General features: G+C 51.4%; 1 protein-coding gene across 1 annotated transcript; it reads right to left on the bottom strand.

Moving 5' to 3' along the window:
• Positions 1-543: 543 nt before the first annotated feature.
• On the bottom strand, positions 544-20,247 carry CLBA1 (clathrin binding box of aftiphilin containing 1). Its single transcript, XM_007662476.3, has 6 exons — positions 20,132-20,247; positions 14,056-14,690; positions 12,759-12,907; positions 8,979-9,108; positions 3,721-3,837; positions 544-1,911 (listed from the first exon to the last, which is right to left on the bottom strand). The coding sequence occupies exons 2-6, from the start codon at positions 14,521-14,523 to the stop codon at positions 1,744-1,746; spliced, it is 1,032 nt and encodes a 343-aa protein (XP_007660666.1). The 5' UTR covers positions 14,524-14,690; positions 20,132-20,247; the 3' UTR covers positions 544-1,743.
• Positions 20,248-52,253: the final 32,006 nt, after the last annotated feature.

Raw genomic sequence — 52,253 nt, 5'->3', positions numbered from 1 at the left:
TGAGCTCCTGCTCTTTCTACATTTGAGAAGCAGCTTTGCCGAACTGTACTTTCCAAGTGCTTAGTACAGTGCTCTGCATACAGTAAGTGCTCAATAAATACAATTGAATGAATGAAGGATAGAGCCCGGGTTTGGGAGTCAGAGGTCGTGGGTTTTAATCCCGGCTCCGCCACTTGTCAGCTGTGTGACTTTGGGCAAGTCACTTCACTTCTTTGTGCCTCAGTGACCTCAAATGTAAAATGGGGATTAAGACTGTGAGTCCCACATGGGACAATCTCATTACCTTGTATCTACCCCAGCTCTTAGAACAATGCTTGGAACATAGTAAGTGCTTAACAAATATCATCATCATCATTATTATTATTATTATTGTCTGCAGGTACATAGGGACATCACCCAATGACGTGCTGTTCCCTGGCCCTCAAGAGTCCAGCCTCAGGCGCCCGGAATATTCCTCTCTTCTCTCCATCCCAGTCCAATTCTACAGAACAAGCCTGTTTCCAGCAGTTCCCTAAGAGGTTGTGAAAATAAAGACAAAGCGAGTCTGTGTTGAGAAAATTTTTATTAAGTTAAAGGTTACCAAAAAGTCAGTGCAGATCTTTAGGCTCTTGGCCTTTTAAAATGTGAATTTCTGTGGCTGAAACAAAGAGGAAGCTGTAACTCATAGATCCCTCGGACGAATGATCTACCACGGCTCAAACTCTGGCAACTATCTGGGTAATCAGAACCACTCTAAAAGAAAAGCTACTTACAGATTAATAATATGGTGGACATTATTCCTAGGTCAGCAATGCACAACTCACAGAAGTGATTTTAATATTAAATAAAATAGATTGCTCCAAAAATCTACTTAGAAATATCAGCCGGGGGGAGGGCGGAAGGGAGAGAATAAAAGTTAAATTGCGATTAAAACGCTGGAGTATATTAACTTGAAAACATCCCATTCACTGCCCTCCATTTAGCTGTATCCCCGGAGTTTTTGAAATATATTCTAAACGGGTACAGAAAGTTTTCTTTTAGTGCTTTAAAAAGTCAGTGCCACGATGCTTTTACTGGACCCTAACTCCAGAGTCTTCTACGGGATGGGGAAGGGGAAGGAAGGAGAGACCCTCACCCTACAGCAGAAAACAGATGCTCGGAACATTTGTCTTATCCAGGGACTCTTTCGGTGCCAGGGGCCTAAACCCTGTCACTGAGCCTTCGTCTCACTAGCAATCAAGGGGAGATTGGAGAAGTGCGGATGAACGGATGATAACACCTGGTTTTCAACCACGTCTCAGAGTTCGGGGGCGGGTCTGGATCAAGTCTGGGGTCCCTCGGTGGGCAGGTGGGGGTTCGATACCCTCTTTAACGCGCAACAGATGGCCAGAGAGCCCCGCAACCGGCCCGCCGGGCCTAACAGACGGCCTGGCGTTGTGCGACCAGGGAGGGGCAACCAGCAGGGAGAAGGCGTGGCCATCTACATTCCTCATATAGTTGCAGCTGCTAGCCTTTGGGCTGAAAATAGCAGATTAAAACCCGGCACTCTGACTTCCAGACAAAGACACAGAAAGCCAGGGCTTTGAGCTGTCCCTGCCCAGCCTTGGCTCCCACGAGAGGAGTCATTGGCTTTTAAATCGGAAACTTTTTATACCTTCACCTTAAGGTTCACATCTGTGTTCTCCCAAAATATCTTCACTAGTTTTCGGCACCAAACCAGTAGCAAAGTATTAAGGTTCGATAATAAAAAAAAGGACTCTTGCTTTAGCAAACATCACTCTTAAAAATCTTCATTTTTAAACTGCGGGTAGTGAACAGTCTCCTCTTCCTTGGAGTTGTTATGTATTGCAGAGTTCCATGAGAAGGAGTCTTCTTCAAAAAGAGGTTGTAAATGAAGAGGTTGCCATGCCTGGGACTTGGGGATACAGAAAGCTGAACGGAACAGAAAAGAAAGTTTGGATTCAGCGCGAGGTAACCAAGGTCGATATTACCCTGCCACTAGGAAAATTGTTTCCTTGCTGTTTGACTGAGATAAGGAAAAATGAGTTTTTTCCTCTGCAGGACCTTGCTTTTCGTATAGTATCTGCAAAGCAATCACTATGTGCCAAACACTGTTCATTCATTCATTCAATAGTATTTATTGAGCGCTTACTATGTGCAGAGCACTGTACTAAGCACTTGGAATGAACAAGTCGGCAACAGATAGAGACAGTCCCTGCCGTTTGACGGGCTTACGGTCTAATCGGGACTGTTACAGTCTGTTCTACGCACTGGATAGATAAGTTAATTAGGTTGGACACAGTCCCTGAACCGCACCGGGCTCACTGTTTGAGATGGATAGAGCACAGGCCTGAGAGTCAGAAGGACCTGGGTTCTAATTCCAGATCCACCACTTGACTGCAGTGTGACCCTGGGCAAGTCACTTCACTTCCCTTAAGAGAAGCAACGTGGTTCAGTGGAAAGAGCCGGGACTTGGGAGACAGAGGTCATGGGTTCGAATCCCAGCTCTGCCACGTGTCAGCTGTGTGACTGTGGGCAAGTCACTTCACTTCTCTGTGCCTCAGTTCCCTCATTTGTAAAATGGGGATGAATACTGTGAGCCCCACGTGGGACAACCCTGTATTCAACCCTGTAATCAACCCTGGTATTTACCCCAGCCCTTAGAACAATGCTCTGCACATAGTATGCGCTTAACAAATACCAACATTATTATTATTATTCTCTGAGACTCAGTTACCTCATCTGTAAAATGGGAATTAAGACTGTGAGCCTTATATGGGACAGGATTTATCTTAGAACAGTGCTCTGTACTTAGAATAACTCTTTAGTTTGGAACAGTGCTCTGCACACGGTAAGCGCTTAATAAATACGATTGAATGAATGAATGAACAGCGCTTAACACACAATAAGCGCTCAACAAATGCCATCATTATTATCACTAAGTAGGAGTGATCACAGACAGTTAAGAATGGCCTTGTTAAGCGCTTACTATGTTCCAAGCACTGTGCTAAGTTCTGGGGCAGATACAAGTCAGTCAGGTTGGACACAATCCACGTACCACAAAGCGATCACAGTCTTAATCCCCATTGGAGAAGCAGCGTGGCTCAGTGGAAAGAGCACGGGCTTTGGAATCAGAGTTCATGGGTTCGACTCCCGGCTCTGCCACTTGTCAGCTGTGTGACTGTGGGCAACTGTCTCTATCTGTTGCCGACTTGTTCATTCCAAGCGCTTAGGACAGTGCTCTGCACATAGTAAGCGCTCAATAAATACTATTGAATGAATGAAAGTCACTTCACTTCTCTGTGCCTCAGTTACCTCATCTGTAAAATGGGGATTAAGACTGGGAGCCCCACGTGGGACAACCTGTGTCCACCCCAGCGCTTAGAACAGTGCTCTGCACATAGTAAGCGCTTAACAAATACCAACATTATTATTTTACAGTTGAGGAAACTGAGGTATCAAAAAGTTAAGTGACAACCAAAGTCACAGAGCAGGCAAGTGGCAGGGCCAGGATTAGAACACAGGTCCCCTGACTCTCAGGCCGGCGCTCTTTCCAGAAGCCCACGCTGCTTCGTGCAGTTAGGATTCGGGGAAGTCTTGCTTTTGCGTGCCGACTGAGGATTAACTGAGCAGGATTGTTTAGAGCCAACTCACAACACAGCAGGACCCGAGGGGCTGGCGACGGGATGGAAGGGGGAAGGGCATAAACACCTGCGAGGAATTTTTCTGAACCACCCTTACCTTGGTTTGAATGAGAGCCTTACAGTTGTGAATATTGAAGCCGTTAACGTCCATCAGTTCTTCGATTTCTTTCAGGTTCGCACCTTCCGAAGTGAGAGGATTGCTTCCTGAAGGGTCCTAGCAAAAGAAATCACCGTCAATCAATCGATGAAAAGTATTTATGGAGTGCACCGTGTGCTTAGCAATCAATCGACGGTATTTTCTAAGCGCCTACTATATGCAAAGCACCGTACAAAGTAATAATAATACTAATGTTGGTATTTGTTAAGCGCTTACTATGTGCAGAGCACTGTTCTAAGCGCTGGGGGAGATACAGGGTCATTAGGTGGCCCCACGTGAGATTCACAGTTAATCCCCATTTTACAGATGAGGTAACTAAGACACAGAGAAGTTAAGTGACTTGCCCACAGTCACACAGCTGACAAGTGTGGGCAGGGATCGTCTCTATTTGTCGCTGAATTGTCCTTTCCAAGGCGCTTAGTACAGTACTCTGCCCACCGTAAGCACCCAATAAATACAACTGAATGAATACAGTCCTTTAGACCGTGAGCTCATTGTGGGCAGGGAATATGTCTGCTTGTTGTTATATCGCGCTCTCCCAAGACGCTCGGTAAATTTGATTGAATTCAGTACAGCAGAATTAGCAGACATGTTTCCTGCCCATAATAATCATAATGTTGTTATTCGTTAAGCGCTTACTATGTGCAGAGCACTGTTCTAAGTGCTGGGGTAGATATGGGGTAACCAGGTTGTCCCGCATGAGGCTCGCAGTTAATCCCCATTTTGAAGATGAGGTAACTGAGGCCCAGAGAAGTTAAGTGACTTGCCCACAGTCACACAGCTGACAGTAATGAGTTTACAGTCTAGCACTGCACTGACTGCTTGGGAGAGGGGAGTGCAAGAATCGGTAGACACGCTTCCTGCCCTCAAATAGGGCAATACCCGCTACCCGTGTAGTGGGAGGACCTAATGGCCTAGTGGGAGAAGCTTATGGCCCAGAGAGAGGAGCTTATGGCCTAGTGGGACCGTCAAATAGCTACCGGACGCCGGCGGCCACGGGGCTACTTGCTTCTCACTCCCTATTTTGTCCATGGCCCGAACCCGTGGTCGGAGCTTAGCTTGGAGAGGACCAAGGGGACGTTGGACGTCTTTTCGAGTCCTTTCCTGTGGGCAGTTCCGTTCGGGGTCTACGTTTTCCCACGCCACGGCAATGGGAAGCAGCGTGGCTCAGTGGAAAGAGCACGGGCTTTGGAGTCAGGCCTCATGAGTTCGAATCCCAGCTCTGCCACTTGTCAGCTGGGTGACTGTGGGCAAGTCACTTAGCTTCTCTGTGTCTCAGTTCCCTCATCTGTAAAATGGGGATGAAGACTGTGAGCCCCACGTGGGACAACGTGATTTCCCTGTGTCTACCCCAGCGCTTAGAACAGTGCTCTGCACATAGTAAGCGCTTAACAAATACCAACATTATTATTATTATCATTACTTCACGATAATAATTAATAATAATTGTGGGATTTGTTAAGTGCTTACTAGGTGCCAGGTACTGTACTAAGCTCCGGGGTGGATACAAGCAAATCGGGCTGGACCCACTCGCCATCCCACCTGGGGTTCACGGTCTCAATCTCCATTTTACAGATGAGGTAACTGAGGCCCCAGAGGCGAAGTGACTTGCCCAAGGTCACCCAACAGACAAGTGGCGGAGCCGGGATTAGAACCCGGGAGCTTCTGACTCCCAGGCTCTATCCACTACACCGTATGATGAGAGGAGATCATTTAGGGAAGGCGGGAACACTATTTTGGGGCCAAATCCCATCCATCCCACTTCTGAGCCTACCCAGGATGCCTCTGTCAGCAGCGTGGCTCAGTGGAAAGAGCCCGAGCTTAGGACTCAGAGGTCGTGGGTTCTAATTCCAGCTCTGTCACCTGTCAGCTGTGTGACTTTGGGCAAGTCACTTCGCTTCTTGGTGCCTCAGTTACCTCATCTGTAAAATGGGATTAAGACTGTGAACCTCACGTGGGACAAACTGATTACCCTGTACCTACCCCAGTGCTTAGAACAGTGCTCGGCACATAGTAAGTGCTTAAAAAATACCAACATTATTATTATATCTACCTGCCAACAGGCCCAAAGTGGCCCCATGGCCCTGAGGGGGCCTCCGTCCAGTGGCCAAAACTCAGGCTGGCTGGTGAAGGGGTTTGGGACAGCCACCAACGAGACCCTGGCAGGAATGTAGGCGGGCACGGAGGGGGCAAGCAGCGGGCCTAGTGGACGGAGCCTGGGCCTTGGGCAATAATAATAATAATAGTAATAATTACGGTACCTGTTAAGTGCTTACTACGTGCCAAGCACTGTCCTAAGAACTTTGGTATTCATTCATTCATTCATTCATTCATTCAATAGTATTTATTGAGCGCTTACTATGTGCAGAGCACTGTACTAAGCGCTTGGAATGAACAAGTCGGCAACAGATAGAGACGGTCCCTGCCCTTTGACGGGCTTACGGTCTAATCGGGGGAGACGGACAGACAAGAACAGCTTTTGGTAGATACAAGTTAATCTGGTTGGGCATCACCCCTGCCTCACAAGGGGCTCATCCTCTTAATCCCCATTTTACGGGTGACATTGGGAAGCGGCGCGGCTCAGTGGCAAGAGCCCGGGCTTGGGAGTCAGAGGTCATGGGTTCTAATCGCGGCTCCGCCACTTGTCAGCTGGGTGACTTGGGGCAGTGACTTCACTTCTCTGGGTCTCAGTTACGTGTAAAATGGAGATGAAGACTGTGAGCCCCAAGTGGGACAACCTGATCGCCCTGTATCTCCCCCAGCGCTTAGAACAGTGCTTTGCACATAGTAAGCGCTTAACAAATGCCATCATTATTATTATAATTGAGGTCCAGAGAAATAAAGTGACTTGCTCAAGGTCACCCAGCAGATGTGTGGCAGAGCCAGGATTATATAACCCAGGGCCTTCTGACTCCCAAACCACTAAGCACCCTGCTTCTCAGCACGGGAGTCAGAAGAACCTGGCTTCCAATCCCGCCTCCGCCACAGGTCTGTGGTGTGACTCTGGGCAAGTCACTTCACTTCTCTGGGCCTCAGTTACCTTATCGGTTAAATGGGCCCCCCATGCGGGACATAGACCGTGTCCAACCTGATTAACGTGTATCTGCCCTAGCGCTTAGTACAGTGCCCGGCACATAGTAAGCGCTTAACAAAAGCCATTACCCAGCGCTTAGTAAAGTGCCCGGCACATAGTACTGTAACAAAAGTAACATAGTAACAAAAGCCATTAAAAAAAAAAACGTTCACCCTCGCCCCGTTCATTCGCTCAATTGCATTTCTTGCACGCTTACTGTGTGCAGAGCACTGTACTAAGCACTTGGGAGAGTACAGTACGACAGCCTACGGGCCACTCCTAGCACCAGGTCACCGACTGCTGGCCGGCCAAGCCAAGGAGCCGGCTCTCAGGGCCCCCGAGACCCTGCGGGAGAATCCCAGCCCTGTTTCCCACCTTGCCTCCACGGTCTGACCCCAGGCAGCCCCCATCTTCTTCCTTCTGCCACCAGCCGTCGTCTCCTCCTCCTCCTCACTAGCAACTGCATTTCCTGAGCGCCTGTCCCCACCCTTCTCTTTGGCCACGTGGAGACAGACAATGCGCTGGGAGAACAAAAGCCCTTTGGGCCAAACTTTGGTAAGCAAACTTGGGTGGCCGTGGGGCAACCCCAGGGCTCAGCTCTTCCAGTCGGAGCTGCTGATCCGAAAGAGCAGGGGAGGGTGGCACCAGAAGGCTGGTTCTCGGCCCCGTCGCCCTCCTTTTCTCTGGAAATTTGCCAAGAACCAGAAACAAGAAGTAGCTTGGCCTACTGGATAGAGCACGGGCCTGCTCTCTTGAGAGTTGGCTCGGAGCAATCCTGCTTAGTTAATCCTCATGGCATGCAAAAGCAAGACTTCCCTGAATCTCAATTGCAAAAAGGAGCATGGCCTAGTGGATAGAGTACGGGCCTAGGTGTCACAAGGATCTGGGTTCTAATCCCGGCTCCGCCACTCGTCTGCTGTGTGTGAACCTGGGTAGGTCACTTCACTTCTCTGGGCCTCAGTTACCTCATATGGCAAATGGGGATGAAGACTGCGAGCCCCATGTGGGACAGGGGCTGTGTCCAACCCGATTAACTGTGTCCAGCCTCAGTACAGTGCCTGGCACACAATAAGCGGTTTAACAAATACCACAGTTATTATTATTATGACGAATCCGAGGGGCGCGTTTTCCAACCGCAGACGGTAAGGGGGCTTGACTGCTGACCCAGCACGAGCCCCGTGGAGGGGAGAGTTTCCAGGCTTCCAATCTATTCATTGACTGACACCCCCTGAGGCTGGTGTCAAGATGACCCATCTCAATAAGACAGAAAGGCACATGATGCCATGGGCCCTGTACACCCTTCTGGAGATGAAGGAGATTCTGGAATGAATCCTGGAGCAGAGACTGAAATCTCCTATACTGAAGCAGGACGGTCTAGTGGATAGAGCAAAGGCCTAAGAGTCAGAAGACCTGGGTTCTAATCCCGGCTCCACCAGCTGCCTGACGTTTGACCTGGAGAAAGGCACTTCACTTCTCAGTTACCTCACCTGTAAAGTGGGGATCCAATACCTGTTCCCTCTCCTGTGTTTGAGCACCATGTGGGACAAGTCAATGGGCAGAGACGGTCTCATTTTGTATATTCCAAGCGCTTAGTACAGTGCTCTGCACATAGTAAGCGCTCAATAAATACTATTGAATGAAAGTACTGTGCCTGACCATATTATCTTCTATCTAACCCAGCACTTAATAGCCTGGCATAGAGTAAGCACGTACCAAATTCCACAGTTATTATTGCTATTTTATTTCCTCGGTCCTTCGTTTTAAATCCCAGCAGGTTCTATTAAGATGAGTTGGGAATGGCACTCGGTCTACCCTGTATCAATATTCTCTTTTTTCAACCGCCAAAGTTTTTTTAGTAGATTTTAATAATGGTGCCAGCCAATTCTAGAATGACCACAAGGAGCTCAGCAGAGAAGTAAATCTGCCTGGGTAGGAAGGTTCACTGCATTAAGTTTCTTCGGGAATAATTTCTAGATTCAAATTGTATAAGATTGGTCTGTGTTAGCCCTGGAAAACGAATTCCAGCCTCCTTCGGCCTTGCTCCCAATTACAGAGTCCATTATTGGTTATGGGAAACATAAGCAAGTAGTCACTAAAAGGGATAAAAGTATATTAAGCAATTTACTTTTTGTGTCGAGTCAATTCCAAGAACAAGTAAGAAATTGTCCAGGCAATGGGATTTAGTCCAGAGACATCTTGAAGTAGGTGCGCTGTTGGCGTCTCGAAGAGTTCTCCAAAGTTTTCGGGAGTTTGAGCTGAAAAAAATAAAATCTGACTATTAGAATTGAACTTATAAAAAAAAAAAAGACATTCCTACCAAATTCCTGAAACCATTCCATACTAGGCCCTGCCGGCTCTGGCAAGGGAGCAGGGCCAAAGTGTCGCTCTGCCTGGGGAGGTGTAGGAACTCAACTCTGCAAAAGGAACTGAGGTAAGGGGACTGGGGGGGGGTAACCCCCAGTAATAATAATAATGTTGGTATTTAAGCACTTACTATGTGCAGAGCACCCTTCTAAGTGCTGGGGTAGATACAGGGTAATCAGGTTGTCCCACGTGAGGCTCATGGTCTTAATCCCCATTTTACAGACGAGGGAACTGAGGCACAGAGAAGTGAAGTGACTTGCCCACAGTCACACAGCTGACAAGTGGCAGAGCTGGGATTCAAACCCATGACCTCTCATAGTTAATCTGGGCTTCTGGTCCCTAGGGTCACAGGACTCTAAAACAGGATCAAATTTAGAAGTTGTGAAGTTGTCACCTGGAGTGACAGAGGTCTTAGGAGACATGCCCCCGCCCTCCCACCACCACCCACAAACAATTTTGTCTGTCTGGGCCTGTCCATGTCTGGGTGACACCAATCAGGTCAAGATCCAGGCGAGGAGATCCCGCAAGAGGTTCCGGCTGGCGCGATTTAAGAAGCAGCATGGCCTAGTGGACAAAGCACGGGTCTGGAAGTCAGAAGTACTCGGGTTCTAATGCCGGCTCCACCACTTGCCTGCTGTGTGACCTTGGGCGAGACACTTTACACTTCCTCTGTGCCTCGTTCCCCTCATCTGCAAAATGGGGATTAACAATAATAATAATAATAATATTGGTATTTGTTAAGCGCTTACTATGTGCAGAGCACTGTTCTAAGCGCTGGGGGATACAAGGCGATCAGGTTGTCCCACGTGGGGCTCACAGTTAATCCCCATTTTACAGATGAGGGAACTGAGGCCCAGAGAAGTGAAGTGACTTGCCCACCGTCACACAGCTGACAAGTGGCAGAGCCGGGATTCGAACCCACGACCTCTGACTCCCAAGCCTGGGCTCTTTCCACTGAGCCACGCTGCTTCTCAATTAATACTCTGAGCCCCATGTGGAACATGGACTGTGTCCAACTTGAATCTGACACAGTGCTTAGAATAGGGCCTGGCACAGAGTGAATGCTTAACAAATGCCATAAAAAAAGAGCCGAATTGCTTGTATTGTTGGCAAATGGTCCTGCCCCTTAAACCGTCTTCCCCAGTGAGAAGCAGCCTGACAGGTGAGCTATGCCCATTCCCCACCTGCCTGCTGGAGATACCCCGTTTCGAGCAGCTGCTGGCCTTCCCCTAGATGACAGGATAATAATAATCATGGTATTATTAATACCATAATAATAATAATGGTATTTGTTACGCACTTACTACGTGCCAGGCCCTGTACGGAGCGATGGGGTGGATACAAGCAAATCGGGTCGGACCCGCTCCCTGTCCCGCATAGGGCTCATAGTCTTCATCCCTATTTTACAGATGAGGTAACCGAGGCCCAGAGAAGTGAAGTGACCCGCCTAAGGCCACAGAGCTGACAAGTGGCAGAACCGGGATTAGAATCCAGGACCCTCTGATGCCCAGGCCCGTGCTCAGTCCACTACTCCAGGATGGGAGGGGAGGTCTTTGGGGTGGTCGCCGGTGGCTGCCCTTCTCATCACAGCCCCCTCAGGCCATCTCCCGGCCCTCATCGGCAAAACCCCCTAGAACCGCAAACTGGGCAGAGGCCAGTTGCTTTAGCTAGGACCGGCACATACTGGGAAGCAGCGTGGGCTAGTGGATAGAGCCCGGGCCTAGCAGTCAGAAGGCCACTTCACTTCTCCGGGCCTCCGTCACCTCGTCTATAAAATGGGGATTGGGACTGTGAGCCCCACGTGGGACAGGGACTGTGTCCAACCTGATTTGCTTGGATCCACTCCAGTGCTTAGTACAGTGCTTGGCGCACAGAAAGCGCTTAACAGATAACGTCATTTTTTATTTTTATGCTCTACCGAAGGGTGATGACAGTGCCTGAGCCTTCACACCCACCAGGAAAATGGTCTCAAGATTCTTTCCTCAAAGAAAAGAGAATATGTCCCCTGCTTCCCTCCCTTTCCCTCTCATCTGGCCCTGGGGGTTCAGGCCACCACCTGCAGATCTTGGGAAAGTAGCGGCCACTTCACCTCACTTCCAGATGACAGTGGCTGCCAGATCCCTTCAGAGTACAACTTTTTTTACGGTATTTTTTAAGTGCAGGCACTACACTACGCACTGGGGTGGATACAAGCGGATCAGGTTGGACACAGTCCCTGCCCCACATGGGGCTCACAGTCTTCATCTTGAAGACTTGAAGTCTCACAGTCTAGTGCTCACAGTCTTGAAGCAGCGTGGCTCAGTGGAACCAACACGGGCCTGGGAGTCAGAGGTCAGAGGACCTCAGAGGTCCTCTGAGGGAGTCAGAGGTCACGGGTTGTCAGCTGTGTGACTGTGAGCTAGTCACTTCACTTCTCTGTGCCTCAGTTACCTCATCTGTAAAATGGGGATTAAGACTGTGAGCCTCACGTGGGACAACCTGATGACCCTGTATCTACCCCAGCACTTAGAATGGTGCTCTGCACATAGTAAGCGCTTAACAAAATACCAACATTATTATTCATCCCCATTTTACAACCGCCCGTGGGGCCGTATGCTCTATCACTGGCAGTTTTGTGGCCGCCCCTTCCCTTCGGGAAGAAATGCTATTAGATGCAGAAAAGGAATAAATTTAACTCCAGACCTAGCACACAAATCGCTCCTATTCGCTCGAGGGAAGTACCAGCTCTGTCTCTCCATCGGACTCCCCTGAGGCCTGTTAAGGTCGGTGGTTGCTAGGCCCCTTGTTTCTCTGACCACCCCTATTGTTGACCTCTCCCACTCCTTGGAGGGAGATGAAAGAATCTCATTTACCTCCTCATTAAAAGATTTTGCTGAGGGCAAGCTGACCCCACTGGCTAAGTGGGGATATCCATTTCTGTTCCACTCACATGGAAATCACTACCTAACGCTATCCCCACCCCTCCTCACCACGGGACCAGCCCCTGAAGTCAAACACCTGTATCTACCCCAGAGTTTAAAACAGTCTTGACACAGATTAAGCACTTAATCCATAACGGTGATGATGACGATAATAATTATTATAATATAATATTAGGCCCAGCAGCGTGGCTCAGTGGAAAGAGCCCGGGCTTCGGAGTCAGAGGTCATGGGTTCGACTCCCGGCTCTGCCACTTGTCAGCTGGGTGACTGTGGCCGAGTCACTTCACTTCTCTGGGCCTCAGTGACCTCATCTGTAAAATGGGGATTAACTGTGAGCCTCACGTGAGACAACCTGATTATCCTGTATCTACCCCAGCGCTTAGAACAGTGCTCAGCACATAGTAAGCGCTTAAAAACTACCAACATTATTATAAAAACACAATCTTTAGACAACTCTTCCCTCTCGGTTCAAAACTAGAGCTACTTCGATGCGCTAAGGTGATCTGTTCAGTTTCCAACACGCGGCACCCATTTCCCTTTTAGCCTTCTTCAGAAAGATCCAAGCACCGGATAACAATGTCATTTTCCCGTCCGACGCTAACTGAATTTAAATGTGTTACCAGAATGGTCTCTTCCCAGGTTCGGAAGCTGCGTTTTCTTCACTCCTTGCTTCTAGAAATTGATCTAAGGTGAGGATGTCCTCAGTTAATTGTCGTGCCAATACGTCCCGAAAGGCAAACTTAAAAATATTCTCATAGTTGAGTTGGGTCTGAAAAACAAAAGGGGAGGCGGGAGGGGAGACCCTCAAAGATACACCAAGTCTCTGGCTGACCCACGCAAGCTTGATGAGAAAAAAGAGCCAGGGAAAAGCTAAACGTGCATCCCAATGTAATGTTTCCCCAGAGAGATGCTCCGCACAAATGTGCTTCCATCCATTTTAAGTCCTGATACGAGCACAGTATCGGGAAAGTTTAAAACTAGTTGTCAACAGCGCACATGTTGGCTTCAGAAGCACAACTGAAAAGTTGAGCGCTTCCTGCCCAGAGATTTTCTTCTCCTTTCTTTCTTGTTCCCCTGTCCCCCTCCCCATTAGCATTCCTCTTCTCGTGCTGTGTTTTGGAGTGGAGGAAAAAAAGGGAGAAGGGAAATGGGGAGAGAGAAAGCATCAAGTCAAAGATGGAAGGTGGTCGGGGGGAGGGAAACCACAGCAACGGGGATTGGAGAGGGACGGGGAGAGAGACGGGAAACCAAGAGCCGGGAGGGAAGAGAGAAGGGAGAACAGGAAAGCTGACAGGTGGGGGAACAGGGCTGGTTCTGCCAAAGGAGAACAAGAGAGAATAATAATAATAATAGTTGTGATATTTGTTAAGCGCTTACTACATGCCAGGCACTATATTAAGCGTTGGGGTAGATACAGGGAAATTGGATTGAACCCAATCCCTGTCCCACTTAGGGCACACGATTGGCCTAGTAGAAAGCAGCGTGGCCTAGTGGAACAAACAAGACCCTGGGAGTCAGAAGGACCTGGAATCTAATCCCGGCTCTGCCACTTGTCTGCTGTGTGACCTCTGGTAAATCACTTCATTTCTCTGTGCCTCAGCTACCTCATCTGTAAAATGAGGATTAAGACAGTGAGCCCCCCGTGGGACAGTGTCCAACCTGACAGCTTGTATCTACCCCAGCACTTAGTGCAGTGCCTGACACCCAGTGAGCACTTAATACCATGGAAAAAAACAAAACACCAAAAGGAGATGGGGCCTCCTGAGCACCTCGCAGCAGCCCCTACTCTCTAGACACCTAGACCCAAGACACGGTCTCGTGACCGAAGGGGCTCCGCCCCCACCCCGGAGCTTCATCCAGCTGGGTGACGTCCTTGGGCGACCAGCAAGATGTTGGCTAAAGTTCCATCCAACCAACCTCCCGAGAGGAAATGGAGGCAGCTTCCATCATGCCCTGGATATTCCTGCTAGAGAGGCGGGAGCCCAAAGCCACCCCAAAATGTTCTTCCTTCGAGGGGGGACCCTCTTCCGGAGGCCAACGATCGGACCGCGCCCCGGCCTCTAAGGCGAAACTTTCCGCCTCATCCGAGGCCTCGCTGAACCCTTCGAAGTCCCCCCAGGAGTTGGGCTCCGGGGTACCAGGGCAGTTTCTGCCCGGAAGGCCCGCGGGGACCGCAGACGCCGTGGCTTTGCCATCCCCCTCCAGGGGTCCGGGCTCAACGTCTTCTGCCGACACGTTTTCTCTGGTTTTTCCAGCGTTCGGGTCGCCGTGACCCTTGTCGGTTTCACAGAGGGTAACCTTCCCTAGTTGATCGGTGAGGTCGTTTAGGGGCAGCCAGTCGGAAACGCTCAGTCGGCCGAAGTTTTCCACCCACTGTTCCTGCATTTTGGGGTCTCCCGGAAGAGCATGGAACCGCTTTGGGGGTGCTGAAAGGGTGGCTGAGTGGGGCTGGGAAAAAGAAAGATTCGGATGTCCGCCGGGCCTTGGGGAGTCACAGCCACTGCCTCGCTGTCGTCGACGTTCCTTCCCGGGTAAGTTTTCGGTCAGCTCGGCTGAGGGGAGAAAGATAAGGCAAAGGAAAAACCCACAGTCGGTGATTACGGCAGGACGTTAGGGTTCCGATTCCATTTTTCATTTCCATTTATACTGTATTTGTTGAACGCTTACTCTGTGTCAAGCACTGCAGTAGACACAAGTTAATCGACTCCCACAAAAGGCTCACTCGAGGAGGTGGGAGAACAGGTACCGAATCCCCGCTTTACAGTTGAGGGAACTGAGGCCCAGGGAAGTGAAGTGATCTGCCCAAGGTCACACAGCCGGCAAATCGGAGAGCCGGAATTGGAACCCAGGTCCTCCGACTCCCAGGCCTGTGATCTTTTCCCTGAGCAGCGTGGCTCAGGGGAAAGAGCACGGGCTTGGGAGTCAGAGGTCATGGGTTAGAATCCCAGCTCTGCCACTTGTCAGCTGTGTGACCGTGGGCAAGTCACTTCACTTCTCTGTGCCTCAGTTACCTCATCTGTAAAATGGGGATTAAGACTGTGAGCCTCACGTGGGACAACCTGATTACCCTCTATCTGCCCCAGCGCTTAGAACAGTGCTCTGCACATAGTAGGCGCTTAACAAATACTAACATCATTACTATTATTATTATTATTTTCACTAGGCCACGAAACCCTAGGCTGAATGGCCTTGTAGGGCGCATTCATTCATTCAGTCGTATTTATTGAATGCTTACCGTGTGCAGAGCGCTCCACTAAGCACTTGGAAAGTACAATTCAGTAACAAATAGAAACAATCGCTGCCCACAGCGGGCTCCCAGTTTAGAAAGGGGAAGGCAGGCATCAAAACAAGTAAATAGGCATCAGTAGCATCAATATCAATAAAAAAGAATTATAGATATATATACATCAATACAAATAGAATTATAAACGTGTACATATTTACACGCAAGTGCTGTGGGGGCGCGTTGGGGCGATGGGGAGGGGAGGGGAGCTGAGGAAAAGGGGGGCTTAGTCTGGGAAGGCCTCCTGGAGGAGGTGAGCCTTAAATAAGGCTTAGGGGGGAGGGAAGGGTCCTGCTGTGAATCGGCCCTTAAAACAGCCAGGACTTTCTGCCGGTGGGTTTCAGAATGGTTAGAAACTCATCCAGGGAAGGATCAAACTTTGTGCCAGGTTGGGGGATGGGATAATGCCTAGAATTCCTTAACTCCCATTCTCTCCTAGACCCCCTCCAATCTGGCTTCCGTCCCCTCCACTCTACCGAGACTGCTCTCTCTAAGGTCACCCGTGACCTCCTTCTTGCCAAATCCAATGGCTCCTACTCCATTCTGACCCTCCTTGACCTCTCTGCTGCCTTTGACACTGTCGACCATCCCCTCCTCCTCCATACCTTATCTCACCTCGGCTTCACGGACTCTGTCCTCTCCCGGTTCTCCTCTTACCTCTCTGGCCGATCATTCTCGGTCTCCTACGCTGGAGCCTCCTCCCCCTCCCATCCTTTAACTGTTGGAGTTCCTCAAGGGTCAGTTCTCGGCCCTCTTCCGTTCTCCATTTACACTCACTCCCTCCGTGAACTCATCCGCTCTCACGGCTTTGACGACCATCTCTACGCAGATGACACGCAGATCTACATCTCCGCCCCTGTCCTCTCCCCCTCCCTTCAGGCTCGCATCTCCTCCTGCCTCCGGGACGTCTCCACCTGGATGTCGGCCCGCCACCTAAAACTCAACATGAGCGAGACTGAGCTCCTCATCTTCCCTCCCAAGCCCGGTCCGCTCCCAGACTTCTCCATCACCGTGGATGGCACGACCATCCTTCCCGTCCCGCAGGCCCGCAATCTCGGTGTCATCCTTGACTCGTCCCTCTCGTTCACCCCACACATCCTATCCGTTACCGAGACCTGCCGGTTTCACCTCTACAATATCGCCAAGATCCGCCCTTTCCTCTCCACCCAGACGGCTACCTTACTATTACGGGCTCTCGTCATATCCCGGCTAGACTACTGTGTCGGCCTTCTCTCTGACCTCCCTTCTTCCTCTCTCGCCCCGCTCCGGTCTATTCTTCACTCCGCTGCCCGGCTCATCTTCCCGCAGAAACGATCTGGGCATGTCATTCCCCTTCTTAAACAACTCCAGTGGTTGCCTATCGACCTCCGCTCCAAACAAAAACTCCTCACTCTAGGCTTCAAGGCTCTCCGTCACCTTGCCCCTTCCTACCTCTCCTCCCTTCTCTCTTTCTACCGCCCACCCCGCAAGCTCCGCTCCTCCGCCGCCCACCTCCTCGCCGTCCCTCGGTCTCGCCCGTCCCGCCGTCGACCCCCGGGTCACGTCCTCCCGCGGTCCCGGAACGCCCTCCCTCCTCACCTCCGCCAAACTGATTCTCTTTCCCTCTTCAAAACCTTACTTAAAAATCACCTCCTCCAAGAGGCCTTCCCAGACTGAGCTCCTCTTCCCCCTCTACTCCCTCTGCCATCCCCCCTTTACCTCTCCGCAGCTAAAGCCTCATTTTCCCCTTTTCCCTCTGCTCCTCCACCTCTCCCTTCCCATCCCCACAGCACCGTACTCGTCCGCTCAACTGTATATATTTTCGTTACCCTATTTATTTTGTTAATGAATTGTACATCGCCTCGATTCTATTTAGTTGCCATCGGTTTTTACGAGATGTTCTTCCCCTCGACGCTGTTTAGTGCCATCGTTCTCGTCCGTCCGTCTCCCCCGATTAGACCGTAAGCCCGTCAGACGGCAGGGACTGTCTCTATCTGTTGCCGACTTGTTCATCCCAAGCGCTTAGTACAGTGCTCTGCACATAGTAAGCGCTCAATAAATACTATTGAATGAATGAATGAATAATGATAATTAATAATAATAATTATTACTATGTGCCAAGCACTGTTCTATGCACTGGGGTAGATACGAGAAAATCAGGTTGTCCTACATGGGGCTCACAGTCTTCATGCCCATTTTCCAGATGAGGTAGCTGAGGCCCAGAGAAGTGAAACGACTTGCCCACGGTGACACAGCAGACCAGGAGCGGAGCCGGGATTAGAACCCACGTCCCTCTGACTCCCAAGCCCGGGGTCCTGCTACTAGGCCAGGCTGCTTCTCAGGCCATGGGATGGGATGAGGAAGAAGAAGGGAGGAGGATGAGGAGGAATAGGGAGGAAGGAGGGGTGAGGACCAGCAGGAGTAACGGGGTCTGTCTGGGAATGGAATTGGAAGCAAGAGTGGGGTGGGATGGGCAGGGAAGGACAGGAGAGGGAGCAGGGAGCGTCGTCTCTCTTTATTGCTGTATTGTCCTCTCCCAAGCGCTCAGTACAGTGCTCTGCACAGTCAGCACTCAATAAATATGGTTGAATGAATAATGAGTAGGGGGCGGGGAGCAGAAAGGACAGGACCAGGGAGTGTTGTCTCTTTTTATAATAATAATAATAATAATGATGTTGGTATTTGTCGATTAGACCGTAAGCCCGTCAAACGGCAGGGACCGTCTCTATCTGTTGCCGACTTGTTCATCCCAAGCGCTTAGTACAGTGCTCTGCACATAATAAGCGCTCAATAAATACTATTGAATGAATGAATGAATATTTGTTAAGCGCTTACTATGTGCAGAGCACTGTTCTGTAGACACAGGGGAATCAGGTTGTCCCACGTGGGGCTCACAGTCTTAATCCCCATTTTACAGATGAGGGAACTGAGGCCCAGAGAAGTGAGGTGACTTGCCCACAGTCACACAGCTGACAAGTGGCAGAGCCTGGATTCGAACCCATGACCTCTGACTCAGCCCGGGCTCTTTCCACGGAGCCAAGCTGTTATTGCTCTATTGACCTCTTCCAAGCGCTCAGTACAGTGCTCTGCACGTGGTAAGGCCTCAATAAATCCCCTTGCATGAATGAATGAGCAGGGGCGGGGGAACAGGGAGCCTTGTCTCGCTTTATTGTTATATTATTCCCTCCCAAGCGCTTAGTAATAACAACAATGATGATAATACTATTTAAGTGCTTACTATGTGCCAAGCACTGTTCTAACCGCTGGACACAGTGCTCTGCACACAGTCAGCGCTCAATAAACGCTTCAAAGTCCTCCTGGGCCCGTTGCGGGGCAGGGATCGTCTCTCTCTGTGGCCGAACTGGACATTCCCAGCGCTTAGTCCAGTGCCCTGCACCCAATCGGCGCTCAATCAATACGACTGAATGAATGACAGTGGGAAGAGCCCGGGCTGGGGAGTCAGAGGTCATGGGTTCGAATCCCGACTCCGCCACCTGTCAGCTGCGTGACCTTGGGCAGGTCACTTCGCTTCCGTGGCTCGGTGGAAAGAGCCCGGGCTGGCGAGTCAGAGGTGACGGGTTCGACTCCCGGCTCTGCCACTCGTCAGCTGTGTGACCGTGGCCAAGTCACTTCACTTCTCTGTGCCTCAGTTACCCCATCTGTCAAATGGGGATGAAGACTGTGAGCCCCACAACCTGATGACCCTGTATCTCCCCCAGCGCTCAGAGCAGTGCTCGGCACCTAGTAAGCGCTTAACAAATACCAACATTATTATTATTACTGAGAGCTCCCCTCCTCCAGGAGGCCTTCCCAGACTGAACCCTCCCTTTCCCTCCTGCCCTCCCCAACTCCCTCCCTCCGCTCTTCCCCTCCCGGCAGCACTTGTGCACATGTGTATATGTTATTTATTATTCTACTTATTTTATTACTGACGTGCATATATCTATCACTCTATCGATCCAATTTGAAGGTATCGATGCCTGTCTACTTCTTTTATTTTGGGGTCTCCCCCTCCCTGACGGCGAGCCCGTGCCGGGACAGGGATGGTCTCCCTCTGTGGCCCGGCCGTCCGTGCCAAGCGCTCAGCACAGGGCTCCGCACCCCGTCGGCGCTCCATAGGAGGGGCTGGATGAATGGATGCGCCCGACGGCATTCGAGGGGACGGACTGAGCGCCCACGGGGTGCGAAGCCCTGTGCCGAGCGCTTGGGGAAGGACGGATTCGGCCGCAAAGGAGAGGGAGTGAGGGCTCACCTCCTCCAAGAGGCCTTCCCAGACTGAGCTCCTCTTCTCCCTCCACTCCCTCTGCCACCCCCCCCCCCTTTACCTCTCCGCAGCTAAACCCTCTTTTTCCCCTTTTCCCTCTGCTCCTCCCCCTCTCCCTCCCCATCCCCACAGCACCGTACTCGTCCGCTCCACTGTATGTATTTCCGTTACCCTATTTATTTTGTTAATGAATTGTACATCGCCTCGATTCTATTCAGTTGCCATCGTTTTTACGAGATGTTCTTCTCCTCGACTCTATTTATCGCCATCGTTCTCGTCCGTCCGTCTCCCCCGATTAGACCGTAAGCCCGTCCAACGGCGGGGACCGTCTCTCTCTGTTGCCGACTTGTTCGTCCCAAGCGCTTAGTACAGTGCTCTGCACCTAGTAGGCGCTCAATAAATACTATTGAATGAATGAATGAATGGCTCGATCCGTGCGATTGAATGAAGAGGGAGAGGATACAGACCGTGGCCGAGGGGGGCGGCGGGGCCGGTGCCAGGGGAGCCGCTGTGCTGCACGCTCTGCCCGCTGCTGCTGATGCTGATGCTGCCGGCAGCCGTTGCCCCGGTAACGGCCTCTCTCCCAACGCCTCTGCCCGGCCGGGCCCCGCCCCCACCGTGACGTCAGGACCCAGCCTTCTGGAGGCCACGCCCACTGACGTCACTACCAGGCAGCCCCGCCCCCTAGAAGCCCCGCCCACCTCAAGCCCCGCCCCTCGGAACCACGCCCCCCCGCAGCAGCATCATATTATAATAATGTTGGTATTTGTTAAGCGCTTACTAGGTGCCGAGCACTGTTCTAAGCGCTGGGGGAGACACAGGGGAATCAGGTTGTCCCCCCGTGGGGCTCCCAGTCTTCATCCCCATTTGACAGAGGAGGCCACTGAGGCACCGAGAAGTCGAGGGACTTAATGGAGGTATTTCTTATGCGTTTACTATGTGCCAAGCACTGTTCTAAGCGCTGGGGTAGACACAGGGGAATCGGGTTGTCCCACGTGGGGCTCACAGTCTTCATCCCCATTTGACAGAGGAGGGAACTGAGGCACCGAGAAGTGAAGTGACTCGCCCACAGTCACACAGCTGACAAGTGGCCGAGCTGGGATTTGAACCCATCACCTCTGACTCCGAAGCCCGTGCTCTTTCCACTGAGCCACGTGTTAAGCGCTCACTATGTGCCAAGCCCTATTCTAAGCGCTGGGGGAGATACGGGGTCATCAGGTTGTCCCACGTGAGGCTCCCGGTCTTCATCCCCATTTTCCAGATGAGGGAACTGAGGCACCGAGAAGTGAAGTGACTTGCCCACAGTCACGCAGCTGACAAGTGGATGTTGGTATTTGTTAAGCTCTTACTATGCGCCGAGCACTGTTCTAAGCGCTGGGGAGGATACAAGGTGATTAGGAGGTCCCACTTGGGGCTCACGATCTTCATCCCCGTTTTCCAGATGAGGGGACTGAGGCCCACAGAAGTGAAGTGACACAGTCACATGGCTGACAAGTGGATGTTGGTATTTGTTAAGCTCTTAATATGCGCCGAGCACTGTTCTAAGCACTGGGGAGGATGCAAGGTGATCAGGTGGTTCCAGGTGGGGCTCACAGTCTTCATCCCCCTTTTCCAGATGAGGGGACTGAGGCCCACAGAAGTGAAGTGACTCCCCCCAGGTCACACAGCTGACAAGCGGCGGAGGCAGGATTAGAACTCACGACCTCTGACTCCCAAGCCGGTGCTCTTAATGATAATAGTGATGTTATTTGTTCAGCACTCACTAGGTGCCAAGCATTGCTCTAAGCGCCGAGGTGGATACAACATAATCTGGCTGTCCCCCACAGGGCTCACAGTCTTCATCCCCGTTTTCCAGATGAGGGAACTGAGGCACAGAGAAGTGAAGTGACTCCCCCAAGGTCACACAGCTGACAAGTGGCGGAGGCAGGATTAGAACCCACGACCTCTGACTACCAAGTCGGTGCTCTTATTGAGAATGATAATGTTATTTGTTAAGCGCTAACTATGATGCCAAACATTGTTCTAAGAGCTAGGGTAGATACAATGTGATCTGGTTGTCCCACACGGGGCTCACAGTCTTCATCCCCATTTTCCAGATGAGGGAATTGAGGCCCAGAGAAGTGAAGTGACTCCCACCAGGTCATACAGCTGACAAACAGCAGAGGCTGGATTAGAACCCACGACCTCTGACTCCCAAGCCGGTGCTCTTAATGATAATAGTGATGTTATTTGTTAAGCGCTCACTATGTGCCAAGCACTGTTCTAAGCGCTGGGGTAGATTCATTCATTCAGTAGTGTTTATTGAGCGCTTACTATGTGCAGAGCACTGTACTAAGCGCTGGGAATGTATAATTCAGCAACAGATAGAGACAATCCCTGCCCAATGACGGGCTCACATCGTGATCTGATTGTTCCACACCGGGCTCACAGTTCTTAATCCCCATTTCACAGATGAGGGAACTGAGGCACAGAGAAGTGAAGTGGCTTGCCCAAGGTCACACAGCAGACCAGTGGCAGAGGTGGGATTAGAACCCATGACCTCTGACTCCAAAGCCCGGGCTCTTGCCACTAAGCCATGCTTAGTGAATATAGCCGGGGCCTGAGAGTCAGAAGGTCATGGGTTCTAATCCAGACATTGCTACATGACTCCTGTGTGTCCTTGGGCAAATCATTTCACTTAATAATAATGTTGGTACTTGGTATTTGTTAAGCCCTTACTATGTGCAGAGCACCGTTCTAAGCGCTGGGGTAGGCACAGGGGAATCAGGTTGTCCCACGTGGGGCTCCCAGTCTTCATCCCCATTTGACAGAGGAGGGAACTGAGGCCCAGAGAAGTGAAGTGACTGGCCCACAGTCACGCAGCTGACAAGGGGCGGAGTTGGGATTCGAACCCATGACCTCTGGCTCCCAAGCCCGGGCTCTTTCCACTGAGCCACGCCGCTTCTACTAGCCACGCTGCTTCCCTGTACCTCAGTTACCTCACCTTTAAAAAATGGAGATTTTAGCCCGGTGTTAGCCCAATGTGGGACAGGGACTGTGTCCGTCCTGATTACCTTTGTATCTACCCCAGTGCTTAGAACAGTGTTTGGCAGATAGTAAGCACTTAACGAGTCCTATAATTATTATTGTTATAATTATTATACGTGAGGAATGACAGGGGGAGGAGGAAGAGGAAGGAGAAATAATAATAATCATAATAATCATTGCGGTATTGGTAAGAGAAGCGGCGTGGCTCAGTGGAAAGAGCCCGGGCTTGGGAGTCAGAGGTCAGGGGTTCGAATCCACTTGTCAGCTGTGTGACTGTGGGCAAGTCACTTCACTTCTCTGTGCCTCAGTTACCTCATCTGGAAAATGGGGATTAACTATGAGCCTCACGTGGGACAACCTGATTATCCTGTGTCTACCCCAGCGCTTGGAACAGTGCTCTGCACATAGTAAGCGCTTAACAAATACCAACATTATTATCATTATTATTATTAAGCGCTTACTATGTATCAAGCACCGTTCTAAGCCCTGGGGTGGATACAAGCAAATAAGGTTGGACACTTCCTGTCCCACGAGGGGCTCACAGCCTTGATCCCCATTCTACAGATGAGGGAACTGAGGCACAAAGAAGCGAAGTGACTTGCCCAAGTGGCAAAACCGGGATTAGAACTCAGGCCCTTCTGACTCCCAGGCGCGTGCTGGCGGGATGGGGGAAATCAATCGATCTACGTAGCGAGCGCTGACTGTGGGCAGAACACGGAACTGAGCGCTTTAGGAGAGAACAATGCAGTAGCGTATGCCTACAACAAGCTCATAGTCTAGAGAAGCAGCGTGGCTCCGTGGAAAGATCAGGGGTTTAGGAGTCAGAGGTCCTGGGTTCTAATCCCACTCTGCCACCTGTCAGCTGCGTGACTATGGGCAAGTCACTTCACTTCTCGGTGCCTCAGTTCCCTCATCTGTGGGGATTAAGACTGTGAGCCTCACGTGGGACAACCTGATGACCCTGGATCTACCCCAGCGCTTAGAACGGCGCTCTGCACATGGTAAGCGCTTAAATACCAACATTATTATTATTATCACTTGGGGTTACCCCCTGCCCAGCTCCCTTACCTCGGGTCCTTTTGCAGAGTTGAGTTCCCACACGTCCCCAAGCAGAGCAACACTTTGGACATTTTGGACCGGCAGGGCCCCAGCGCTTAGAACGGTGCTCGGCACATAGTAAGCGCTTAACAAATACCAACATTATTATTATTATTAATATTAGAGGGCGGGAAATGGGCAGGGTGAGGGTGGTGCCCAATGTTCACTGACCACAAGGGCCTGCCCCTCTTTTTGCGTGGGAAGGTCTGGGAAAAGCCCGTGGGAAACCCACGCCGAATCCCGCCACTTTGCCGTGAGACCTGGCCCCTAGGGCACTGCTATGCTTCGAAGGAAAAGCTCTGACCCCCCCCCCCCAGGCGGGGAGTCATCCCGTCGCCAAATTGTCCATTCCAAGCGCTTAATACAGTGATCTGCACTTGTCAGCTGAGTGATCTTGGGCAAATCACTTAACTTCTCTGTGCCTCAGTTCCCTCATCTGTAAATTGGGATGAAGACTGTGAGCCCCGTGTGGGACAATCTGATTACCTTGTATCTCCGTCAGCACTTAGAACAGTGCTTCGCACGTAGTAAGCTATAAACTAACAGTATTATAACGTTGGAATTTGTTAAGCGGTAATAAGTGGTCATAACCACCACATGGGAGCCAGAAGGCTGGCCTTTCCCTCACTTCAGAATTCCGGTTGAGCTCTTACCTCTCCCTCCACTCTTTGAGTTCAAGCTCAAAAGAAACAGCGAGAACATGCACCCACACACAACATACAAACACACACAAACACACATGTGCGCATGACCCCCGCCTTCCACATCCCTGTTATCATCTCTTCCCGCTCCTTATTAAAGACGCACAAGTAAGGGCCTCCGCCTCCTCCCTCAGAAGCCTAATTGCCATCCGATGTCCAGGAAATTCTTCCTTGTGTCCGACCACAATCCTTCCTGCTTTAAGCCAGACTCATTTCCCCCTTTCGGGTCCCCAGTCAACAGAGAGACCGTTCATTCAATCGTATTTATTGAGCGCTTACTATGTGCAGAGCACTGTACTAAGCGCTCGGAATGTACAATTCGGCAACAGTTAGAGACAATCCCTGCCCAATGACGGGCTGACGGTCTAAGCGGCCGGGACTTCTCTGAAGGAGCTTTCAAAGATCTGGAAACTGTGATTCAGTGCCCTCTGACTGTAAGCTCATTATAGGCAGGAAATGGGTCTGCTAATTCTGTTGTAGTGTACTTTCCCAAGCACAGTGCTCTGCACAGAGTAAGCGTTCAATAGGTACCATTTATTGATAAATTGGTAGATCGTTCAGGCTTCTCTCCTCAGGGAGCCTTTCCCCAAAGGGTGGATTTCCCAACCCTTTCCTTATTTCTGACACTCTTCCTGTATCTCTCCAGGCTGATTAATAATAATGTTGGTATTTGTTAAGCGCTATGTACCAAGCGCTGTTCTAAATGCTGGGGTGATAATAATGTTGGTATTTGTTAAACGCTTACTCAGTGCAGAGCACTGTTCTAAGCGCTGGGGTAGACACGAGGGAATCAGGTTGTCCCACGTGGGGCTCACAGTCTTCATCCCCATTTTTTTACAGATGAGGTAACTGAGGCACAGAGAAGTTGAGTGACTTGCCCACAGTCACACAGCTAACAAGTGGCGGAGCAGGGATTCGAACCCGTGACCTCTGACACCAAAGACCGTGCTCTTTCCACTGAGCCACGCTGCTTCTCAAGGTCATCAGGTTGTCCCACATGGGGCTCACAGTCTTAATCCCCATTTTCCAGATGAGGTGACTGAGGCGCAGAGAAGTGAAGCGACTTGCCCAAGGTCACCCCAGCCGACGAGTGGCGGAGCCGGGATTAGAACCCATGACCTCTGACTTCCAAGCCCGTGCTCCTGCCACTAAGCCACGCCGCTTCTCTCAAGCCAAGCTGATTACGGGGCCGTGACCGGAGAAGGCCGTGATCACGCTCCGATAAGGCCATGCCGCTGCTTCCTTATGATATCTTTCTTACGGGGTTGGCCAGGACTGAAGGGGAGAGGGTGATCCCGCAGGACGGGTGTTCTTTCTGGACCCAGCGGACGACGGAGCCCGCGTCGTGGGTCAACCGGTGAGACGGAGCGGGCGTCCGGAGCCGTCGGCATTACTGAGAGGGGCCCTGGGCCCGGCCCTGACTCTCCGCAGGGCTGGCAAGCGGCTAAGAGGCAGAACCCGATGACCCAGCGCCAGGGGAGGGGCATCCTGGACCCCCTGCTGTCTCCCCAAATTAGTCTCCGATCCCGAGGCACAGCCCTCCCCCCGGCCCACCCCATCCAGCCCACATGAAGGCCCCTTAGGGACAGGGAACATGCCTCCCAACTCTGCTATACTGTACTCTCCCGAGTGCTTATAATAACAATAACGTTGGTATGTGTTAAGCGCTTACTACGTGCCGAGCACCGTTCTGAGCGCTGGGGGAGATACAGGGTCATCGGGTCGTCCCACGTGAGGCTCACGGTTAATCCCCATTTTACAGATGAGGGAACTGAGGCACAGAGAAGTGAAATGACTCGCCCACGGTCACACGGCTGACAAGTGGCGGAGCCGGGAGTCGAACTCATGACCTCTGACTCCGAAGCCCAGGCCCTTTCCGGGGAGCCACGCTGCTTCCCGAGTGCTTAGTACAGGGATCTGCACCCAGTAAGCGCTCTTTTAGCGCCCCCGTGGAGGCCTTCACAGACTGAGCCTCCCTTTTCCTCTGCTCCACCTCCCCTCCCCATTGCCCCATTACCCTATTTATTTTGTCATTACCCTATTTATTTTGTTAATGAAATGAGCAGCGCCTTGATTCCCTTAATTTGCTATCGTTCTAATGAGATGTTCATCCCCTTGATTCTATCTACTGCCATTGTTCTTGTCTGCCCGTCTCCCCCGATTAAGCCGTGCGCCCGTCAAAGGGCAGGGACTGTCTTTATCTGTAACCGATTTGTACATTCCAAGCGCTTAGTACAGTGTTCTGCACATAGTAAGCGCTCAATAAATACTACTGAATGAATTGTCCCGACTCCCTCCCTCTGCTCTACCCTCTTCCCCGCTTCACAGCACTTGTGTATATTTATACGTATTTCCTATTCTATTTTATTAATGATGTGTATATATCTATAATTCTATTTATTTATTTTGATGGTATCGATGCCTGTCTACTTGTTTTGTTGTGCTGTCTCCCCCTTCTAGACTGTGAGCCCGTTGTTGGGCAGGGATTGTCTCCATCTGTTGCCGAATTGTACTTTCGAGCTTAGTACAGTGCTCTGCACAGGGTAAGCGCTCAATAAATACGATTGAATAAATGAATAACTATTAGATTGTACTCTCCCAAGTGCTTAGTACAGTGCTCTGCACCCAGTAAACGCTCAATAAATGCCACGGATTGACGGGATCCTTGGGGTGGCCGTGACCCACCTGCTGAGAAGTGGATCAGGCAGCTGAGGTCAGAGCAGGGTGAGTCTGAGAGGCAGAGTAAGGGGGACCCTGGAGATACAGTAGATCCCTGGCAGCCCCGGGTGGGGAGGGGGTAAAGATAATAATAATAATAATAATGGTACTTATTAAGCACTTATGTGTCAAGAACCGTACTACAGCGTGGCTCGGTGAAAAGAGCTCGGGCTTTGGAGTCCGAGGTCATGGGTTCGAAACCCGGCTCTGCCACTTGTCAGCTGTGTGACTTTGGGCAAGTCACTTAACATCTCTGGACCTCAGTGACCTCCTCTGTAAAATGGGGATTAAGGCTGTGAGCCCCACATGGGACAACTTGATTCTCCCGTGTCTACCCCAGCGCTTAGAACAGTGCTCTGCACATAGTAAGCGCTTAACAAATACCAACATTATTATTATTATTGTTGTTACTAAGTGCTGGGTTTGATTCATTCATTCGATCGTATTTATTGAGCACTTACGGTGTGCAGAGCACTGTTCTAAGTGCTTGAAAAGTACAATTTGGCAACTGAGACGATCCCTACCCAACAGTGGGCTCACAGTCTAGAAGGGGAAGACAGACAACAAAACATAACAAGTAGACAGGCATCGTTAGCATCAAAATAGATGAATAGAATTATAGACATATATATACATATACATATGAACCTCAGTTTAGCGGAGGTGAGGAGGGAGGGCGTTCCGGGACCGCGGGAGGACGTGGCCCGGGGGTCGACGGTGGGACAGGGGAGAAGGAGGCACCGTGAGGAGGATAGCGGCGGCAGAGGAGCGGAGTGTGCGGGCTGGGCTGGAGGAGGAGAGAAGGGAGGTGAGATAGGCGAGGGCAAGGGGATGGACAGCTTTGTAGCCAAGAATGAGGAGTTTTTGTTTCATGTGAAGGTTGATAGGCAATCCCAAGAGATTTTTTTCGGGGGGGTGTTGGGGGTGACCTGCCCAGAGTGTTTCTGTAGAAAGATGATCTGGGCAGCAGAGTGAAGTATAGACTGAAGCGAGGAGAGACAGGAGGTTGGGAGGTCAGAAAGGGTAGATACGAGGTAGTCAGATTGGACACAGTCCCCGTCCCACGTAGGGCTCCCAGTCTCAATCCCCATTTTACAGATGAGGTAACTCAGGTAAAGATGGGGATGGACGGGCTCAGCCTCCGCTGGAGCTGAAGGAACCTTTCTCCAGTGTAAGAGTCGGAAACAACCTCTCTCGAGTAAGAGCCCCGATACCAAGGACCATCACCCTGCTCTGGGAGACAGTCCTGGGTGAGTTTGTGTGTCCCCAGCACACTGATCTCTGCTCTGGGGTCATCTCCAGTTTGCAAATAGCTGTATTCCCAAAGACACAGAGCGGAGGAGAGTTCTAGACCACTTCCTCCAGGAAGCCTCCTTAGATTAACCCCCATAATAAACCTCACCCTTCATAACATATGGACATGCAGAAATCCCTCCCAGCTCCTCTCATTTAAAAACTCCTTTTCCTCCCGGGAATCACCCTCACCTTTTCCCCTCCCAAGGCAGCAGGGAATCTTCCCCCCGGTCAGTCACATTTACTGAGTGATTACTGTCGTAGACCACGGTACTAAGCTCTTGGGAGAGTGCAATTTAATAATATAACAGTCACATTCCCCGCCCTCAGCGAGCTTACAGTCTAGAGGGGGAGACAGACATGAATATAAATAAATTACAGATACGTACAGAAGTGCTGTGGGCCTGGGAGGGGGGATGAATAAAGGGAGCAAGTCAGGGTGACACAGAAGAGAGTGGGAGAAGAGGAAAGGAGGGCTTAATCAGGGAAGGCTTCTTGGAGGAGATGTGCCTACAATAAGGTTTTGAAAGCCAGGAAAGGGATAGTCTGTCAGATATAAGGAGGGACAGCAGGACTCCCCCTTCCATTCTCAGACCCTGAGGAGAATCGAGTCTAGAATCTTCCGGAGACTCTGATCCTCCCAAGTAATCAATCGATCAGTGGTATTTATTAAATGCATACTGTGTGTGGTAAATAATAATAATAATGACGTTGGTATTTGTTAAGCGCTTAGAGCACTGTTCTAAGCACTGGGGTAGTTACAGGGTAATCAGGTTGTCCCACGTGAGGCTCCCAGTGAATCCCCATTTTACAGATGAGGTAACTGAGGCACAGAGAAGTGACTTGACTACAATCACACAGCTGACAAGTGGCAGAGCTGGTACTAAGTGCTTGGTTGAGTTCAGTACAGTGAGTAGGTATAGACCCTCCGCGTTACGTTCAGCTTTGGCTTCCACCCCTTCACTCTGCAGACACAATGGGGCCACTGGCAACCCCTCATTCGGCTCACCCCCACTCTATCACTCTTGGGACTCTGCTCCACTGGCAAACACAGATCCCGTCTCCTTTGGGCTCAGACCACTGGTTCTTGGCAAGTTCCAGCTTCAGGAGTGGCAGTCGGTTGCTGGAACCAGCCTTGCCCCACGTTAAATTAGAGGAGCAGCGTGGCCCAGTGGAAAGAGCCCAGGCTCGGGAGTCAGAGGTCAGGGGTTCTAATCCCGGCTCCGCCGCTTGCCAGCTGTGTGACTGTGGGCCTCGGTTCCCTCATCTGTAAAATGGGGATTAAAAACTGTGAGCCCCACATGGGTCAACCTGATCACCTTTTATCCCCCCAGCGCTTAGAACAGTCCTTTGCACACAGTAAGCGCTTCACGAATACCACCATTATTATTAAATCAGAACTATAACAGAATCTCCAACTTCTGATGGTAATGACTCAGGGGCCAGGGGTAAAGAGGTCTAAGAGTCAGGGAGGAACAGGGTGGATGTGGGATGTAGTCACAGGGAGTCAACTGAGCAGTAGGACCTGGAAGGGTTTGGATAGATCCGTGAATGATTCGTCTATGCTGGGTAACGAGTCGTCCATGCTGGGTCACCGGACGGAGAGTCAGGGATGGAGAGGGGAGCGTGCGGGATGTTGGATAGTCCGTGATGGGTCACTGGAGGGACAGTCGGGGATGGGCAGGGAAGAGTGAGGGTGTTAGACAGTCCAGGTGTTGGACAATCCATGCTAATCACTGAAGGGGCGGTCAAAGATGGAGAAGGGAGAGTGAGGGGTGTTGGGAGGTCAACACCGAGTCAGGGGAGGGAGAGTCAGGGATGGAGAGGGAAGAGTAGGGGTGTTGGATGATCCAGGCCGGGTCACTGGAGGGAGCGTCAGGGATGGGGAGGGAAGAGTTAGGGGTGTTGGAGGGTCCAGGCCGGGTCACGGGAGGGAGAATCAGGGATGGAGAGGGAAGAGTTAGGGGTGTTGGAGGGTCCAGGTCGGGTCACGGGAGGGAGAATCAAGGACGGAGAGGGAAGAGTTAGGGGTGTTGGACGGGAGGGAGAATCAGGGATGGAGGGGGAAGCGTTAGGGGTGTTGGAGGGTCCAGGTCGGGTCACGGGAGGGAGAATCAGGGATGGAGAGGGAAGAGTTAAGGGTGTTGGAGGGTCTAGCTCTAATTATGAGTGTTGGTGTCCAGGAAGGCAACAACACGGACTTCTTCTGGTGCCCTGTTGCCCGTCAGAGGCAGCGTCCTGTAACGGCCAGGCTCTTGGGCTGACCAGATTTGGGCGGGAGGGGGAGTGGAAAGAGTATCATCCAGGGGATGGGGTCCCGTGGGGCAGGATGTTGCACATTTGTGCTGCTCTGAATTCCCATCCCAAACACGATGAGTCTCTAGAGCAGGTTCGGCGAGAGCTGGCTCTGCCCCGTTCCGGAGCCGCCCATGCCGTGGGAGAGCCAGGCTGAGGCGGCCAGATTCCTTCGAGCCGCCCGCCTCCCCCGCACCTCCACCCTGCCACGGGGGCTGCCTGACTCTCTCTGCAGCTCCCCCGCTCTGCCTACAGGAACCTCAGGCCTCCGTTAATAGGAATAACCATAACTGTGGTATTTGCTAAGCGCTTACTATGTGCCGAGCACTGTTCTAAGCGCTGGGGTAGATGCAAGGTGATGAGGTCGCCCCACGTGGGGCTCACAGTCTTCATCCCCATTTTACAGATGACGTAACTGAGGCGCAGAGAAGTTAAAGGACTTGGCCAAGGTTACACAACAGACGAGTGGCGGGATTAGAACCCACGTCCTCTGACTCCCAAGCGCACGGTCTTTCCACTAAACCAAGCATGTTGCACCTTTCTTCCAGAGAGCCGCCTCTGCCGTGGCCTCTTCTCATTCCTGGGATGCCAAGGGACGGCGATTAACCCGCCCCCCCACCCCCCAGCAGAAGGGGGAAACAGGTCCCGAGAAGGCCCGTGACTTGGCCAAGGTCCCTCAGAGGGGCGGAGAAGGACTTGGAGTCTCAACGCTGCTCAATCAGCATGGTTCAGTGGACACACCACGGGCCTGGGAGTCAGCAAGCCCTGGGTTCTAATCCCGGTTCCACCACCTGTCTGCTGTGGACCTTGAGCAAGTCGCTTCACTTCTCTGGGCCTCAGTTTCCTCATCTGTAAAATGGGGATTAAGAACGTGATTCCCATGTCTGATTAACTCGTATCTATCCCAGGGCTTAGAACAGCGCTTGGTACACAGTAAGGATTGAACGTGTATCGTTATTATCTTATCTAATTAAGATATCTATCATTCATTCATTCGATAGTATTTATTGAACGCTTACTATGTGCAGACCACTGTACTAAGCTCTTGGAATGGACAAATCGGTAGCAGTTGGAGACGGTCCCTGCCCTTTGACGGGCTTACGGTCTAAGCGGGGGAGACGGACAAAACAATAGCAATAAATAGAATCAAGGGGATGAACATCTCATTAAAACAGTAACAAATAAATAGAATCAAGGTGATGTACATCTCATTAGCAAAATAAATAGGGTAATGAAAATATATACAGTTGAGCGGACGGACCTGGTAGGTGTCCAGCATAAGGCTCTACACGCATTAGGTATCCAGTACCTTGGACTGCATGCAGCAGGTGTCCAATACAGTGTTCTGCACCCAGTAGGTTCCCAGTACAGTGCTTCTCATGCACCAGTTGTCCAGTACAAGTCTCCTCTGAATAGGGTCCCAACAGTAATCTACACAGACTAGGTATCCAGTCCAGTGGTCTGCACACAGTAGACTCCCAGTACAGTGTTCTGCACACACTAGGTATCCAGTGTAGTGGTCAAACAGTAGGTGTCCAGTTCAGTACTCTGCACACGTAAGATAACCAGTCTGCAATCAGTAGGTATCCAGTAGAGTGCTCTGCACACAGTAGTTGTCCCGTACAGTGGTCTGTACCCATGAGGTGTCCCGAACAGTGGTCTGCTCATAGTAGGCACCTAGTATATAGCCTGCACACAGTAAATACTCAATATATACTCTTTTATGGTATTTGTGAAGCATTTTCTATGGGCCAGGCGCCGTACTAAGCATTGGGGTAGAAACAAGCTAATTCATTCAGCCGTATTTATTGAGCGCTTAATGTGTGCAGAATGCTGTACTAAGCGCTTGGGAAGTACAATTCAGCAATAAAAAGAGACGATCCCTGACCACACCGGGCTCAGGTTGGATACAGTCCATGTCCCACACGGAGTTCATAACATTAATACTCATTTTACAGATGAGGCAACTGAGGCACAGAGAAGCTGTGTCCTTTTTTATGATTTTTATTAAGCACAGACTATGTGCCAGGCACTGTTCTCAGCACTGGGGTGGATACAAGACACAAGCTAATCAGGTTGGATACAGTCCCTGTCCCACCTGGGGCTCACAGTCTTCATCCCCATTTTACAGATGAGGTAACTGAGGCACAGAGAAGTGAAGTGACTTGCCTAAGGCCACACAGCAGACGAGTGGCGGAGCCGGGATTCTGACTCCCAGGCCTGTGCTCTACCCACTACCCTACATATCTCTAAATATACGGTCGCGGGTTCTAACCCCGGCTCCGCCACTCGTCAGCTGTGTGACTTTGGGCAAGTCACTTCACTTCTCGGTGCCTCGGTTCCCTCATCTGTAAAATGGGGATGAAGACTGTGAGCCCCACGTGGGACAACCCGATTCCCTTGTGTCAACCCCAGCGCTTAGGACAGCGCTCGGCACATGGTAAGCGCTTAACAAATACCAGCATCATTATTAAATTACATCTTATAAATGATGTATTTATTCATATTAATGTCTGTCTCCCCCTCAAGAATGTAAATCCTTTATGGGCAGGGAGCCTGTCTGCAAATTCTGTTGTACTGGACTCTCCCAAGTGCTTAGTACAGAGCTCTACACAGAGTAAGTGCTCAGTAAATACCATTAATTGATTGATCGACTGATTGCCCCCCTCCCCTGATGGGCATGGCTAGGTCAGACCGGTTCCAAGGCTTCCACTGTGAACCCAGCTGGCCCGCCCCATTTCAAAAGTAAAATCTTTATAACCTCCTAAACCCCCGCGACCTCATTCCCTGTGGTGGAGAAGAGGGTAGATCACGGGGGACAAACCATGGATTGTCTCCGTGTGAGACTGGAAGCTCGGGAACTTAGCCATCCGACCTGGCCGGTGCGGCGTTACTCAGCTAATAGTAACTGTGGTATTTATTAAGCGCTTACTCCGTGACAGGCACCGTACTAAGCGCGGGGATAGATACAAGTAGCTCCCCGTCTAATCCCGGCTCCGCCGCTGGTCAGCTGTGTGACTTTGGGCAAGTCACCTCACTTCTCTGGGCCTCAGTTCCCTCATCTGTAAAATGGGGATGAAAACTGTGAGCCTCCCGTGGGACAACCTGATGACCTTGTATCTACCCCAGCGCTTAGAACAGTGCTTGGCCCATAGTAAGTGCTTAACAAATACCATAATTATTATTAACAAGTAACAATAACAATTATTGTTATCTGTCAAATGGGGAACGAGATGGTGAGTCCCAGGTGGAACTGTGAGCCCCCCTTCTAGTCTGTGAGCCCTTTGTGGGCAGGAATTGTCTCTATTTGTTGCTGAAATGTACTCTCCAAGCGCTTAGTACAGTGCTCTGCACACCGAAAGCGCTCGATAAATACGACTGAATGAACTGAATGAACTGTGTCTATTTTTCTACTGTCCTCTCCCAAGGGCTTACTACAGGTCTGCACACGGTAAGTGCTCAATAAATATGACCGACTGACTGGCCGCTTGTGAGAGAGAGAGAGAGATCACTGGGTGTGGTCATGGTTTCTAATCCCTGCTCCACCACTTATCTGCTGTGTGACCTTGAGCAAGTCATTTCACTTCTCTAGGCCTCAGTTACCTCATCTATCAAATGGAGATAAAGAGTGTGAGTCCCGCGTGGGACAGGGATTGGGTCCAACCTGATTAACTTGTATCTACCCCAGTGCTTAGAAGAATGCTTGGCATTCTTATTCTTCTTATTATATTATTATTTCTCTAAATGTACAATCTAGGTCCCGGGCAGGTCTGGGCAGGCATCTTGAAGGAGTTGCACAGACACTCGGTGTTTGGCAACAGAAATAGGTCCGCCCCAGATCTGATATAGGGTCCACTTGCGAGTTCTGGTCCGGGCTGCTTCTGGAGGCACCCGGTTTCCCAACCCCATCCAGGTGAGGGGTGGGAGAGAGGGAAGACATCTGCGTAATCTCCTTGACAACAGAGAGGGACGCTCACCTGACGATGTCTCATCACTCAGACAATTCGAAGGGGGAAATTGAGGCAGGAGGAGGGAAGAGTAGAGGGGAGGAAAGCGCTGTCGGCCAATCGTATTTATCAATAATGATGGTATTTGTTAAGGCTCTGTCCTAAGCACTGGGGTGGATACAAGCAAATTGGGTTGGACACAGTCCCTGTCCCGCAGAGGGCTCACGGTCTTAATCTCCATTTTACAGATGAGGTAACTGAGGCACAGAGAAGTGGAGTGACTTGCCCGAGGCCACACAGCCAAGTGGTCGAGTGGGGATTAGAAGCCGTGACCTTCTGACTCCCAGGCCCGTGTTCTATCCACTACACCATGCTGAGCCTTTTCTGAGTGCAGAGCACTGTACTAAACACTTGGAAGAGTACAATAATAATGTTGGTATTCATTAAGTGCTTACTATGTGCAGAACACTGTTCTAAGCGCTGGGGTAGACACAGGGGAATCAGGTTGTCCCACGTGGGGCTCACAGTCTTAATCCCCATTTTACAGATGAGGTCACTGAGGCACCGAGAAGTGAAGGGACTCGCCCACAGTCACACAGCTGGCAAGTGGCAGAGCCGGGATTCAAACCCATGACCTCTGACTCCAAAGCCCGGGCTCTTTCCACTGAGCCACGCTGCTTACAGACACATTCCCCGCCCACAGGGAGCTTACAGTCTAGATGGGGAGACAGACGTTGGTATAAAGAAATAAATTATAAATATGTGCAGAAGTGATGTGGGGCTGGGATGGGGGGAATGAATAAAGGGAACAGGTCAAGGCGACGCGGAAGGGAGTAGGAAAAGAGAGGAAAGGGGGGCTTACCTGAGGAAAGGAGGCTCGGGTTCCGAACACCTCCAGATCAAGTCGGATATGAAGTTGGGGCAGGTGAGTGAAAAGCGTGGGATATGTGGAGTCCGGCTCCTCCCCATGAGAGCCCTGGAATTTGGGAAACAGCTGCGAGACTTAGAGAACTTCCTTGAACAGCTGAGATGGTCCAGAAAGCCAGTTAAGCAAAGGAAACAAAACAACATCAGGGAAAGCCTGCGTCTCTGCTATATCGTACTCTCCCAAGCACTTAGTACAGTGCTTTGCACACAGTAAGCACTCAGTAAATACCACTGATTGATTGATTGTTTTCAGGCTTGATTCACATTCCATTGGGTCAGTTCCTGATGGAATTTCCTAACCGCTACCTAGTGCTGATCGGGAATTCTAGGTTGATACTTTTTTGCATCTCTTTTGCCCACAGAGAGGGAGACTGTTATGAATGAATGAATGAATGAATGAATGAATGAATGAATGAATGAGAATCGGCAAAGCCAATGAGGCCGTCCGGGGAGGGCGGGGTGGGAGAAGGGGGTGGTTAGGTCAGAATATGGAGGTTCTGCCTGGATCCACCCTACTTGGAGATGTGCAGGAGAGTCCAGCTGTCAAAGCTGCAGATGAAAAAGCCCGCCTGGAATCACATCCAGTGATCTCTCTCTTACAATAGTAATAATAATGTTGGTATCTGTTAAGCGCTTACTATGTGCAGAGCGCCGTTCTAAGCGCTGGGGTAGACACAGGGGAATCAGGTGGTCCCACGTGAGGCTCACAGTCTTCATCCCCATTTGACAGATGAGGGAACTGAAGCCCAGAGAAGTGAAGTGACTTGCCCACGGTCACACAGCTGACAAGTGGCAGAGCCGGGATTCGAACCCATGACCTCTGACTCCCAAGCCCGGGCTCTTTCCACTGAGCCACGCTGCTTGCGCTTACAGTGTGCAGAGCTGAACTAAGCGCTTGGGAGAGTCCGATCTAACAATAAACAGACACATTCCCTGCCCACGGTGAGCTTACGGTCTAGAGGAGGAGACAGACATTAATATAAACAAATTATGGATATGTACATAAGTGCAGTGGGACTGGGAGAGGAGATAATAATAATTTTGGTATTTTTTAAGTGCTTACTATGTGCCAAACACTGTACTAAGCGCTGGGGTGGATACAAGCAAATCGGGTTGAACATAGTCCCTGTCCCACAGGGGGCTCAGTCTCAATCCCCATTTTACAGATGAGGGAACTGATGTACAGAGAAGTGAAGTGGCTTGCCCAAGGTCACACAGCAGACGGATGGCCAAGCCGGAATTAAAACCCGCGTCCTCTGACTCCCAAGTTCGTGCTCTTTCCACTAAGCCAGGCTGCTTCTCTGCTACACGCTTGCTACGTATCCACATGCACATATATCTACAGTGTTTGGCACACAGTAGGTGTTTTAACAAATATTATTATTCAGCACTGGGCTCATTTGTATATATTTTATTACCCTATTTAGTTAACGAGGTGTCCATCCCCTTGATTCTATTTATCGTGATTAAGTTGTCCTGTTTTTGTCCGTCCGTCTCCCCCGATTAGACCGTGAGCCCGTCAGTGGGCAGGGACTGTCTCTATCTGTTGCCAGATGGCACATTCCAAGTGCTTAGTACAGGGCTCTGTACATAGTAAGCGCTCAATAAATACTATTGAATGAATACATACAACTCTTCTGCCCGCCCTGCATGCTGTGCATGTGCACATCCTCCCCACACGCGTATCCTTATCCCCACAAGAGACCCTGCACATACATAGAGCAGCAGCGTGGCTTAGTGGCAAGAGCCCGGGCTTGGGAGTCAGAGGTCGTGGGTTCTAATCTCGGCTCTGCCCCTTGTCAGCTGTGTGACTTTGGGCAAGCCACTTCACTTCTCTGTCCCTCAGTTCCCTCATCTGCAAATTGGGGATGAAGACTGGGGGCCCCACGCGGGACAACCTGATGACCTTGTATCTACCCCAGCGATTAGAACAGTGCTTGGCACATAGTAAGTGCTTAACAAATACTGTCATTATTTATTTATTATTATAGACGTGACTGCACCCCCCACACCTGCACACGCTCACAGACACACACACACGTTTGCACCCTTTCCCCCCGCCCTCACCCCACCCCACGCTCACACGGAGCTGCGCTGGGTCCGCAGCTCTGCCCCCAGCCCTGCTTGGCGGCGGCCCAGCAGCCGGGCGCTATAAATAATTGACGGCTTCCAGGAAGCCCTGCAGTGTCTGGGAGTGTTTTGGTGTCTGCATTATGCTGAAGTCAGTCTGCCCAAGAGCCCTGACTGGGGGAGGAAGGTGGTCCTCGCCGTCCGTCACCATGGCCTTCTGCGGGCGGGCGGGCGGCAGGGCCTGCGGAGACTAGACGGTCCGGCGGACGTTTCCCCGGGGAGGGGAGGTCGAGGGAAATGGGCGTTTTGGGTTGACCCACCACCTGACTCATCCTGTGCCTCACCCTGAATCCTCAGCTCCTACAGATGCTCCGGGGAGGAAGAATGAAGCAGGGACAATGGCGGGGGGAGGCGGGAGGACGGGCCGCTTGGCCTGGATACGAGGATTAGTTGCCTCTCTGCAGGGAGGGAAAAATAAGGAAGGGTCAGTTTGTGGTTTTTTTTTTTATGTACATATCTGTAATTTATTTATATTATTGTCCGTCTCCTTTCTAGACTGTAACCTCATTGTGGGCCAGGAACGTGTCTGTTTGTTGTTATACTGCAATCTCCCAAACACCTAATGCGGTGTTCTGCGCACAGTTAACGTTCAGTAAATACGACTGACTCACTGACTGATTATTTGTTATGCTCTTACTTGGTGCCAGCTACTGTACTGAGCTCTGGGGTGGAGATGAGCTGATCAGGTTGGACACAGTCTCCCTGTCCCACAGTGGGTTCACAGTCTTAATGCCCATTTTCCAGATGGGGTAACTGAGGCATAGAGAAATTGAGGGACCTGCTCACGGTCACGCAGCAGACAATTTGCAGAACCTGGATTAGAATACAGATCTTTCAGACTCCCGGGCCAATGTTCCATTCAGTTGGCCATGCTGCTTCTCAAAACTGTGGACTGTAAGTGTCACTGTGGGCAGGGAACGTTGTCTACCAACTCTGTTATACTGTACTCTCCCAAGTGCTTAGCTCAGTGCTCTGCAGACAGTAAGCGCTCAGTAAATGACTGATTGATTGACTGATTGACTCAAACAGGAACTCTTCCCTCAGAGGTCTGGTCCCTTGCCCCAGTGCCAGCTGAGGTGAGGCGGGATCATACCAGCCAACTGTGGTATTCTCTCCCAAGTGCTTAGTACAGTGCTCTGCACACAGTAAGTGCACACGATTGGCACCCAGGAAAATTTTCCACACAGTGAGCACCTAGTACAGTACTTCATTCACTCAATCGTATTTATTGAGCACTAACTATGTGCAGAGCACTGTATTAAGTGGTTGGAAAGTGCTTTCTAGACATAGATAGCCAGTACGATTCATTCAATCGTATTTATTGAGCACTTACTATGTGCAGAGCACTGTATTAAGTGGTTGGAAAGTACTTTCTAGACATAGATAACTCTTCACATAGTAGGCATCCAGTTCAGTGCTCCTTATTCAGAAGACACCCCTAACAGTACTCTTCAGCCCGTTCAGCACTCTGCACATAGTACAACCCCCAGTGCAGTGTCCCGCATACGGTAAGCACCCAGTTCACTAGACTGCACATAGTTGGTAACCAGTACAGTGCTCTGCACTCAATAGGCAGTCCGGTGGCTCTCCCTGGAGCAGCAAACAGTGGCCCCACCTGTATGACCAGCCCATGGAGAGGTTCTAGAGGACTAATCAGTCTCTGTAATTTATTTATTAATATTAGCATTAGACTGTAAGCTAGTTGTGGGCAGGGAATGCGTCGTATCGTTACACTGTATTCTCCTGATCGCTTAGTAAAGTGCTCTGGACAGAGTAAGCCCTCAATAAATAAGATTGACTGACTTGGCATCTCTACCCAGTTCCGTAGTCTGCACATAGTAGGTAATCAGTACAGTGCTCCACGCTGAAAGGCAGATCGGTGGCTCTCCTTGGAGCAGGAGACAGTGGCCCCATCTGTATGACCAGTCCATGGAGAAGTTCTGGAGGACTAACTATTCTCTGTAATTTATTTATTTGCATCAATCTCCCTCTCTAGACTGTAAACTCGTTGTGGGCAGGGAATGTGTCTGCTGTATTGTTATAGTGTACTCTCCCAGTCGCTTAATACACTGCTCTGCACACAGTAAGCACTCAATAAATACGACTGACTAACTGTCCCTGCCTCTGACTTTGCGTCCGCACTCAGCTCGGGAGTCTGCACACAGTAGGTAACCAGTACAGTGCTCTGCACTCAATAGGGGGTCCGCTGGCTCTCCTGAAGCCACAGACGGGATCCCCAGCTGTATGTCCACCCCTTGCAGGGGGTATAATAATAATAATGTTGGTATTTGTTAAGCGCTATGTGCAGCGCACTGTTCTAAGCGCTGGGGGGAGACACAGGGGAATCAGATTGGCCCACGGGGGGCTCACAGTCTTAATCCCCATTTTACAGATGAGGTAACTGAGGCACAGAGAAGTGAAGTGACTCGCCCACAGTCACACAGCTGACAAGTGGCAGAGCCGGGATTCGAACCCATGACCTCTGACCCCAAAGCCCCTGCTCTTTCCACTGTGCCACGCTGCTTCTCAATAATGTTGGTATTTGTTAAGCGCTTACTACGTGCGGAGCACCGTTCTAAGCGCTGGGGGAAATGCAGGGTAGCCAGATTGTCCCACGTGGGGCTCACATTTTTTAATTCCCATTTTTACAGATGAGGTAACTGAGGCACAGAGAATTTAAGTGACTTGCCCAAGGTCACACAGCAGACAAGTGGCGGAGTCTGGATTAGAACCCTCGACCTCTGGCTCCCAAGCCCGGGCTCTTTCCACTAAGCCACGCTGGGTATGGAGGGCTAATTACTCTCTGTCTCTATCTCTCTGTCTGTACCTATTTCCGTAGCCTGCACATAGTAGGTAACCAGTACAGTGCTCTGCACCCAATAAGCGGTTTGGTGGCTCTGCTTGGAGAAATAGAAAGAGGCCTCGGCTCTACGTCCAGTTTACGGAGAGGGTCCCCCTCCACCTCAGGTTGTTGCATTTGCTCGTTCGGCTGTCGAGCTCCACCCGCCCTCTCCCAGTACAGCTCCCCAGTTCCAGTGAGGCCCAGCTACTGAGGCCACGTCACTGGCCCCACTGAGGGGCGGGTTTGGGGGGGGGGTGGGCATCCAGACAGGCGGATGGGCCGATCTCTGCGGGGTGGCGGGCTGGACCGGGCGGCGCGGCGTTGAGTGGCTGCGGCAGTCGGCAGAGGAGCAGCTGGTGATGGATGACGAGCCGTTGCAGGGGGTGAGCGCAGAATGTCAATAACCATTCCAGGAATTGGCAGCCCTGGGGCTCCCAGGACGCAAGGAGAATCCACTCATCGCCGGGGGATGAGAGCTCAGCCCACCCCCCTCTGTGGGGCTGGGGCTTGAGCCGCCGCCTCCGGGGTCCCCGGAAATCCTTACCCCAGGCAAGCCCCGAAACCCGTGCAGTGAATGAATGCTCTCCACATCCCGCACACGCTCCCACCTCCGGTCCGTCCGTGACACAGTTTGGTTTCCCAGAGCCAGAAGAGTGGCCCGGCATGGGCCCAAAGCCTCCTCCCGGGTCCTGCCCCTGCCAGCAGGATGACAGGGAAGTCCGAGAGATCTCAGGCGCCGGTGCGGGGCAGAAGGGAGGGCAACCTCAGCAATCCTGTCTGGTTCCGACCCATTCTGCCAGTCCCCTAGGGAACAATTTCCAGGTCAGGGTCTAGGCCTGCCAGATCCTCTTTCCCAGGTCCTTGTCCTCAGCACTGCCATCCTGCCGCTGGATGATAATAATAATCATGGTATTCGTTAAGCACTTACTATGTGCCCCGCACCGTACTAAGCGCTACGGGTGGGGGATACAAGAGGGGCACAGTTCTTGTCTCGCGCAGGGCTCAGCGTCTCAATCCCCATTTTACAGATGAGGTAACTGAGAAGGGAAGTGACTTGCTCCAGGTTGCACAGCAGACATGTGGCAGAGATGGGATTAGAACCCAGGTCCTTCTGACTCCCTAATCCATGCTCTATCCACTATGCTATTCTGCTTTTTCTAAGGATCTTCCAAGAGTCAGCCAAGGGTCTTCCTCTTGGAGCTGAATTTTTCTTTCCTTCCCCATGCAGAGCAGTGAGCAGGACCAGGAGGCGGAACAGTGTGGCCATGGAGAAGAGTGGGGGTGGGCAAGGTTACTGTGTGGTCTGGGTCTCCCGGGTGTGGTCACCAAGGCCCCACACTGGGCCAACCCATCCCAGAGTCAGCGCATTCTGCCAAGACACACGTCCACTGGCCCCTTAGCCCAGATCGGACCAGCCTGGCCGGGAGACTCCGAGGAAAAGATTCTGAAACTTCTGGAAGTTCCACGTTTGATCCCTGGAGTCGGCAGTCTAGGGGGAAAACAACACTTCAGCAGGGCACTGTCCCACATGGGGCTCCAAGTCTTAATCCCCATTTTATAGATGAGGTAACTGAGGTATAGAGAAGTTAAATGACTTGTCTAAAGCCACCTAGTAGACAAGTGGCAGAACCGGAATTGGAAAACCATGATCTTCTGACTCCCAGGCCCGTGCTCTATCCGCTATACTTGCGATAGCAGGAGGTAAGCAAAAAACGAGTGAGTGGAGTAAATAAAGGAAACACGAGGAGTTCTAAGACTGGTGTCATGGCCAGGGAGATGGGGATCACTCTGAGAAAGCCTCCTGGAGGAAGTGAGATTTCAGGAAGATGAGAAGCAGGGCAGAGCTGTGGTTTGGCAGCTTTGACGGGAGAGAGTGCCAGACAGCTGGGAGGGTGTGACCAAGGGGTGAAAGAGTGAAGCAGAGAGGGGCTGGAGGTTGCTGGAGCCCCCCTCTCCCACTGGGCTGGGGGGCTGGGGAGACAGGAATTTAGTATTGGCCCAGCCCACGCCAACCCACCCCAATGCTGGCACTGTGAACTCTCTCCCCCCGCCCCCCAACTCACCCAACCCTTCCTGGCTCCAGCTGTGTGGCCACGGGCCCCACCGTGGCATAGTGAATAGAGCGCCCGACTGGGAAATCGGAAGATCATGAGTTCTAATCCAGATTCACAGAGAAGAAGCCAGCATAGCCTCAAAGCTGGAAGACTGACTTGGTTCTAGAGCTCCGTTGTTTGTATTCTACATGGTGCAGTGGATAGAGCCCGGGCCTGGGAGTCAGAAGCTCATGGGTTCTAATCCTGGTTCTGCCATTGGTCTGTTGCGTGACCTTGGGCAAGCTGCTTCACTTCTCTGTGCCTCAGTTACCTCATCTGTAAAATGGGGATTGAGTGTGAGCCCCATGTGGGACAACCTGATTACCTTGTATCTATCCCAGTGCTTAGAACAGTGCTTGGCACATAGTGCTTAACAAATATTCATTCAGTAGTATTTATTGAGCGCTTACTATGTGCAGAACACTGTACTAAGCGCTTGGAATGAACAAGTCGGCAACAAACACCATCATTATTATTGTTCACATCATTTTCCCCCTCTCCTTTCCCCATCCCACTCCATGTCCCGGCCGGCAGCGCCTATAGACCCTCTCCGGCCCCTCCCTGGAGGACATGGCTCATTTCATCCTCCCCTCCCCATCCCACTCCATGCCCTGGCCCGGAGAGCTGGAGCGGGGAGGAGAAGCAGCAAGAAGACAGAGAGTGGAGGAGGAGGAGGAGGAGGACGGAGGGAGGGAGGAGGAGCAACAGGAAGATGGAGGGACAAGCAGCAGGAGGATGGAGAGTAGAGGACCAAGAGGAAGATGGAAGGCAAGGGGAGAAGGAACTGAGAGTGAAGGAGCAGGAGGATGGAGAGAGGAGGAGCAGGAGGACAGAGGGAGGAGGAACAGCAGGGGGACAGAAGGCAGTCGGAGAAGAAGCAGGAGGGAGGAGGAGGAGCAGCAAGAGGATGGAGAGTGGAGCAGGAGGAGGACAGAGGGAGGAGGAGCAGCAGGAGGACAGAAGGCAGTAGGAGAAGGAGCGAGGAGGAGGAGCAAGAGGATGGAGAGTGGAGGAGCAGGAGGACGGAGGGAAGAGCAGCAGGAGGATGGAGAGTGGAGGAGCAGGAGGAGGAGTTGGAGGACAGAGATCAGAAGGCACATTCATTCATTCTTTCGTTCATTCAGTTGTATGTATTGAGCACTTACTGTGTTACTGAGAGCGTGGGAGAGTGCAATATAACATTACACACACACGTTCCCCACCCACAACGAGCTCACAGTCTAGAGGGAAGCTCACAGTCTCCTCCCCGGCATGCCCGCCCCCCAAGGGGGTGGGTTATCGCAGCAGGAGGAGGAGGAGGAAGGCAGAGTGCCAGTCTTGGTCCCCAGCCCCCCCGACCTAGCTCCTGTGGCAGAACAGTGTCAGCATCCGGGGGTGATTTTCAGAGGGTTGTGTCATCGTCCCCTTCCCGGTCCATCAGCCCTGGCCAGGGGCTCAGGCCTGGCACATGCAGCCCGTGGAAGTCATTCATCTCACCCCGATTTCCTTCCTGCCCAGGACCCAAGATCCAGGTCTTCCCAGAAAAGGGAGTGGGACTACCCACTCTACCTCGATGCCCAAGGCAGAAATCTCCATCTACCCCAGCACCGGGAAATGGATATTTCTATCTGTCGGTCACTGGACAAATCCATACTAACCCTCTCACCCTCATCACTGGGGTCCTGTATGAGGGCAGACAGGGCGGTGCCCTGGGGGAGACAGGGCCAGCATCGACGTCCAGCTACAGACAGACCTGGGAATGTCCGGGGGTGCATCCCGGATTTTGATGGTAGGTGGAAGGGGTTAAACCGGGAAGGTCGGGAGAGCTCCCAAGAGAGGAATCTAATGTGTGCCCTCTGGTTTTAATGTGAGGAAAAAGGGGGACATCATGTCATGCGAGGACACAGCCCAGATAATGCCCTTGACTTCCCTAGCGGTCCCTGCCAATACAGTGATCCTTCCGGACCAGGCCGTCCCCAGTGGAACCCTCGGCCGGGACCAGATGCAATTCCAGCCCAGCTCGCCTGCAGGGGTGTCTTCATGAGGAAGTAACATAGTCTAGTGGATAGAGCACAGGCCTGGGAGTCAGAGGACTTGGGTTCCAATCCCAGCTTCACCACTTGACTGCTTTGCGACCTAGGGCAAGTCATTTAACTTCTTTGGGTCTCATCTGTAAAATGGGGATAAACACTACCAGTCCTATGTGGGACAGGAACTAGGTCCAGCCCAATTATATGGTATCTACCCCAGTTCTTGTCCCTCTCAGGGTCGCACCCGGAGAGTTTCCAGTAGTCTACCAGTCTTGACTATGGGAGGGAGAGTCAAGCAGAGGCCTACCCATTCCCAGCTTGGCCAGTGGTTAGCGAGTGGAAGGTAATCAGCTACAAGTCAAAAGTCACCTGTGCTGGGCAGCAGTGACATGGGAGAGAGTCGAGGGTGGAAATTCAAGTGGTGACGGTAAACCACTTCCATATTTTTACCAAGAAAACTCTATGGATCCTCTACCAGAGAGATTGCAGATGGAGGTGGGGCCTTCTGGGAGAGATGTGCCCATGGACTCGACAGCCTGAGACAAGACAAGACCCCAGTTCTTAATACAGAGCCTGGCACGTAGTAACACACACTACAATTTAACAAATACGACAATTAGTAATGCTATTCGTGGTTCACCAGACTCCGCGCTTCTACTCGAGGCTGTAATCTCGTTTGCCTTCATTCACCCTCGACCGGCCCTGAGGAGGAGAGGGGCCAGCTGGGCTCTGGCCATTTTACAGATGAAGAGCCTGAGGCCCAGAGTAGGAGAGCCACTTGGTCAGGATCACACAGCGAGGACTAGAACCCTGACAACACTGCCCCAGGGAGCTGACCCACTCCCTGTCCAGGTTCCCCCTGGAGTGGCATCTCCATCGCGCTCCCCTCCCTGGGGCAGCTCTCTCGGGGCCTTGGTCTGCTTCAGGTCGCCCACTGGGGTTCTTGGGCGTTGCACCTGGACCGCAGCCCTGAACTATTCCTGGAGCCGAAGTCACTCTGCTCCCGGCGCTCTGCGGCAGCGAGAGGAACACCGTGGTACGGGGAAGGGAGAGGCGTGGCAGAGCCTGAGATCCGGCCGGGTGGGCAGCCCTGGACCCCAGCCCCTTAGCCTCCCCCTCCCCGCCGGACCAGGAGAGCCGGAGGCCAAAGGGTCTTTTGGGCCGACAGCTCAGTTTGGGGCCCCAGTTCAGGCTCTGGTTCAGGGTCCCGGTTCGAGGCTATGATTCAGAGCTCCATTGAGGACTGAGTTTTTGGGCTGTGGGGCTGGGCCCTGGGGGACTGGGAGCTAGACACCGGACCTGAGGCTTGGGGGCTGGGGGCCACTCTGTTCACTCCCAACAACGAAGCTGTTTTCCGTTTTTCAGAAAAATGGAAAAAGCTGACACAGAAATCACAGGGATGGGATTCCTGGGTAGCCGAGTCCTCCTAAAAGGGCTTGTTTCACCTAGTCAATCCTTCGGTCACTCAGTGGCCTTTACTGAGTACCTGTGAGTTCTGCATATATGTTCCCTGCCCTTTAAGGGCTTGTAGTCTAATGGGGGAGATAGACAAAACTATCTGCATTTAGTAAGAGCAACAGGGAGAAAGTGAATAAAGCAGAGAACAGTAATAATAATAATAATAATAATGTTGGTATTTGTTAAGTGCTTACTATGTGCAGAGCACTGTTCTAAGCACTGGGGTAGATATAGGGTAATCAGGTTGTCCCATGTGAGGCTCACAGTCTTCATCCCCATTTTACAGATGAGGGAACTGAGGCCCAGAGAATAATGTTGGAATTTGTTAAGCGCTTACTGTGTGCAGAGCACTGTACTAAGCGCTGGGGTAGATACAGGGTAATCAGGTTGTCCCACGTGAGGCTCACAGTCTTCATCCCCATTTTACAGATGAGGGAACTGAGGTACAGAGAAGTGAAGCGACTTGCCCACAGTCACACAGCTGACAAGTGGCAGAGTCAGGATTCGAACCCATGATCTCTGACTCCTAAGCCCGAGCTCTTTCCACTGAGCCACACTGCTAGATGCAGGAGAACCAGCGTGGCCTAGTGGATAGAGCATGGGATAGAGTCCGGGAGTCAGAAGGGCCTGGCTGCTAATAGCGGCTCTGCCACACGTCTGCTGTGTGACCTTGGGCAAGTCAATTCACTTCTGTGTGCCTCATTACCTCATCTGTAAAATGGAGATTAAAACTGTGAGTCCCACGTGGGACAGGGATTGGGTCCAACTTGATTCACTTGTATCTCTCCAAGTGCTTATACAGTACCTGGCACTGTGCTTAAGAAATATCACATTCATTCAATCATATTTATTAAGTGCTTCCTTTGTACAGAGCACTGTACTAAACACTTGGGAGGGTACAGTATAACAATAGCACTTGGAAGAGTTCAATATAACAATAAACAGATATTAAAAATCAGAATGAAGGAGCTGAATAAATGTGAAAAGCCTATAAATGACAGAATTGCAAAAATAACAGTATTCACATATACACAAATACTGATGGTAGGAGTGAAATGTACAATTCCTAAGGGTGGGTGCTGGGTAGCGAGGCTGTGAATTAATCTGGGAAGGCTTCCTGGAGGAGATGTGATCTCGGGACCGTTTTAAAGATGGAGAGAGCTGAGGGCTGATAGATTTGGGGGAGAAAGAGAGTCACAGGGAGAGAGGACAGCATGAGCGAAGGAGCTGGAGATGGGAGAGTCAGGCGTGACTACTTGTTTTGTTGTCTGTCTCCCCCGTTTAGACTGTGAGCCTGTTGTTGGGCATGGATTGTCTCCATCTGTTGCCGAATTGTACATTCCAAGGAGCTTAGTCCAGTGCCCTGCACACAGTAAGCGCTCAGTAAATACGATCGAATGAATGAATGGGTGAGGTACAGTTAGTGCACACAATAAGCGCTCAATAAATATGATTGAAAATAAGATTTTTTCAAAAAGCAAGCTTGCGGGGAGATTAGAGTGTGGACTAGGGAAGAGGGAGTGAAGAAAGCCGACATGTAAGATGGAAAGAGCCGGCAGAGAGCCTCGAAACCAAAGATGAGGAGTTTCTTCTTGATGTGGAGGGAGATGGGAAGCCAATGGAGGGTTTTTAAGGAGTGGAGATAATAATGTTGGTATTTGTTAAGCGCTTACTACGTGCAGAACACTGTTCTAAGCATTGGGGTAGATACAGGGTAATCAGGTTGTCCCACGTGAGGCTCACAGTCTTCATCCCCATTTTACAGATGAGGGAACTGAGGCACAGAGAAGTGAAGCGACTTGCCCACAGTCACACAGCTGACAAGCGGCAGAGCAGGGATTCGAACCCATGATCTCTGACTCCCAAGCCCGGGCTCTTTCCACTGAGCCACGCTGCTTCTCCGTTATATCGTTAGAGCTGTCAGACTGTACTCTGCTAAGCGCTTAGCACCGTGTTCCTTGCATAGTAAGCACTCAGTACATACGATTGACTGATTGGAAAGATGGGCGTGTGCTGAGCATCTCCGCAAGAGGATGATCCACGCAACTGCGAGGACTGAAAGAAGGAGGGGCGGCTGCGGTAGTTTTAATCGGGATGTGACAAAATCTTGGACCAGGGCAGTGGCTGTTTGAGGGGAGAGGAAGGGATGTGGAAGGGAAAGGGGAGAGGAGGGAAAAGTGCTAGGGGCTGGAGAGGGAGAGAAGCCATAGAGCTTGATGGTTTTCAGCACTGGACCCCCAAATTCCCTTGGTTTCTCATTCATTCGTTCATCCGATCGTATTTACTGAGCGCTGACTGTGTGCAGAGCACTCTACTAAGCGCTTGGGAAAGTTCAATAGAGCAATAAAGAGTGACAATCCCCGCCCACAGTGAGCTAACAGTCTGTGTGGGAGAGACAGACATCAGTATAAATAACTAAAATTACAGATATGGACATATGCACGGCCTAGTGGCAACATCACAGGCTTGGGAGTCAGAGGTCATGGTTCTAATCCTGACACCGGTACTTGTCTGCTGTGTGACCTTGGTCAAATGGCTTCACTTCTCTGGGCCTCAGTTACTTCATCTGTAAAATGGAAATTAAGACTGTGAGCCCCATGTGGGACAACCTGATTACCTTGTATCTAGCCCGGCACTTAGAACGGTGCTTAGCACATAGTAAGAGCTTAACAAATACTATAATTGTTGCTATTATTATCATCATAAGTGCTGTGGGGCGGCGGGGGGCGGTGGGGCAAGTCAGGGCGACGCAGAAGGGAGTGGGAGATGAGGAAAAGAGGTCTGGGAAGGCCTCTTGGAGGAGATGTGACTTCGGAAAGGCTTTGAAGTTCGGGGCGGGGAGAGTTATTGTCTGGTGGATTTGAGGAGGGAGGGCATTCCAGGCCAGAGGCAGGATGTGGGCACAGGTGTGTGCCTGGCAACTGGCAACCCCCTACAACGTGAGGGGGTTATTGGACCTCTATGGACCTAGATCTGGGAATCTGGTCTCCCTCTCTTCCCCCACTTTTCCTCCCCCGCGGTCTGCGGGCCCGAATTCCCCGGATCCCTGCTTCGGCTTTGAATTCCATAACAGCTTTAGAGCCGACTGGGAAAACTCGGTCTTCGTGGTGTCCAGTCTCTATTAGATCTCAGGGAAATCGATCGCCTAGGAGTCCGCCCAAATGGGTGGGGACATTGTCTGAATCTGCGTTAGGGCGGCGAGGTTGTTTTGAAGGGGCTTTCCTGCTAGAGGGAGGCTTTCCATCTTTTTTTTGGGGGGGGGGGGCATGAAAGAGGGAGGTTTTCCATCTTTTTGGGGGGGGGCATGAAAGAGGGAGGTTTTCCAGCTTTTTGGGGGGGGTATGAAAGAGGGAGGTTTTCCAGCTTTTGGGGGGGTGGTATGAAAGAGGGAGGTCTTCTAGCTTTTTTGCGGGGGAGGGTATGAAAGAGGGAGTTTTCCAACATTTTGGGGGGTTATGAAAGAGGGAGGTTTTCCAGCTTTTGGGGTCGGGGGGTATGAAAGAGGTTTTCCAGCTTTGGAGGGTGTGGTATTAAAGAGGGAGGTTTTCTAGTTTTTTTGGAGGGGGGAGAATAAAAGAGGGAGGATTTCCAGCTTTAGGGGGTGGTATGAAAGAGAGAGGCTTTCCAGATTTAGGGGATGGTATGAAAAAGGGAGGTTTTCCAGTTTTTTGGGGGGAGGGTATGAAAGAGGGAGGTTTTCTAGCTTTTTGGGGGGTGGTATGAAAGAGAGAGGTTTTCCAGCTTTTTGGGGGGTAGTATGAAAGAGGGAGGTTTTCCAGCTTTAAGGGTGGTATGAAAGAAGGAGGTTTCTCAGCTTTTGGCGGGGGGGGGGGGCTATGAAAGGCAGGATTTCCAGCTTTTGAGGGGGGGTATGAAAGAGGGAGGTTTACCAGCTTTTGGAGGAGGGGGTATGAAAGAGGGAGGCTTTCCAGCTTTTGAGGGGGGGTATGAAAGAGGGAGGTTTTCCAGCTTTGGGGGGTGTGGTATGAAAAAGGGAGGTTTTTCAGCTTTTTGGGGAGTTATGAAAGAGGGGAGGTTTTCCACCTTTGGGGAGGGGGGCTATGAAAAAGAGAGGCTTTCCAGCTTTTTGGGGGGGGGTATGAAAGAGAGAGGTTTTCCAGTTTTGAGGGGGGTGGTATGAAAGAGGAAGGTTTTCCATCTTTTTTGGGGTGGGGGAGGGGGAGTATGACTCAGGTCCCGTCCGGGGCGCATCCCCCTCCCGGACTCAAACCTCTCCCTGTCCGGCTGTCCGCCGCCCCCTCCCCCATCTCACCTGAGACCTCGGTTCCCCACCGGGCCCTCGTCCGTCTCGGTCCAGTCCGAGTGGACGGCGGCCAATCGGGATGCGGGGAAGAGAACCAGGTCGACCCCTCCCCTCCCACCCGGCTTCCCAGCCCCTCCCCTCCGGGCCGGCCCACCTGGACACCCCCTCCCCTCCTCCCTCGTCCCTCCCCCCAGACTGGGCGACCAATGAGCGTGGCCTCAGTCCCGGGGGAAGGAGCAGGGCCGGGCCCGGAGCTGTCCGGTCCTTGCTGGGAGAGCGCCGACAGAGCCGGGCCTTCTTCCCAGGGCCGGGGGTCGGGGGGGGTGGGGGTCCCCGGGCTGACCCGTCCCCGGGTCCGGAAGACCTCCGGAGTGTCCGGCCGAGGTCCCACCGCCTCCCTTCGAGATGTGTGACTGCTTCCACCTCGTTCTGCCCAACTGGGCCGGCTCTCCAGACGGCGGTGCGCTCTCCATCCTTTTCTTCTCCCCTTCCTCCCCGCAGCCGGGAAGCCCGCAGTTGGAGGGTGGGGCTCTTCTCCCCCGCCCCGGGAGGCGGGAGGCCGGTTCAGCCGGGCCCAGACAGGTGGTCCCCCCCCCCTTTAATAATAATAATAATAATAATAATAATAATAATAATGATGATGGTATTTGTTAAGCGCTTGCTATGTGCCAGGCACCGTTCTTGATGGCATTTGTTAAGCTCTTACTATGGGTCGGGCACCGGTCTTGATGGCATTTGTTAAGCTCTTACTATGGGCCGGGCACCGTTCTTGATGGCATTTGTTAAGCCCTTACTATGGGCCGGGTACTGTCCCTAATGGTATTCGTTAAGCTCTTACTATGTGCCAAGCACTGTGCTTGATGGTATTTGTTAAGCGCTTACTATGTGCCAGGCACTGCTCCTGATAGTATTTGTTAAGCTCTTACTATGGGCCAGGCACTGCTCTTCGTAGTATTTGTTGAGCTCTTACTATGTGCCAAGCACCGTTCTTGAAAGTATTTGTTAAGCTCTTACTATGTGCCCGGCACTGTTCTTGATAGCATTTGTTAAGCTCTTACTATGTGCCCGGCACTGTTCTTGATGGTATTTGTTTAGCTCTTACTGTGTGTCAGGAACTGCTCATCATAATACTTGTTAAGCTCTTACTATGTGCCACGCGCTGTTCTTCATAGTATTTAAGCTCTTACTAAGTGCCAAGCACTGTTCTTGATATTTGTTAAGCCTTTACTATGCCAAGCCCTGTGCTGGATGGTATTTGTTAAGTGCTAACTATGTGCCAGGCACTGTTCTTGATGGTATTTGTTAAGCCCTTACTATGTGCCAAGCACTGTTCTTCTCATAATATTTGTTAAGCTCTTACTATGTGCCAAGCACTGTTCTTCTCATGGTATTTGTTAGGCTCTTACTAGGTGCCAAGAACTGTTTTTGGTAGTACTTAAGCCCTTAATATGTGCCGGGCTCTGTTTTTAATAGTACTTGTTGAGCCCTTATTCTGCGCCCAGCACTGTTCTCGGTGGTATCTGTTAAGCCCTTACTATGTGCCAAGCACTGTTCTAAGCGCTGGGGTAGATGAAGGGTAATCAGGTTGTCTTCCTCGCCGGTCTCCCTCCCCGGCAGGTAGAGCCTCAGAGTTGGAAAGGGCGTGGCTGGCAGGCTCCAGCCCCTGCAGAATTCGAATTCTGCACCCATTCGACGGCCCCGGCTCCCCCCATCTACTTTTTTCCCCGGCATCTTCCCTAGAAGGGAATTCTTGGGGAGCAGCGAGGGCGGGATCTGCGCCCTCACAT

The sequence above is a fragment of the Ornithorhynchus anatinus genome, chromosome 1 (genome assembly GCF_004115215.2).
Source record: "Ornithorhynchus anatinus isolate Pmale09 chromosome 1, mOrnAna1.pri.v4, whole genome shotgun sequence".
Lineage (NCBI taxonomy): Eukaryota > Metazoa > Chordata > Mammalia > Monotremata > Ornithorhynchidae > Ornithorhynchus > Ornithorhynchus anatinus.
This window is presented reverse-complemented; position numbering and strand designations above follow the sequence as displayed.

What these genes read in the sequence shown, in the direction of transcription:
- CLBA1 (XM_007662476.3), bottom strand. Translation starts at nt 14,523, where the DNA reads ATGCAGGAACAGTGGGTGGAAAACTTCGGCCGACTGAGCGTTTCCGAC. An exon ending in CCTCCATTTCCTCTCGGGAG is followed by an intron (nt 12,908 to 14,055) that starts GTTGGTTGGATG and finishes TTTGTTTTTCAG; the next exon opens with ACCCAACTCAACTATGAGAA. An exon ending in CCTGGGAAGAGACCATTCTG is followed by an intron (nt 9,109 to 12,758) that starts GTAACACATTTA and finishes TATTTTTTTCAG; the next exon opens with CTCAAACTCCCGAAAACTTT.